At 41.2% G+C, this 71,115-nt stretch overlaps 4 protein-coding genes and 1 pseudogene across 8 annotated transcripts in view; all 5 read right to left on the minus strand.

Moving 5' to 3' along the window:
• Positions 1–1,584: 1,584 nt before the first annotated feature.
• On the minus strand, positions 1,585–34,289 carry LOC113015640 (muscle M-line assembly protein unc-89-like). 2 transcript variants are annotated; one of them, XM_080294297.1, is made up of 10 exons: positions 34,043–34,282; positions 28,677–29,027; positions 26,278–26,610; positions 26,110–26,205; positions 25,101–25,427; positions 23,458–23,787; positions 19,255–19,581; positions 3,524–3,841; positions 2,914–3,231; positions 1,585–2,170 (listed from the first exon to the last, which is right to left on the minus strand). In XM_080294297.1, the coding sequence occupies exons 1-10, from the start codon at positions 34,071–34,073 to the stop codon at positions 2,079–2,081; spliced, it is 2,523 nt and encodes an 840-aa protein (XP_080150423.1). In that variant the 5' UTR covers positions 34,074–34,282; the 3' UTR covers positions 1,585–2,078. The 2 variants fall into 2 exon arrangements, with proteins under 2 accessions (XP_080150423.1, XP_080150424.1); XM_080294298.1 differs by lacking the exons at positions 1,585–2,170; positions 2,914–3,231; positions 3,524–3,841 and adding an exon at positions 17,698–19,000 and having other exon boundaries at positions 34,043–34,289.
• LOC113015637 (V-set domain-containing T-cell activation inhibitor 1-like) lies at positions 8,624–13,751 on the minus strand. Its single transcript, XM_080292196.1, has 3 exons — positions 13,715–13,751; positions 9,966–10,316; positions 8,624–9,125 (listed from the first exon to the last, which is right to left on the minus strand). The coding sequence occupies exons 1-3, from the start codon at positions 13,749–13,751 to the stop codon at positions 8,770–8,772; spliced, it is 744 nt and encodes a 247-aa protein (XP_080148322.1). The 3' UTR covers positions 8,624–8,769.
• Positions 34,290–37,089: 2,800 nt separating the features above from the next.
• LOC113019658 (uncharacterized) lies at positions 37,090–48,053 on the minus strand. Of its 3 annotated transcripts, none has more exons than XM_080294367.1 (5): positions 47,770–48,053; positions 45,475–45,822; positions 44,773–45,105; positions 39,713–40,021; positions 37,090–38,087 (listed from the first exon to the last, which is right to left on the minus strand). In XM_080294367.1, the coding sequence occupies exons 1-5, from the start codon at positions 47,798–47,800 to the stop codon at positions 37,996–37,998; spliced, it is 1,113 nt and encodes a 370-aa protein (XP_080150493.1). In that variant the 5' UTR covers positions 47,801–48,053; the 3' UTR covers positions 37,090–37,995. The 3 variants fall into 3 exon arrangements, with proteins under 3 accessions (XP_080150493.1, XP_080150505.1, XP_080150499.1); XM_080294379.1 differs by lacking the exon at positions 47,770–48,053 and adding an exon at positions 47,627–47,763; XM_080294373.1 differs by lacking the exons at positions 37,090–38,087; positions 39,713–40,021 and adding exons at positions 41,756–42,069; positions 44,587–44,696 and having other exon boundaries at positions 47,770–48,035.
• A 1,023-nt stretch (positions 48,054–49,076) lies between these two features.
• LOC113019664 (uncharacterized) lies at positions 49,077–58,102 on the minus strand. The gene is made up of 4 exons (XM_080294361.1): positions 57,796–58,102; positions 56,503–56,829; positions 53,041–53,367; positions 49,077–50,322 (listed from the first exon to the last, which is right to left on the minus strand). The coding sequence occupies exons 1-4, from the start codon at positions 57,956–57,958 to the stop codon at positions 49,934–49,936; spliced, it is 1,206 nt and encodes a 401-aa protein (XP_080150487.1). The 5' UTR covers positions 57,959–58,102; the 3' UTR covers positions 49,077–49,933.
• A 12,868-nt stretch (positions 58,103–70,970) lies between these two features.
• LOC113015671 (uncharacterized) overlaps positions 70,971–71,115 on the minus strand; it is a 12,621-nt pseudogene continuing 12,476 nt past the window's right edge. Inside the window, exon 6 of the transcript XR_013903987.1 lies at positions 70,971–71,115. This exon is cut by the window's right edge and continues 3,885 nt beyond it. The product of XR_013903987.1 is annotated as an uncharacterized LOC113015671 (transcript).

Below are 71,115 nucleotides of genomic sequence, written 5' to 3' on the forward strand. Positions count from 1 at the left end.
AAATTCTTGTACTTGTCCCTGCAAATATAATAAATGTGGTATCCAACCTGGCTCCAGTAACACTGTGAGGATTCTTGGGCTCATTCTTGACAAGGATATGTCCTTCAGCATGGACAGTACAGAAATCTGTGGGAGTGTTTACCTTCATTCTAACACGTGAGCACAGATACATGTTTGTTACCATAAACATGAACATTTTACTATGAAAGCTGCTCAGACACAAATGTTCCTCAGCTCATATGTAACGACTGAAGAGAGGAAACTATGTGGTAGTTTAACAGCTCCACGCTCCCCCTGCTGGAGACATCTGGTAATTGTTTCTAATCTTAGTACTGCTGGTATATATACTGCATGACTGTACTGTCAGTCACAGGAAAACATACAAGATACTGTGCTCTAAGCTCTCCTACTCACAGTGACATTGAAAACATCAGATATCACTTTAACCCTCTCAGGCTCAAATTAAACTTTTTGTTGCTGATGCACAACCAAGTCCTGCAGTGGTACTTCTGAGTAAAAAATCCTCATAAAATATGTATGTGAGGTAATCAGGTTGTTAGTTTTTAACTGTTGCAAATCGGCAACACCTGCCTTGAGAGGGTTGAACTTGACAAGAAAGATGGCCCGTCTGTCTCCACGGTGATAACCCCACCTACTGAGGTTGGATGTAAAGAGCGATGATGATTTTTATTTTAGCTCTATGTGCCTGAACTTTCCTTACTTTTTAAATGACTGTATCACATTTAAACTAAACGTGAAAAACTTATATTACTTACAGCAGATCTAACCAACAGGTACAGGTCAGGATTTTAAATATTGATGAAAAATATGTAATTATAGTCTAACTTTTGGAACAACCTGCCAAATTATAAGAAAAGCATGTCAGTAGATGAGAAATTTGACTTTATTTATTTCTTTATACGTTATATTTACAAACTGTTTAGCTCGTGGATTATAATTGTTATTCCAGTAAATTTGAGTTTAGATGTGTGAGACTGATTGTTTTAGCTGTGGTGGGCTCTGATACTCTGAGAGTTTAAAAAAAAATTTAAAAACTGAGCTCAGTCTATATGAAATGTCTGTATGAAGTCATTAAGTACATTCCCTGTTTTTTGATCAGGTTAATAACGTTTGTTTGAATAATCTGTATTTCTTACTGAAGCTGGCCAGATAAAAACTTTCACTCAGTGGGCCCACGTCCTCATTTTAGGTTTGATATTATTTTAATACATGAAGGTGAATGGCTTAAACATGAAGTGAGCTGTGGATTGGGGAAGGCCTCGCCCCTGAAGATTCCCAATTACTTGTAAGGGAGAAAGTTAAAGAAGTGAAAAAAGGAAGGGTGGACGGGCATGAAGATGAGAATGAACCGCTTGTAGAACTGGGGGATTATATATAGAAAGGAACTGGAAGATGCTTGATTGGAGGAATGGCCCTGTTCCTGAAATTCAAATACTTTATCTCCGATTAGAAAGCACTTGGAGAGCTTCAGTCTCTCTGACCTGAAGCTGTAGGAACCCTGGTCTCATCCTCAAACATCAGGAGCAGCTGCTCCATCAGAAACACCACAGAAGAAGAACCACAGTAGATCAAAGAGGGCATTTTTATTCTGTTCACTGAACAGATTAATATAAATATAAGAGAACTACACCTGCCTCATTACAATAAAATTATTTACATTTGTCATGCCGGGGCAGATCACACGACTCTGTACAATATACAAAGATAAACATAAACAATCACACTGAGGTACACATGAAAACAGATCTGATTGGACTGAGACGAAGCAATCATATCTTTGCGTTTCCTCTCATTTAACAGAATAATGTCTTCCTCAGAGGATCCACCTGTGCTTCCTCTCCTCTCTCCTCCACCTGTTACAGTGAGGGAACGTCCTCCATGATGGAGGAGCTGCTGGAAAGTGCTGAGAGTTTCCTCCAGAGTGAGACCTCTGTCACAGTTCAGAGGATCTACGGCAGCAGAGACCTTCATGGACACTAAAAGTCTCAAACACACAACAACAACATCACACTGACTCCACTCTGACATCACTGATCAATAATCAAAGAACACACAGATCAAACTGATTGATCAGCCATCAGAGGAGTCGGATCAATGGAGCTGCTTCTGTTCCTGATGTCCCCTGTTTGATCCTGGACCTGAACTCTCCCTGCAGAGGAGACACAAGACAGTCAGACACACACACACACACACACACACACACACACACACACACACACACACACACACACACACACACACACACACACACACACGTTTGTATGTATTTACATCCTTGTGGGGACATGTCACTGACATAATGCTTTCCCAAGCTGCTTACCCTAAAAATCAAAAATGAAGTCCTAACCCTAAACCTAACCACTGTTTCTAATTTTAATCTTGGTTATTTTATGTTGTAATCTGATATATTATGCTCCGTAAATTTGTTCTGATTTGTTAATCTGTTGTGTGGTTTTAAAGTGTTGGTAGGTGTCGTAAACGTGGTCGTATTGAGCTGCCGTGTTGATGAAAGGTTAGACAAGTAATCAGGAGCAACAGTTTTCTAACCGTTGCTGTTTATAGTTGTTTTTGGTATAATATCAGGAAAATACAAACTGGGGTCGAACTGGAGATATTTGTTTTGCAGTTTTCAGTTTCAGTGGCATACAAACTATGTTAGAAAAGCACGAGTCAGAAGATTTTTGTCCTGCAGAAGCGGAAACGAAGGACTGAAGATTGCCGCTACACTGACACTTAAACCACAATTTGAGACTCAAAAATGCCTTCGAACTCATCGAAATGGGAATTTTGTCCCCACAAGTGACCGTTAGACTCCACAAGTATTGTAGCATGCCAGGTTTGTGTCCTCACAAAGATGTCAAAACATGTACACACACAGAGACACAAGCAAACCTTTGACTTTGAGGTGCACTGTTTTGTTTCTCTTGACCTCCCCGTCGACTTCACATTTATATTCTCCACTGTCTCTCTCTGTGGGGTGTTTCAGGGTCAGACTGAGGTCTCCAGTTTTTAGCAGGTCTTCATTCATCTCCGTTCGGTGTTTGTAATCCTGGTGCTGTTTGTGAGGCTGGTCAGAGCCGTTCTCATACACATGGACCATTTTATCACCACTGACCCCCCACTGCACCTTGGTATCTCCAGGCAGGTTTGCTGTTGTTTTAAATGGCAGCTGGACAGACTCCGCCCCCTCACCCTCCTCCACCTGACAGTCTGAGAGGACGACAAACAAAAGATGAGCTGTACAGACAGCAGCAGTGGGTTTCTGAGTAGAACAGAAGGAGGAGCTTTTGTACCTCCTCACAGTACTCTGTAGTTTCACTGTGTTTACACTGTGTGTGTGCAGGCCTGGATCTCTAACAAAGCTTGGACCTCACTGTTGGTCCATTTCTCTGTAATTTGTTCCAGTTTAGAGCAAGCTGTTCGTCACAGTTAATGATGACGTGGATTTCACTATATACATCAGTATTTGCCTCGCACCCCACCACATGGAAACCACACAAACCTTTGACTCTGAGCAGCACTCTTTTGTATCTCTGGATCTCCCCGTAGACTCTACAGCTGTATCCTCCTTTGTCTCCATCTGTGGGCTGTTTCAGGGTCAGACTGAGGTCTCCGGTTCTCAGCGGGTCTTCATTCATCTCTGTCCGGTCTCTGTAAAGCTGGTGCTGTTCATCAGGCTGGTCAGAGCCGTTCTTATACACGTGGACCTTCCTGTCATTGCTGTCTCTCCACACCACTTCAGCTTCTTCAGGCAGGTTTTCTGTGGTTTTGAAGGGCAGCTTGAAAGACTCCACCTCCTCCTCTAACTCCTCACAGCAGACTGAGAGGACAACAAACACAACATGAGCTGTAGCAGCAGCAGTCTTTCAGAGTTGTAGAGAAAGCTGAAGGACAGAAGCAGATCAAAATCTAAAACCTGGAGATATCTTCTTTTTTTTTTTTGAAAAATTCTTCTGCAGATGGCTTTGGTTTGGTTTTGTGTGTCTAAAATAGACTTTATTAATAGCTTCCTATTTTCTTTATAATTAGAATTGTCAAGTCTGGTGCATAAGGGGCCGGGCTTTAGGAGCCATTTATGTTTGTGTGCCTCTGTTTTTACACTATGATATGTCTTTATGGCACAGTTTTTAAGGTAGGCACATTTAATTACCATCAGGTGTTGTTGGTCAGTAGGACCTAAAGGTCTGTGACCACGTTGTTGTGATGTTAAATGATGTTGAATACTAAGAGGAACTGTTAAAATATGAATAAACTATGAATACAACCATTGGCAAATAATAAATGGGTTAAATGGACAAGATATGTACAGCTGGAGTTATTACACTTTCTCAAGTTTCAATGGCATCTGCAGCTCACACACACAAAACAGCACTGACCTTTGACTTTCAGCTCCACTTGTTTCATCATCAGGATGTTTCCCTCCCTGCTGTAGGCGGTGCAGGTGTAGGTGTCTGTGTCCCAGTCTGTGGGGTACTTCAGGGTCAGACTGAAGTCTCCAGTTCTCAGCGGGTCTTCAGTCATCTGTGTTCGGTCTCTGTAACGGTGGTCCTGATCTTGAAGCTGGTCAGATCTGTTCTCATACACGTTGACCTTCCTGTTGAATCTGGTCTTCCACTCCACTTTAGCAACTTCAGGCAGGTTTATGGTAGTTTCGCAGGGCAGCAGAATAGACTCCGCCCCTGAAACCACCTCCAGCTGGGGGACTGAGAGGACAACAAACACAACATGAGTTGTACAGACTGAAGCAACTCTGAGCATGTTTTGACTGGTTCAAATTAAATATTTGCAATGACAGGTTCCAGTCTGAAACATGTCCAACTGCCCCACTGAACATAAACAGTTCCTTTGTTTTATTTCTGTTCAATCAGCAGCAGAGATAAAGTCCATCCAAACCAAATGAGGCTTGTCTATGACAAGATTTATTTTTTCATGAACTCTGCAGCTCTACGTAAAGAAATACAAAATAATCTATACAATCCATCAGTGAGCTGATAAACGATCATTCAGTTTTATGATGATTTATTTCATCCAGTCTGCTGCTGATCAATAAGCTCTGCCTTTCTAAACCACTGAGAACCTAAACTGGCCAAGAGGCTGAAGTATGGAGAGGAAATAGTGTCAAATATAAAATATGTTTATTGTATGAAACTATGTTCAGACCTCTGACATGGAGCTCCACTTGTTTCTTCTTCAGCAAGTTTCCCTTCCTGCTGATGGTGCAGGTGTAGGTGGAGCTGTCGTCATCTGTGGGAAGTTTCAGGGTCAGACTGAGGTTTCTAAATTTCAGCAGGTTTCTGTTCATCTCTGTTCGTCCTCTGTAAAACCGGTGCTGTTCTCCACGCTGGTCACGTCCATTCTCATACACATGGACTGTCCTGCCATCTCTGTCCTTCCACTCCACTCTAGTGTCTTTGAGGAATCTGACTATAGCTTTGCACGGCAGCTGGACAGACTCCTCCCCTGAATCCACCCCCACCTCGTAAACTGAGAAAACAATAAAGCACAACATGATGACATCAGCAGCAGCTGTGATGGTCACATGACCTCCCTGTCCCTCCTTGTCTTCTAGTCTCAGTCAGATTGTGTCTCAGTTTGTTCCTGATGTGTTCCTGACTCGTTCTTTGGTAACTCGTCTGCAGCGTCCTGTAAAGTGCTGCAGACATGTTGGATGAAGAAGAACAGACAGACTGAGCCTCCACAGTCGGCCATGTCTCACACACATCAGCACAGAAACCATGAAGATCTCGTGTGTCTGAACATCTGAAGCTCTCCACCACATGACTGAGCACAACTCAAGGAGGAACATTTACTGAAGCTGCTGCAACATTTACTGTCAGCACATGTTTCCATGTCAGCTGCTGTTTACCACCACAGAAGAAGAACAGCTTGTCCACATGCAGCCTCTGTGGTCATGTCCAAATTCATGGGCCGCATCCTCCTGATCAGTGATGGGAATAACGGTGTTACAAGTAACGGCGTTACTAACAGCGTTACTCTTTTCAGTAACGAGTAATCTAACTAATTACTATTCCTATCCTTACAACGGCGTTACAGTTACTAACAAGGAAATGCGGTCCTTTACTATTTTTCAACAAACAGACGGTTGAAGCTGTGCTCAGCTTACCGCATCTTATATCAGTTGTACGGAAGTAGCTGTAAGTAATCTGAACGCTACAGCTTTAAGCAGCTGCGCGCTCCCGCGGACGGTAATCACGATCACTGTCTAGCACAACACCTGGAGCTAAGGGGGCAAAACAATCGCATGAGTGCTGCTGTTTGACTGAGGAAGAATAAAGTAGTCGTGGTAAGTCAATCACATGACCACTTAAAGACAAAGCAACAAGGTGATAGATACCAGTTTGTAAATTGTGTTGATAGGCCACGTAAAACCAGAGTCATGATAAACAATATATACGCAGCGTTTTTTCCTCAATAGTTTCGTCATGTTTACTGTCTAATGACAGCGCAGCGAGACCTCTCTGCTTTTGAGCAAAAAAATTTAATAAAACAGGGGAAGTTTTAGGAGTGACGGCGAGAGAGAGCAGGAAAAGAGAGAGCGAGCGAGTTTTGAGATGTGAGAGATTTGTGACGTTTAGCGTGTTTGGAGTCTGTAGTTAATGTGTTGTCTTTTGTAGTTAGTGTGTAGTGTTGTGGATAGTTTTGTGTTGTGTCAGAACAATGAGGCGACTGCTGTCTCCAGGTAGAAACAGGAGTGATACACCTGCTGCTGTCAGACCTGCAGGTATCAGGCTGTGATGTTTCCTTTATAGTGGACAGAAATTATGTTTTTGGAGTGGCACAAATAATTTGTGGCATCTTATTGAAGAACAGCTGATCTGTAAATAGTTTGAAATGGTTATTTTAAAAAATCAAGGTAAAAGGTAAATGGATGTAAATAACTTTGTTTGCAAACTTGTGCACAGGATTTTAAAATTGACAATTTATATTTGCATTTAAAGTTGTGAAATATGATCATTAAACATGTTTGTGGTTGTTACAGTAAAAAATATAACTTTTTCTACTCGGATATTATGTTTTTGTCTGATTTTAGATCAATCGTGTTAATACAGTATGTCAACATGAAAACATGACTGTAAATTCAGACACGTGAGGCTGTGCTGAAAAGAATGAGACCAAACAAGGCAAAGTAAATAGTTTTTAAAGGTAAAATGTGGAGGGAACATCAAAAGTAGTTAAAAATGGCCAATTATACCCTGGACCCAAGAGGGTTAAACATTTTTTTAAAGTAACGCAATAGTTACTTTTCAAGTAATTAATTACTTTTAGAATATTGTAACTCAGTTACTACCTCAGTTACTTTTTTGAAGAAGTAACTACTAACTATAATTAATTACTTTTTCAAAGTAACTTGCCCAACACTGCTCCTGAGGACGCATTTGTAGACCGATTACATCACAGCGACGCGCCGAAGGCTGTCCAAATTTGTAGACTCCTCCGAATGCAGCCGACAAATGCGTCCTCCTTTTCCCCGAATTTGAAGAATGGGTCGGGTGTGTCCTTCGTGGCCTACCATATCCCAGAATTCATAGCGTGGCCCAGCCAAATTCCAGTTTCCAACAATGGTGGCCGCTACTAAGTTTAAAAATTACTTAGTTTTAAAATTAGTCTTATTAATCTTTCTGGGTCACAAAGTAAGCTTTTAACATATTTTCAGTAGAGAAAGTAGCTGTGTAAACATCAAATATCTGCTCGGTTTATCAAGATATCGCATATTTGCAAAAGTGCTTCAACGTTTTCGGAGACATCTGCTACCCACCAGCTCAATAGCTAGCCGGGAGCTCGAGGATCACTGATGCGGCTGAGAACGGCACAACTCCCGGCACATCATTTTCAGATCACCGCGGACTTTCGCTACTCAGGTTAAACGTAATATATAAGTAACTTAGACAACCTAAAAATGTTATTGTTGGGCTTTTTTCAGTGTTTTGTTTGTTCGTGAGTAAATCGGTTTGGCTGAGATTAAAGTTATTAGATTAGATTAGTTTAGGTAAAACTTTATTAATCCTCCGGGTGGGTTCCTCCTTGGTTTTCACACAGCTGAATAAACGTCAAACAGAAAACTGATTAAACAGAAGTATGAGATGGTCGAGAATTTACACCAGTGTCCTGTTATATTTTAGACAGCAAGGAGCAGACGGCTGAGTTTATTAAACTCCACCGAGACAGCGGTGACGCTAATCAGAAGGCTAGACCGTCCAATTTCACAGCAGTTTACTTCCGGCCTACCCGACCTTCTGAGGACCTGGCCCACGTAGACCGCGAAGGCCGGGTCATCAGGAGGATGCAGCCCATGAATTTGGACACGACTTGTGTTAGATCAATGCAGTGAAGCACACACACTGTTTAGTAAAGTCATGTTGTGGAGCTGTTTCACTGATCAATGACTGAGTCTGAAGGAGGTTTTCTGACTTCTGGAACAAACCTGGAAGTTTCTCTTCAGCTCTCTGTATCAGCTGTTTGTAACTCTCAACTCTTTCAGCTTCTGGAACAAGTTTGTGTGAGCCACAGTCAAGGAGCCACCAGAGGACACCTGCTAACCATCGGCATTATGGGTAGTGTAGTAGAAGTGACTCACCTGGCATGAAGTACTGCCGGAAACGAAATAAAAGACCTCCAGAAACCACAACAAGAAGCAGGATAACCAGGAGTGCCAACAAAAGTTTGGCCCAGGATGGAAATGGTTCTGCAAAGAAAATAAATATGACTTCTGACTTATATCTATAGCACTCACCTCTGTGTACAGCACTGACCTTTGACCTGCAGCACTACTTTCTTTGTCAGGATGTCTTTGTCCCTGTAGATGGTGCAGATGTATCCTCCACTGTCTTTCACTTTGGGGTGTTTCAGGGTCAGACTGAGGTCTCCAGTTCTCAGCAGGTCTTCATTCATCTTCGTTCGGTCTCTGTAAACTTCGTCCTGAGTCATGAGCTCATCATTTCTGTTAGAATACTCATGGACTGTGATGAGTCCAAGGTCAGAGCGACTCCACTCCACTGTGGTGTCCTCAGGCAGGTCAGGTTTTGTTTTGCAGGGCAGGATGACAGACTCTGAGCCTTCCCTCACCTTCACCTCCACCTGCTGGTCTAAGAGGACAAGAAACCGCAATATAAACCATAGGACTAGAACCCCCCGAAGCTTATCCTGTTCCTGGACATAGCGTTTTCTGTGGGAAAAACATTTCCTCACTCATCCAAGTTACTTGATTTGGTTATAATTAGCAAGGCATCTAAAGAAAGCTCCAGGCGATCCGGGAGAGAAGGAGGACAACTTCTGTTTAAGCGAACAGATTTTTGGATTTTCTTACCTGGATGACTGAGCGCGCATTAACATATAACATATTAACATATAGGACTAGTAATACTGATTGTAACTGGAGCACAGTACAGTATCTACATTCCTGACCTGACTGTTCAGCAACCATTAACAATAATGTTCTCTCTTTTTGTTTTCAGTGTTAAATGTTATTTATGAGATGCTGCTACAGTTACTAAAAGTTCATAATGAATATGTTGGGGGTCAAGTAATTCAAATTTTGGGTTAGCATAAAAACATTGGTTCTGGCAAAACAACCTGAATGTTTCATGTTGAATGATGTATAAAATGACAGCAGGCACTTATAAATATATGTGCAGATGTGTGTGTGTCTCCCTGACATGAACCTCTGACCCGAAGCTGAACTTAGTAATTCTTATTATCACCAAAGGCTGTAGCTGCAAGATCCTATTTTCTTCTGCTTTGTTATTCTTGTTTTGCTGTTTTCAGTGAAGGCAAATCTGAAGTCAAAAGTTGCTGCTGGTATCATCAAGACTTTCAGAACCGCTTAGGAAATACTTCACTTCAGTTTGACCTCTGACCTTTGTTTGTCTTTGTCAGTACTGAGTTATGACCTTTAAGTACAACAGGCCTTTGGGTTTTGTTCTGACCTTTGACCTGCAGCTTGATGGCTCTGATACTCCGTTCTTGTCTTCCATTGCTGATGGAGCAGGTGTAGTTGCCGCTGTCAGTCAGTTGTGGTTTCCTCAGAGTGAGGCTGAAGTCTTTTGTGATTAAGGCGTAACGATTCATTGATGTGCGCCCTCTGTAACGCTGGTTTTGTCCTCTAAGATCGTCTCCTCCTGCTCGACGTAGGTGTACTGATTTGGGATCTATGCCACTGCGAGTCCACGTCACTGTGGTGTTGTCCTCAGGTATAGAACCTGAGTACAGACATGACAGCAGGACAGACCTTTCCCCCTCATTCACCTCCACCACCACAGCCAGAGCATGCTGGGAAACTGGAAGAACAGAAACAGAAATCAAATTCATCTTGAAATGATGCACTATTAACTAATACTACCTTCAAGAACAAGTTTTACAAACAACAAAGAGCCAGCATAAATGTTATCAGTCCCACTGAAGTAAAAGAAATAACATTTTAATCTTTCAAAGAGTGAAATTGCTGCACTCCAACAGATGTCTCGAGGTATTGAGAACACAAAACAGCTTCAGTTTTCCTCAGCATTGATTTTCCTATTCATTTTTTTTTCATAGTCAGTTCTGCGTTTATTTCAGTTTAGCTGTTCTGTTCATGTTTTGTATCTGCCATAATACGCCTTCCATTAAAATTTAGTTTTGCCTCTTGTTGTCTGCATTTAGGTCCTCACAGAAACACACACAGTCTGCAGCCGCAGATCGTGACAACTCCTATAAGAATAGGTCAATCCAAGCTGACTGACATTCACTACAACAATATATGCTTGAAAACATGTTGGAGAGTCAACAGAACACTTTTATTTATTCACTCACTGAGTCATATCCCTAGCTACTCCAATCTGCATGACAAATATCTTGCTGTAGGCAAGATACTAACCCTAGGTTGCTTCTTGGCTGCATCTATGAAATGATGCATCCATGATGTGTTTTCAGGTTGAGCTTTAAAAGAACCATGAAAACACTCACACTGATGTGGAAACAGTAACAGCTAGGCTATCACACTGACTGCACCTGCAGTTAGAGCGCAAATTCTGTTCACAGCAGCTGAAACTGAGCCTGGTTTCTATGTTTGATGAAACTCCAGTGCTCCAGCCTGAGTTTAGTTAAATTTTCAGTTTTATTTACGCCACAATTATTCTTTAGTGGACTGGTGTGTTTGCAGTCCCTGAGCAGTTATGGACAGCCCATCTACCTGCATAGGGCTCTGTTGTCAGAGGGAGGCAGTGGTCATTCTGTGGGCCACTCCTCTCTGTACTGTTGTTGTACCACCAACCAGCCAACATACAAAGAGCTGAAGTGAAACTGAGTGATAGGAACAGTGTTAAGTGTGACTGCAGGGTTTTCCATCTTTCTCTTGGTGCTGCTGCTTCTCTATTCTGGCACACACGTCAACCAGCATCATCCATGTCCATTTTCAGTCTGTGAATACAGACAATGTCATGGGGAAATAAATGATTAATTAGAAATGTTTTTCACAGAGTGAAGTGAGACTGAAGGATCAGAGCTGTCTGAATTCTCTAAATACCAACAAAAGAGTCCTCAGTGCCTTTGTGCTTCACAGTTCTCAGCAAAGCAAAAGTGATTCTCTGCTCAGACGACATTTAAAGTGGATGAGCAGGTACATTTTTGAAATGCTTTTTATTTTTGTTGTGTTGAAGCACAGTCAGACTCTGTTTGGTGAACTCTAGTTTTATAAGTGTTCCATTTTAAAACATACTTTAACAAAGTTTAAGTGTAATAACTTAAAGCTGTGGAGGCTACATGTGTGGCGCAGTAATGTGGGTTCTGCCTCAAAGAACAAAAGAAACCAAAAAACACAGAAAAAAATATCGAAAAGACAACACAGCAGTGGTCAAAATGTTAACACTGAAGCTTCACAGAAATCAAAGTCAAGAAACCAGTGAGTGGTTTCTGGTGGAGATTTTATTGATTGTGTTTTATATATCGTCCATATTAACTAGAAGCATGTTTGTATCTTCGTGTTTGATTATTTTGACCTGAGGCAAAATCCAGCTGTGAGGGTTGTGCAGCTGAAAGTGAAACTATGAATGAAATGAGCAGAATTTTCTTTGTTCAGATGTAATTTTTGGCTACACACACTAACCGTGACGTCACCTAAACCTCGCTGATAAGAGAAAGAAAAACCAAAAGTTGGATTCACAGATGTTTTTTTCTTTGGTTTGGGGGTTTAACAGCTTAAATAAATAACTTATTTAATTTACCCCCCACCCGTGTGGGACTGAAACTTTTTCATTTATCTTCATACTTTAAAACTGGATTCAGCGTTTGTTAAATTTTTCAAATATTTCATATTAAACGTATTATTATTATAATAATAATTATTGCTGTTGTTTTCTTCTATTACATGTGTGAATACTTAATGGCAGCAATGGGTTTAGATTATTGATGTTTGCAGGTAAACTTCAATAAAGGAGAATCATTTTAGTTTAATCTGTAAAAATGTTGCTGTAACTTTGTTTGGAACAATAAGGGACATTAATAACTGTTTGACTGGTTGAAGTCATTATTCAGAAGAATGCATGTGTGTGTGAATATCTCAAAAACGTTGGTCTACAAATAACTGTACAATAGTCATATTCATAACCTCATGAATGTCTGTTTATGTGATCATGTATTCAGACGCAGTGTCAGAGTTAACAGATGTCAGTATCACAGCTCACAGAGGGACGCCCGACTGTGACTGCAGCTGGTACTGTGCTCTCTGACCCAGCAGAGTTAAATTCTTCAACGGCAAATGAGTAACAAAAGTGATGAAAAATAATAAGAAAGCTGATTTTATGCAAAATAAATCAATACAAGGAGGAATTACGCTGTTATTTAGAATCTATATTCCATATAAAAAATAAATAATCTTTAATTTTTCAGTGTGGACTCTATAAAAAAAACATAGAGGCTCTGGCTGTTTGCAGGTTGATCGAGAATCACTGTTTTCCAGAGAACTTTTATCTCTAGTCCAGACCCTGGTAAGAAGTGGATCACTTCATATTATTGTGAACTCAGAGTTAAACCTGACTGGACTTCATTAATCCTGCCACTGATATCTGCTTCTCAGGTCCACTCAGACCTGACATAAATCTCTTCATTACATGGTGAACACACAGATGTCCAGTGACATTTTATATTTCACACTTTAAGGAAATATAACAGGGTCGACTGTTGAACCATCAGGTCTCCAGCTGCCAATGGGAACAAAGACTGTAATAAAGGTTCAGTTTTAAGTCTGAACCAGTTGAATCTTATCAGTGTCTAACTGCTTCTAATGGGCACAGTTTATTTTGCGTATGTATAAATGTTTCTACACTGACGTAGGCAGACTACAAATGACTCATGAAGGTAATTAAAGCTAATGTGTGAAGAGTTAAAGAGAAATTGAAGTAAAACAGCTGAAGCAGTCGTATTGAAGAAAATAGCTCCTGTCGAAACGGCACAGTGCAACACTGTAACCAGACATGTGAGAGAACTAAACTTAATGAACAAAGAGAAAAACAGAAACATGGTAAACTATGTAAATTTTTTGCTGAAGTACGTAGTTATTGAAACTTCCAGCAGTCGTATTATTTGATCTGAATCAGAATCCAGTGTTTGATGGAAATCTCCTCCTGCTGCACTTCAACACATTAAAGAGAGAGAGATGAAAGAAAAGCTGATGATGAGAGCAGAGAGAGGAAGGTGTACTTACCGTGCAGGAGCATCACAAACACCACAAACATCTTCATGTTCCTGTCAAACTCAGAGACTCTTTAAAAGCCCTTCAGGACATCAGCTCACAGCAGCTTCACTTTCCTCTGCTGATCATCTACTGACACTCTCACACTGCTTCACTGTCACAGCTCAGAGTTCAGCTTCACACTTTGTTAAAGCACATCTGTGGAATGAAGTCTGACCGGCCACAGATCAGACGTTTGTGAGAACGGAGGCAGTGATTTGCTGGTTCACCTGTGGGGGCGTGGCTAACAGAAAAGTGGATGAACAGGATGGAAACCATGAGAGAATGAACTCCTCCTACTACTCTTATCAGATAAGTTTGTTTTTGTTCTTTTACTAAAATGAAAGAGACTTAGTTTCATCACACTTTACTTTTAGCCTATTTAGCAGAAGTTAATATTCAGAAGATTGTATTTATAAATATCTGAAACACTGCGTGTGTGAAAAGAGAGGGAGAAAACTGTGAGCTCAGGTATTTGCTGATCTTTAAACTTTAAAATCACCACATTCCCACAGACCAATCAGATACAGGATATGAGGAATTATTCACCAGGTGGCCTTTATGACAGGATTCAGCAGCTCTGAGCCTGATACTGAGGTGGACAACTCCAACATACCACGGTACATTTCACCCTGCCCACATACTACATACATACCGTGGCCCAGTGCTGGATACACGGCCACAGACAGGTTTCTATGTTTTGTCCTGGTTTGGAGACAGCATGCTGTCGTCTGAGCTGAGGAGCCCTGAGGCAAACTCCTCAACACCAAGTTAGCTGCCCATCAATGAGGTCATGTTGCTGTTTCAGGGCTTCATCTGGATTCCTGCTGATTTAAAGTCTCTGTGGGTTCATGTGAAATAAAGATCTGACATGATAACCTGGTGTTATGTGGACTGAACCAACAATCCAGCAGAGGTCAGGTAAGCAGGGCACTGTGGCTGCCGTCACTCCTGAAGTGGAAACTAAACAGCTCCGTGTGGACTGTGATAAACCAGTATTCAGAGCGTCTAACGACACAAACAGAAGTCTGCATTATGGATCTGCTGCTTTCACAGGACAACAGCAGAGAGCTGCACAGCAGGATTATTCTGAGGCCTCGAGGATCACACAGGAAAACAGGACATGATTTATGTAAGTTTGGGGGAAAGCTCAGTGTGGTCATCACCAGGCACCACTGATAATATTCTTATTATGCAAAGAAAATGACTTCAGTAAAAGTAAATATAACTCTCAATTATTAAACATAAGCTGTTAGTTTTAACTGATGAGGTTTCAGTGAATGTAGTGAGATTTATTTATTTTTATATGCAGCACAAACTGTTCAATCCAATTTATCTTGTTAAATCGGTGTAGAGGAGGAAGATGTTTTTGTCTGTGTGCAAACAAATTCACATTTTAATGTTGTTTCTGCAGGCTCTGAGGCATTTAGTGAATCAAAGGACAGAAACAAAGCGTAGACATACATGCCAAAGTTTCTGTCAAACGTTTTAAATTGGTCCTAATTTTAATTCTCTGTGACGTTATGAAGTTTAAAAAAAGCTTAAATTGAACTTTCCTGAAGCCCACATTCAGCCCCAAACACATCAGAAGCATCAGAAACACCACAGAAGAAGAAGAACACTGATCAAATGAAACCTTACAAAGTTTTTATTTCACAGTTTATAAAATTACAAAAATGTAAAAATATCAGATTTGGCCTCATCTGTAGTCCCTGTGCAGACCAACCAATAAATGAAGAGAAACAGTAAACGGCTCACACTGAGTGGAGCTGGTCACAGGTCAGTTTGAGACAAACACCTTTAATACTTTAGAACTATGAAAAGGTTTTATGACTAAAGTGAAGGCACACTTACATTAATGTGATGCTGCAGATATTCTTTAAAACAGGTATTTTTCCAAGTTAGTTTAAAAAACAATCTCTCTATCAGCATAAAAATGTAAAACATAATCAATAATAAATAAATAATCTCAACTGCTGTAAATAGCATGAAGAACCTGTGATGTTTCCTACAGAGTCAGTGGAACATAATGAGGCAGGTTGTGCATGGAAAGAAGGAGGAAGAAAACGTTGGGGTCCAAGGAAAGCTGATAATAAGAGAGATCTTCTGGTGATAATAGCAACAGTGTGTCAAACGATGATTAAAAGGAAGAGGCAGCATCATCCAACACAAAGTCAGAGTCTCAAGGTGACTGAAGCCAGACCAGCATCTGTAGAGGCCACATCTATGGCTCCACATTTATATTCAGCTCTGTCAGCGAACTGAAGTTACACAATTTTAGCACTCTATCATCAGGAGCGTTATCTTTAGTGGACATGCTGCCAGTGGTAGAATGGAGAAAAACCCATCACTCACCAGTTGTCAGAGACTACAGTGAGGTGCAAAGAATCCCAGAAAAAGAGAAAAAGTACAAGTGGCTACAGCAACATGAGATTTCAGAACAAAACAGAAGAGATAGAAGAAGCAAGAAGAAGAACCACAGTGGATCTGTGGGAATGAGAGTGAATGGGAGATTTTCTGGGACAGTAAAAGAAGGAGAAAACTGATGACTTAGAGATAGAAAGCTCAGACAGAGAGTACTGTTACTATTGATTTCAGGAGTCAGACGAAGATGAAGAGAAGAGATTCACCCTATCACAAGAATAATTCACAAGATCTTAGACACAGATGGAACAAACTTGGAGCTTTCCTCCAAAGGTACTGATGTCACTAAGAATTGCATCGTCTGGCCAGCCTGTGTACGTGCCATCTGTCCATCATGATATGGACTAGTTGCTAAACTCCACCTCTGACTGGAGCTTCAGATTCAGCTGTGAGGGTGAGGCAGCTTCAGGCTGAAAGAAAGTGAAACTATGAATGAAATGTTCAGCATCGTCTTTGTTCAGATGTGATTTTTGGCTACAGACACTAAGTGAGACGTCACCTAAACCTTAAGTGCTGATAAGAGAAAGAAAAACCAAAAGCTGGATTCACAGATGTTTTATTCTTAGTTTTTTTGTTTCACAGGTTAAACAAACAACTTTTTAAATGTAAAAATTCATTTGGAACGATATTTGTTCAGTAATATTAATAACTGTTAGTTTGATTGGTTGAAGTCATTGTTCAGAAGAAGCATGTATGTGTGAATATCTCAAAAACATTGGTCTACAAAGAATTGTGCAATATTCATATTCCACAGTTGAAAACAAAACATCATGTCTGTTTATGTGACCGTGTATTCACAGCCAGTGTCAGACTTAACAGATATCAGCATCACAGCTCACAGATGAATTCTTGACTACAACAGCAGCTGGTGTCGCGGTCTCGGACGTTTTTGCAGCAGCAACACCAGCAGAGTTAAATCCTCTGACAGCAACAAGAAACAAAAGAGATAAAAATGACAGTGAAACTATCTTATATAAAGTAAATCAATAAAAGGAGGAATCAAACAGAAATATTTGGATATGTAGTTTTTCACTATGGACTGTGTGTATAAAGCTACAGAGGCTCTCGCTGATTGCAGATTGATGGAGCTTCACTGTTTTCCAGAGAACGGTTGTTTCCACAACACCTTGAAAAAACCTCACTGAACTTCAAATCCTGCCTCTTGTACCAGCCTCTCAGGTCCACTCAGACCTGAAGTAAATGTCTTTATCACACCGTGAGCACACGGCTCCACAGGGAAAAGGACACCAAAACACACCAACTGCACATTGACCCAAGCACTTCACATAGATTATAAAGAAGTATAACAGGAACGCCTGTCGGACCACCAGGTCTCCAGTTGCCCGTGTCCACAGAGATTGTAGTAAAGGTTGAGTTCAGGAGATTTTCTCTCTGCACATTAAGTTTCTTCAAACAGTTCTTTCTGTAAATGTCAGAGTAAAAAGTACTTCAGCATTTAGATGCAGTGTTGAAGTCTTTGTCACGGTGTGAGTCGTATAGACCCAAAACAGATACAACACGGGCACCAGATGTGTGTGTCAGGTATTTATTAGTGAAAAAGTGAAAAACCTGAATACTCACTGGTGTGGAGTTCAGTTGCTATATACAGGTGGAGTGAAACAGTGACTAAGTGTAGGCAGTGATAACAATGATCACATGGGAATTAACTACATAAGTATACTTGGGACTGGGGTAATATGTACAAGGGTAAGGCAGGAATACACAGTGAACTGGATTTACTATGGCGGACACTTGGGAATGAAGTAGGCTAAAGATTGCTGCTTTGATGTTACTTTGGTGAAGACTGTGATTGTGGGCAAAGTTTTTACTTCACAGTTCATCATTATAAAAATACAAAATGTAAAAAATATCAGTCTTGACCTCTGTGTGCAGATCCAACTAATAAACAAAGAGAAATAATCAACAGCTCACACTGAGTGAAGCTGGTCACAGGTCAGTTTGAGACAAACAACTTTAATACGTTGACACCATGATTATGACTGAAGTGAAGGCACGCTTACATTAATGTGATGCTGCAGATATTTTTTAAAACGGGTATTTTTCCAAGTTAGTTTAAAAAAAAATCTCTCTATCGGCATAAAAATGCAAAACATAATCAATAATAAATAAATAATCTCAAGTGCTGTAAATAAAATGAAAGTGCTGAGAGTTTCCTCCAGAGTGAGACCTCTGTCACAGTTCAGAGGATCTACGGCAGCAGAGACCTTCATGGACACTAAAAGTCTCAAACACACAACAACAACATCACACTGACTCCACTCTGACATCACTGATCAATAATCAAAGAACACACAGATCAAACTGATTGATCAGCCATCAGAGGAGTCGGATCAATGGAGCTGCTTCTGTTCCTGATGTCCCCTGTTTGATCCTGGACCTGAACTCTCCCTGCAGAGGAGACACAAGACAGTCAGAGACACACACACACACACACACACACACACACACACACACACACACACACACACACACACACACACACACACAAACCTTTGACTTTGAGCAGCACAGTTTTGTATCTGTAGATCTGTGTGCTGTCCACTTCACATCTGTATTCTCCACTGTCTCTCTCTGTGGGGTGTTTCAGGGTCAGACTGAGGTCTCCAGTTTTCAGCAGGTCTTCATTCATCTGTATTCGGTCCACATAAACTTGGTCCTGTTTGTCAGGCTGGTCAGAGCCGTTTTGATACACATAAACGGTCCTGAATGGTTCATAGTGTCTCCACTCTACTTTAGCATCTTCAGGCAGGTTTTCTGTGGTTTTGAATGGCAGCTGGACAGACTCCGCCCCCTGCTCCACCTCTACCTGACAGACTGAGAGGAAAACAAACACAACATGAGCTGACAGAGACAGCAGCAGCGGGATTTCACAGTTGAAGAGAAAGCTGGAGTACAGAAGCACAGTAGAACATAACAGAGGACAGAAATCTAAAAGATAAAGCAGCTTTAGAGCTGATTGAGTGATTGGGTGGGGGCGAGGGTCATCTGCCGTGACCAGTTTGGGTGAGTGGAGGAAGACAGGACATAAGTCATGTTTGACTTTTTTGATTTGTATGTACGACACTGACCTTTGACTTTCAGCTCCACTTGTTTCTTCATCAGGATCTTTCTATACCAGTTGTAGACAGTACAGGTGTAGATGCCACTGTCCCAGTCTGTGGGGTATTTTAGTGTTAAAGTAAGATCTCCAGCTTTGATGAGACCTTCATTCATCTCTGTTCGGTGTCTGTAAAAACGATGCTGTAATTCATTAAGGCCAGAGGTGTTGTGATACACCTGGACCTTCCTGTTGTCCTTATCTGTCCACTCCACTTTAGCTCCGTCAGGCAGATCAGGTTCGATACTAAAGGGAAGCTCGACAGAATCCTCTCCTGAATGCACCTCTTTCTGGTGAACTGAGGGGACATCAAAGAACAACATGAGCTGGTTAGACAGCAACAGCACTGAACACAGTTTTTTCCTGGATGAAGGGAAATATTATGGATATCCCAAAAAGTTGATTCTGTTCATCTGGATGTAGAATTTTCAGTGGGAGAAATGTTTTGTAACTAATCCAAGTGTCAGCTGACTGCAGGTTTCCCCAATCTTATAAACAGTACATTTGCATAATGACTGAAACCAGATCACTGAAGGAACAATGGGCTGGAGGTCAGTTTATGATCCCTGATATGCATAATCATGACGATTGGCAAAGACTATGAGTACCATTCACAGAGATTTGGGGAATGGCTGCAATCACAGCATTGTAAGATGGCGAAAGATGTACCCTTAGGCCCCTCCTCGATTCAGAGATGGTCTTTCCCTTTTCACATAAATAGCCTCCTTGACTCTGCGCTCAAACCAGCGTTCCTCCCTGTCCAGGATGTGTACATTCTCATCATAGAAAGAATTCAATTAAATTTTAACAACAACTGTCGCCTCAAGGTGCTTTATATTGTAAGGTAGACCCTACAATAATACATACAGAGAAAAACCCAACAATCATATGACCCCCTATGAGCAAGCACATTGGCAACAGCGGGAAGGAAAAACTCCCTTTTAACAGGAAGAAACCTCTGGCAGAACCAGGCTCAGGGAGGGGCGGAAACAGGATAAAGACATGCTGTGGAAGAAAGAAAGACATTAATAACCAGAGTAATGCGTTACTTGTAACGCATTACTGTAATCGGATTACTTTTTTCAAGTAACGAGTAAAGTAAGGGATTACTAATGCAAAAACGGTAATTAGATTACTGTTACTTTCCCGTAGGAACGCTGCGTTACTGCGTTACTAAAACCGTGATTTTTTGTGAGAATGTTTCACGACAGTGACGTAAGCAAGTGCGCCGTTAGTGACAACAGCTGTGTGCAGATCAACAATGGATCATATATCGAGTACGGGAGAGAGTATGAGCGTGCAGCGTTTAAAGCGTGGAAGTACTGACCTTACTTTGAGTTTGCTTCCATAAAAAGTGACAAAAACATTAGCGTCCATCGTGCGTGGGAAGAAAACTTCTTTTTACAGCGAAAAAAAACCCCTAAGTTTTCAAGCAAGCACCGAGTGCGCAACGACGTAATGGGAAATTCACAGAGAAACTCGCGGATTCTTCAACTGACCGCGGCACACCTGCACCAGGGTAAACCTCTGCCTACTCTACTCCTGCTTTACAGGTGAAAATAGAGCAACAGGACCGCTAGTCTTTGACTTTATTTATTTTCTGCTGTGTTTTACTTGCATCTATTTGAAAGAGTGAGTGTAAACACACACACACACACACACAAAAATATTTTATGTGCTGGAATGTGCAGAAAATAGCTTTAAATGTTAAACTAATTTATTCAAGTCAGAGAATGTTTCATATAATTAAATTTTTGCTTGATGCATAAAGTTAAAAGATTAAAACTAATAAAACAAATTTTAAAAAGGGACTTTTCCATTTGATTACATTTTGTATGATGGATTATGTAGAAAAAGTAGAATTGGGCTGAAAGACCTATCGCTTTATCACCTATTCAGGTTGTAAATTGTGTTTTTAAAAAGTAACTATGTAACTAAGTAATTGATTACTTTTGAAAATAAGTAATCAGTAAAGTAACGGGATTACTTTTTTGGGGAAGTAATCAGTAATTAGTTACTGATTACTTTTTTCAAGTAACTTGACCAACACTGTTAATAACAGGTATGTTTAAATGCAGAGAGTTCTATTAACACATAGTGAGTGAAGAAGAAACACTCAGTGCATCATGGGAATCCCCCGGCAGCCTACGTCTATTGCAGCATAACTAAGGGAGGATTCAGGGTCACCTGGTCCAGCCCTAACTATATGCTTTAGCAAAAAGGAAAGTTTGAAGCCTAATCTCAAAAGTAGAGATAGTGTCTGTCTCCTGAATCCAAACTGGAAGCTGGTTCCACAGAAGAGGGGCCTGAAAACTGAAATTTCTGGACATACCAAAATTCACGGATCACTTGAACTGTGGTACAGGGAAGCAGAAGAACAGCACATCAAGAAGGCCCTGAGTAAATGTGGTTATTCCAGCTGGACATTTGTCAAAGATGGGAAGACACCTAAAGAAAGCTCCAGGCGAGAAGGACAACCGCTGCCCAAGCGAAAACCTGTCGTGATCCCGTGTCAGGAGTATCGGAGCAGTTGAGACACATTTTTTCTAAACACTGCATCTCTGTGGCTTTTAAACTCCAAAACAGACTGTGCCCAAAATTGATTCACCCCAAGGATCAGGTCCTCCGACACAGAGTAACATAGTGTACGCTGTTAAGTGCCAGGAGGATTGCCAGGATTTTGAGTTTTAAAAATTCTGACACAGTTAAAACGTCAATTGAAATTACAATGAAGTAAATCGAGCTTATTTTCGATTTTAAAAGTGGTCATACCAAATATTAAATTCAATTCAGTTTCATTTATATTTATTGCACCAAACTACAAGAACAGTCGCTTCAAGACCTCTTTAAGTAGTTGCCTCTTTATGTATTGTTAGGTAATACAGCCTACTTCAGCCCAAAACCTTAACAGAGCCTCCACCGAGTGTTCAGTGGGGCCATTTCAGACTTACAGGCAAACAGTAGATGGATTAACTGAAAGTCCACATGGATCTCTCAGGTGTTTTGCCAGATTCCTGCTGGATTTTCTGTTCTTCAGGATTTTACTTCCGGATAGTGTTCATTTTGTAGACCTGCCATGTACAGTACCTTAACTTCCACATGTCCTGTTTCCTCAACTGTTTAAAGGTTACACTGCACAAAATGCCTAGTGTTTGGTTTATAAGTTATTACGAATGATAAGGTATGGCTAGACATCAGGTGATGATGTCAACAATGATTAGATTTTCAGAGAAAAACAGGATGAGAGAGAGAGGAGTGATGCAAATGAACACATGAGGAAAATTTGGGGCTAGTTCTTGCAATGAGCAGAAGAAATCATGTGACTGGATTGTAGGAGTTCACAATGATAAAATATACCAAGTACAGCAGGAGGAACAACCACAGACAGAACACTTTGCATTTTTTACTTTTTCTCTACTCATTTTTACCGTGTTGGATTATAAATTCAAGAGGATTTGCATCTGCATTGTTTCCTACTGGAATATAACTTTAAAGAACTTAGCACAGAATAAAGATCATAACAAAATCAACATTAGCTCAGAGTAGGTTAAATAGATAAGTGTGATTAAGTGACTTGGTTTTGGAATTATTGTTGTTTGATTCTGCTTTTGATTTGCTCCTGCTAAACTTCTTTAATGAAATCCTTCATTCAAAGAGTCTAAAACATGGACATTCCCTTTTTAACCCTTTGTGAAACAGTAAAGGTAAAAACTTGAGTATCAACCCACATTAATATAAATTACGGAAGAGATTAGAGCTACTGGGGGAAAAAGCAGGCATGTCTTTTTTCCCCCCCTTTTCCGGAATTCTGGAAAAGGGAACAAAAATGCGCCAATTTGTTTTTTTTCCCACTGTCCCTAATCCTCTTCTGTAGTAAATAGCTGTTGCAGATTATTTTAGCCTTTTAAAACTAACAAACTACCCTCCAGGCCTCTAAACTAAACCCAGTCATAATTCCAAAAGCACTGAACAAGAGGGGAGCTGCTGCAATGGGTGTGGGTGGTAAATTCTAGGCCTCCAGGGCTAATATGACATTCTGTTTTTTTGTTTGTTTGTTTTTGTTTATTTTTAAATCAAAGTACGTGATCAACACCCTTCAAGGTAAATGTAGCTTCTAGATGTAGGTCCAACAAATGTACTTTTACCAAACTTCTGTTATTAAGTGTGCACTGACCTTTGACCTTGAGCATCACTTGTTTCTTCATTAGGACAGTTCCCTTTCTGTTATAGACAGTGCAGGTGTAGGTTGTTATGTCATTGTCTGTGGGGTACTTCAGGGTCAGGCTGACGTCCCCAGTTTTCAGCAGGTCTTCATTCATCTTAGTTCGGTCTCTATAAATCAGGTCCTGCTCATCAGGCTGGTCAGATCTGTTCTGATAAACGTGAACCTTGTCATTATCACTGTCTTTCCACTCCACTTTTGCATCTTCAGGCAGGGGAACTTTGGCTTTGCAGGGCAGCTCAACAATATGCGCCCCTGAATCCACTTTGACAACCTCGGGGACTGAGAGGACAGCAAAGCACAACATGATGACATCAGAAGCAGTAACAACATGGCATAACACGGCTAGATGGCTAATATGGTAACCCTGATTTTTAACTCACTGAATCTTCTTGAAAGACTTTAAACTGATCAAACCAAACAATGCACCAGTTTCACTAATAAATATATTCAGCTGTAAGGATATCAATGTTTAAGATCCAAACCTTTATCTCCTGATTAGTCTGAACGTTCCTGATTTGGCTCTGTTACATACTATGGGGCTAGGTGGGTGTATCTGTGTGGTGCTCCCACTCTCTCTCTCTTGCATTTTTTCCCCCATCTGGCACTCCTTTCCTCGACTCTGGACCTGGCTCTCTCTCACCAATTAGTCTTCAAACATTTTAAAGGCTAGCTGAGATCTACTTTCAAGGGTTGTTGGAGACCCAGCCCAAAGAATGGAGCACCTCGGTGATGTGTTTTTACAGTTTCTCATATTGGGAGCAGTTTGGAGTTTGCTGCTGGTAGTCAGTAGTGCAGGGTTGTGTGTTGCCCTCTCCTTGTGTGGAGACCTTTTAAATTAAAGTTTGTTATTTAACCATTTTGCCCTGTCAGGCCTTTTTCTTCTCCCTTCAGGCCAAATATGTGAAAAAAATGTGATGAGATGAAATTACAAATAGGTGTAGTTAGGAGAGCTGAAATCTATGAAAATTAACCCATCACTGTCATAGCCATTTAGATCCACATATGCTTAAATGTATTTCCATCAGAAATGATTCAGCATCCCATGATTGCAAATTAATTATCAGCATGTAAAGAAAGTCTCTTTAGTAATTTGGACTCCAAGATATATATAACAGAGTTCCTCCCAGTAATAACTGAAACTGATGTCAGTTCAATAACTGACTTAACTTAGTATTAATTTTCATTGATCATCAATAGAGTCCAGATGCCCTGGAGAGGGACCACCAAATCAGGTTCCCTATGAGCAACCAGTTGGTGACATTGGCAAGGAGAAACTTCCTTTTAACAGGACGTTCTTCCAACAGAACCAGTCTCACAGAGGTGCAGTTATAACAGGTTGGCAGTGAGTGCAGGAAGACAGCACTGAAGACCCACTGTGTGAAAGTAAAAGAGTTTTGTGATTATTAATAATTAATGCAAGTGGTGTTGGAAAACATGGAGAGTGAAGAGAGAAAAAGATATGCTCAGTGCATGATGGGAAGTTCCCCAGCAGTCGCCATGAATTATGGATAGTTCACAACTGGGTATCATATGAAATGCAAAATAAAAACAAAGTAGTGCTCTGACCTTTGATCTGTATCAACATCACTGACCTCTGACTATCAGCTCGACATCTTTCCTCACTGGGCTTCTTCGTAACCTGTTGTAGACGGTGCAGGTGTAGGTGTTTGTGTCTCTGTCTGTGGGGTATTTCAGGATCAGACTGAAGTCTCCAGGTTCCAGTAAGTTTCTCTTCATCTTTGTTCGGTCTCTATAAACCTCGTCCTGTTCTCCAGGCTGATCAGAGCCGTTCTCATAGACGTGGACCTTCCTGTTGTTTCTGTTCTGCCACTCCACTTTATCATTGTTAGTTGGGGGAAGAATGATTTTGCAGGGCAGCTGGACAGACTCCACCCCTGAATCTACCACCACCTGGTAAACTGAGAGGACAAAGCACAACATAATGACATCAGCAGCAGCTGTGATGGTCACATGACCTCCCTGTCCCTCCTTGTCTTCCAGTCTCAGTCAGATTGTGTCTCAGTTTGTTCCTGATGTGTTCCTGACTCGTTCTTTGGTAACTCGTCTGCAGCGTCCTGTAAAGTGCTGCAGACATGTTGGATGAAGAAGAACAGACAGACTGAGCCGCCACAGTCGGCCATGTCTCACACACATCAGCACAGAAACCATGAAGATCTCATGTGTCTGAACATCTGAAGCTCTCCACCACATGACTGAGCACAACTCAAGGAGGAACATTTACTGAAGCTGCTGCAACATTTACTGTCAGCACATGTTTCCATGTCAGCTGCTGTTTACCACCACAGAAGAAGAACAGCTTGTCCACATGCAGCCTCTGAGTCAGATCAATGCAGTGAAGCACACACACTTTAGTAAAGTCATGTTGTGGAGCTGTTTCACTGATCAATGACTGAGTCTGAAGGAGGTTTTCTGACTTCTGGAACAAACCTGGAAGTTTCTCTTCAGCTCTCTGTATCAGCTGTTTGTAACTCTCAACTCTTTTAGCTCCTGGAACAAGTTTGTGTGAGCCACAGTCAAGGAGCCACCAGAGGACACCTGCTGACCATCTGCATTATGGGTAGTGTAGTAGGAGACACTCACCTGACATGAAATAGTGCCGCAAATGAAATAGAAGACCTCCAGAAACAAGAAGAACCAGAAGAATCATCAGAGCTATGGCCCAGGATGGAAATGGTTCTGTGGAGAGGAAAAGAAAATCACCTCTACTTTCTCATTTGCATCTATACTCTGACCTTTTGTATCTCTGACCTTTGACCTGCAGCACTACTTTCTGTCTCAGGATGTCTTTGTCCCTGTAGACGGTGCAAATGTATCCTCCACTGTCTCTCTCTGTGGGGTGTTTCAGGGTCAGACTGACGTCCCCAGTTTTCAGCAGGTCTTTGTTCATCTTTGTGCGACCACAGTAAAGGTCGTCCTGTTTCTTAAGGTTCTCACTTCTGTTTGGATACACATGGACCGTCATGAGTTCTACATCCAAATGAGTCCATTCCACTCTCGTGTCATCAGGCAGGTCAGGTGTTGTTTTGCAGGGCAGGATGACTGAGTGTGACCCTTCCTCCACTTTTATCTCCACCTCTTGGTCTGAGAGGGCAATACAGCAAAATAGTAGCTGTAGAAGCATTTATATAAATATTTTAATCATTGACCTGTGACAAAGGGCGTATTCCAGTTGTCCATTTCTAACTGAAAGAAGCAACCCAAAAGTATCTGCATGGTGGAACATCCTTAATGAAAGCAGAGTGGAAAATCCCACCGGTAATTCAGTGTGACGGACTATCCAATCAACAGTGAAAATAATCAGCAAAATAAACAATGACCTTTTTTCTGCTTGGCCGTTACCTAATGATTTGCATTCATTAACAATCTTGTGCTTGTGCTTAAAGTGCTTTGGCACTCTTTGGCAATATTGTAGATAATATTAAACTTAATCATCACATCAGCCTTCTCTGATGACCTGTTTGCTGCTGCCTGCCGCTGAAAGGCATTGGGGACAGGGGACACTTGGACAGTGCATTTATCACCGTATATAATATGTTTTCTGGATACACTGTGCTTTTTCAGCATTCAGAGGTCGATGGCTCTGACCAAATTGGTTGCACTCTAGAGCCCAGTATGTGTGTCTATATATATACATACACAAACACACACACATATATAAAACATTCCCTGTCCTGTCTGGCATTGTAGCAATCAAAATTATTGTCTGAATGTCAAGAAAAATGCCCAACAGATTTACTTTCCGCAGTAGACCTTTTTGCTATACTGGTCCACTTAATTGTCATAGTTTATTCAATCTTTATTTTTTTAAGTTATTACAATTAGACTGGACATGACTCTGGGACACAAACAAAAACAAAAATGACAGTAGAGAAACTACAGCAACAACCATGTCAGTGTCTAATGGTAGGGGTCAGGAGCCATAGCCCTGCCCCCCAGCCCATGAAGCAGGCATGGAGGAGATCGAGGCTCCAGACATGTAGAGGTCCCCCAGAGGACAAGAGCCCAAGGAGGACCACCAGAGGCGCAGCTATGCCACCATACTGGAAGCAGCTGAGGAGAGCTCCAGATGGGGGGTCACCCAGCAGTCATGGTGCAGAAGCCCATAGTCTTTGCCAGCAGCCAGCTGTGCCAGACCGGACCGAGCCTCCGGCCCATAGGCCAAGGTCCAAGGGCTCCCCGGAAGAGGCCTGACCGAGCCAAGTGCACCAACCAGGCCCCGCCAAGCCAGTGAGCTAGTACATACCTGAGAGCCCAGCATGATGCTGAGACCACCAATGCACAAACAGTTGATGACATCAGCCAATGGCAGGGAGTGTGATGGCGGGAGATAGGCCCCCATCCAGGGGGGCCTTTGATATACTCAGAGAAGTTGAGTCTAAGAACCATCCAGACATATAAACATAGACAAAGAGGCACACACAGACACAAACATCTATTCCCACCCTCATGCACACACATACAAATTCTTAGCATTCACCCAAAGTGGGGACAAACAGAAATGAACACTGTACACACAATCACACTCCCCAAACATACTCTATGCCCCAGGTCCTGGTACCAGGAGGGGCAATCCATCCCTAGACCCAGGAGATCTTGACTCGCCACCATTTGACCTTAGAACTGAAGAAGCTTCTCAGATGAGAGGTGAAATGTCTTCAAGAAACTTAAAGAAGCCCAGACGCTTTTCTTTCCAAGCTCCTTAGACATTGTTCTGCTTATGCATTTTGTCTCACAGTGTTGTTGGATGTTCTTAGTGTGTTGTTGTTTCCCTGTCGCGTACAGCACTTTACTGTAACATGCTAATTTGCCGAACTAAGGTTTGGTCATAGGAGCATGCAGGTGGTTTCTCATGTGGTCCGCTATTCTTCTCCCTTTCTTAAAGGTGTGCATGCAGAAGCCCAGTCATATGAAGTTGCTCTGCTGAATTTGTTTTTATGTGAACAGCTGAGAAAGCAAGAGTTGACTCCTCTCATCCTACACATAACACAACACAGAGAACACGGCAATCTGAGTGTCAGGCCAGACCGGCCACAAACACTTGATACCCTTTTTTAAGAAAATAAAAATAAATATAAATGAACTAAATCAGATTGTATCATTTACCCAGTATAGGGTTTTTTACTAATCAGTTGCAGTTACTTTCTGACCTTTGACCTTCAGCTCTATGTTTCTCTGTCCCAGTTCTTCTCTTCCATCACTGACGGAGCAGGTGTAGATGCCGCTGTCGCTCAGTTCTGGTCTTCTGATGGTGAGGCTGAAGTCTGCAGTTTCCAGAGCATCAGACGTCATTGATGTGCGCCCCCTGTAACGCTGGTTTTGCATTTTGAGATCATCTCCTTCTTCTAGTCGCAGATGAACACATTTGGGATCAAGATCGTTACGAGTCCACATCACTGTGGGATTCTTCTCAGGAAGAATACCCGAGTACTGGCAGGGCACCAAGACGGACATTGCCTCCTTATACACTTCCACCACCTCAGCCAGGGCATGCTGGGAACCTGTGAGGACACACAAACAGAAACCACGGTTAACTGCGTGCTTTGGGTTTGTGTCTGTGTCCAAATGGTAAATTTCAGGGACCAGAGAGAGAACTATTTACAGTTAATCTGTCTATGAAATCTAAATTTACTCAGTAAGACTGAAAAAATCTTTAATAAGCTTGTTTAACAGAGTGAAATGGGTACCTGTGCTTGGTAAAGTTACTGTAAAGGTAATGTAATCAGTGAATAAATAATGACTGAACATATGTATTTATTGTAAGATCTAGTAAATGTAAATGGTCAGTTAGACTTTTGTGTAATTTGTTTGTATAAACTTAGATGATTTTGTTATTTGACCTCAAACAACTTAAAAGTAAGTTTGGTGAGGCAAAAGACAGTGGTAATTAATTTAATCTGTACATTTGAATGCACACCTATGTTTTACTTTTTTTTACAGTTCTGCCAGACACTTTAAAGTCAGAAATATACCACGCCTTCAATCATGAGCAGCTAACATGAAACATTCAAAGGCTTCAGTCAGTTGTTAGTAATAAAAGGTCCATCCTGTACAAGGACTGATTGTCACATGTTTACCGACACTTTTGTGATATTTATAATCCCTATATGCCAGTCTCATTTCCTTTATGTTGCCAAAACAAAACAAAGACAGCAGAATTTTAAGCAGGGATTTAATGAAAAAAAATACATTTTATGAAAATCTGACCTTGAAGAAGAGGTCTGAAGTTCAAAGTAATGTGATATTTAGAATTCCAATATATAATTTCCCATATGCATACAACCAAACGCTGCAACTGTAAAGAGCTCTATACAACATTATTATCACTGTTGCCTTCAGATCAATATATTGACCTTTAAAAGAGAATTCAAAGGTAAACTTTGACATGTTATTGTAGAAATCATAGATTTTAAGTCATACTATTTTTTTTGTCAATTTTAGAGCAATGAATGATTAAGTTGACCTTAAAGAACCAATTTTAATGGATTGTTAACGTGTGCTCACTCCACACCACTACATAGTTTTCATAATTCATTTAAAACTTCCCATGTTATTGTGTTTTCAGATGTCCTGTTGTGATATCTACACCAAGAAATGACATTTTCAAAGGAAATTTGATCTGTGAATCAGTCTCTTAGGTCAGCTGACCACCTGCTCTTGGAAGTACCGAGATCCAGGAGGAAGCTCAGAGGGGACAGTGCCGTTTCTATCGTCGCTCCTAAATTATGGAATAACTTGCCCTTGCACGTTAAAGCGGCCCCTTCACTGTCCACTTTTAAAACACGTCTTAAAACCCAACTTTATTCTTTGGCTTTTGACCTCAGTGAGACTTAATAGCTGGTTTAATAACAAGTGACACTAATTAATTAATTTACTTTCATTTGGCTATTATTTACACATTATGTAATTTTATTATTTACTTCCAATGTAAAACACTTTGCGTAAGCTGTGGTTGTTTTAAAGTGCTTTCTAAAATAAAGATATATTAAAAAATATATCTGCATTATATATATGTGAATATATGAATAAATGTATTTTATAATAAATAGATCTCTTTCTGGCCAGACAATGGCAGAAAGAGAGTACCAATTTGTTTATTTGGTAGTTTGTTAATTAAAATGCTTCAGTACGTTAAGAGTGAAAAATAATGCATTTACATTTGCAGTTTTGTCTTGTTATGCAGTATTTTACATTTTTTAAAAACTAAACGAAACTAAAGAAACTAAATTTTCAGAAATATTTCTGGGTGTTTGCTTGTTTGCTTGCACTTGAACATTAAAGTGCCCCTCACATAAGATGACAGTCCTCTAAATACTAAAACGTTTCTTTTATTACTTAATTCAGTATAGCAGACACTGGTGCATCCTTTATGAAAGGAGACGAGATAATGGTGTACCACAATTCACACACCATCATTCATGAGAACAAACCTGACTGAGACACAAATCATTGCAATGACCATCATAAACAGTGTGTTTCCCAGTTCCTGCCAAAACCTGATAGGTTTGAACAGTTGTTAAACCTGCAGCTGAACCCTAAACGTCACACTGCTGCTTTTAAAGGGATTTTAAAGTTTATCCCGATTTCATTATTTATGTCTATTGTTACAACTGATCGTAATCATATGTAAATTTGAGTGTCCAGGTGCTCCTCCGGGATTGGTGCATCCAGGGTGGATGGCTCACACCGATTGGCTGAGGACTGGGAGGCAGCGGATAAGAAGAGAGCGCCAGGGACTGCCAATTCATTCATCCTCGGCCCAACCCAACCGGCAGACCGTTCACTGTGTCACTATATTATGTTAATGTAAGAGCATGTAGGGGTGGACCGCCTTTTTGTTTGATCAGTTTTCTCCTGTTTTTGTTAGGCAGGGAGGAAAGTGATTGTCGTTTGGTTTAGCTCTTTTGAGTAGGTAAGTTGTGTTTATTCCTGAGATAGGTTACCCTTTGTTTGTTGTTTTGGCCTTGGGTTCACCCTGAAGTTATGATATGCTCCCTTCCTTTGTTTAACTGCACTTATTGTAAATAAATCACTGTCACAAAGCAGAGGTGTGGACTCGAGTCACATGACTTGGACTCGAGTCAGACTCGAGTCATTAATTTTATGACTTTAGACTTGACTTGAAAAAATGTTGTAAGACTTGTGACTTGACTTGGGCTTTTACACCAATGACTTGGGACTTGAATTGGACTTGAACCGGTTTACTTGAAAAGACTTGATATTTTACCCCAAATATAAAATTTAACATGCATATTATATAGAGATTGAAAATGTGACGTCATTCACGGGTAGAACCGCAAAGGATTCTGGGAACTCGTGGCAAGTGGTACTAGCGCACGCAGGCTTTCAATTAAAATCAGTTAAACAGCGATAAAAAGAAACACAAAAATGTCAAGAAGCTGTTGTATTATTAACTGCAATAGCCGGTCGCATGACAGCCACGGGAAGCCGACGGGTAAAGAGATCGGTTGTTATCGGATTACGTCGTTGAAGAGAAATTGTTCAAGCCATGTTTCCGAAGTAACAAAGACGCGACGGATGGCCTGGATTGCAGCCATTCAAAGATCAAATATAACGTCCCAGAACACTCCAGCTCACAGGTTAGTCTGCTCCAAGCATTTACACAAAGGTCAGTGTTTTTTAGTAGTTAATGCGTCATTTTTCTTAACATAATTGGTGATATAGGTTACAAGCAAGTCTGGCGCTGAACAGAAATTGTCGCGCTATGCTCCTTTATTTATTGTGCATAAATAGTGAATTGTCCTGACACAATATTGCGTTTCGCTTCTGTTATTATGGTACATTGACAAAAACATATACTTTTATTCACAGGATAAAACAGGTTTTTTGTATCACTAATTGCCCAGTGCGATTACAGACTGCGGTAAAGTGAGCCGTCATTTGTGAGCCGCGGTCAAGCCAGCCGCCTCCTATCCGCGCGGTGATTACAGCATACAGTATTGTTGTCACTGCTACATTTCTGTAACGCTACCAGAAATTATTTCCACTACTAATTAATTACCGTTGAGCTCAAAGGTCCTATTAATAAACGGTTAAGGAATGTGTATTTATGACGACAATTTGTGAGACTGGTAAACTTATGATACGTACGATGGTCTTTCGTTCTACACTGTGCGTTTCAAGGTCCTGCACCCATCCGTCGGTAAACTGTACCTGGGCTTGTTGCAGTGACCGGAAGTTACTAAACTTCATGAGTGTGTGCACTCACTCCAAGAACTGTATGATTATAAATATGCATATAAATATGCTACGATGAGATAGCTGACTTCATCTAACTAGCAAATGTTTTCCAGGCTACGTTGGTGATACAGTTTTTTTTAATGTGTATGATATTTTTGTCATGCGATTTTAAAGCTGGTCCTACAACCGCATCCAAGAATAACATGCAGCTTATCTCAGAACTGTCGGTGAAAATTATTCTTGGAGCTAGGTTTAATTGAGCTGCATTTTAAAGAGGTGCAATTTCACAATTTGTGTATATTTTCTAAGTTCACTATTTTGTCATGTGTTGAGAAAAACACAGATTTTAAAATTACATGGTCTAATATTTACATTTAGCATAACTGCAACATTATTTTTTCGTTTTTTTTTTTTAAAGACTCGAAAGGACTTGAAATTCAAAGTTTCAGACTTGTGACTTGACTCGGACTTTTACACCAGTGACTTGAGACTCGACTCTGACTTGCCTGACATTACTTGAGACTTGACTTGAGACTTGAGGATAAAGACTTGAGACTTACTTGAGACTTGCAAAACAATGACTTGGTCCCACCTCTGTCACAAAGTATTAAGTGTGTGACGTGCTGCTTGTGGTTGGACGGGGATGGATCACCCTTTATGTTGCAGACGTGGTCTGGCCGCGCCTAGACGGGCCATAACACTATTCTTATGTAGCAGTCTTTATGATAAGCATTACTTTTACTTTCATTTGGAATAGAAAGTAACATTTACTGTAAAACACTGGTATGTAACAGGGGAATTAAAAAAAGATAAGAAATAAACAGACTTATTCCTGGTGAAATCAAAACCAGCTTTTAGAGGGGAAAAGTTCCGGTGACCGGATCAGAGTATGCGAGATTAACCAGGAAATAAACAATCCGCCATCCGCACAGTTTTTAGAACGAAAACAACTTTCAAGTTTAACTGGTGATATCCCAGTGAGTCACACTTTGTGAACAGTAACAGATATAGGTGACCACTCCAGTGCCTGTTCCTTCTCCTGTCTGAGAATGATGGTGGTTTTGTTATGTAGAGGGTTATCTGAGACGTGCAGCCATGACCTGCGTCACCGGGCTAGCTTCCCCCAGGCTCAAACTTCCAACACAAAGCACTGAGTATGTCGGTCCAGACTTTCTCACACCATCCCTTACTCTTTTGTAAATAAAGCCACACATCATTAAATCGGTAATCTCACGCACTGCGCGTATCTACCTTTGCGATAATGAGCAAACTTCGGTCTGAGTGCAAGATAAACATTGTTTACAGAGTTTCTTACCGCTAATAAGGAGCAGGAGAAACAGCAGCATCTTCAACCTCCTGCAAGAAACCGCAACCTGCACAAATCCAAACACTTCTCACTGTTGCTCTTAATATTTGCGATTTGTGTCTCATACAAATATTGGGAACCGTCGATAAAAGACAATCGTTATTAACATATCAACTGTTTACTTTCGGTTTCACGGAAACTCCCGGTGTCCTGTCCCCCAGATCAACTGGTTATTACGTTTGCAGGTGTTGTGCCAAAATGTGATTGTCTGCCAGAAACTGATTGCCGTCCGCGGGAGCGCGCACAGCTGCTTAAAGCTGCAGCGCCCGGATTACTTAACGTGGGGGGGAAAAACCCAAACACATTTATGCCTTCGTTATTAGGCAAAGGTATGCATTTATGGAGCTTTAACGTTTCTTGAAACCGAATTATGGCGCTATCAGAAGGTTGCTTTCAGTGTGTAGCGCAGTCACGAATGACTACACGCATCACGATGGAATAATTAATGCCTACAGGTTTAGTATGTCTACTCTCGTTGTTCATATTTGTTATAAGACTGTCGAATAGTAGTTAAAACAATAAAGACCTATTGTGCCAGTATCACCATGACTCTTTCTTGTTTGTGCAGAATAACGACTGAGAACATGGCATTTTAGCGCTACCAAAAAGTGATTGTGGCCTATAACTTGTCACTGAAACAATATTTCGGCTTCAAACTTGTTGGATATATTCCAGAAGGGTTACATGTGATATATTATATCCCAAACAGCCTCCAAGAGCTGCTGAATAACTTGTACAGGAACAATAAAACTGACAATATGCCATTTTCAAGCTGCCAAAAAGTGATTGTGGCCTATAACTTGTCACTGAAACAATATTTCTGCTTCAAACTTGGTGGATGTCATTCAGAAGGGTCCTATGTGACACATTATATCTCAAATACTCTCCAAGAACTGCTGAAAAACTTTTAAAAGAACATTAATATAATAATATGTCATTTTCAACCTGCCAAAAAGCGATTGTGGCCTATATCTTGTTAATGAAATACTATTTCTGCTTCAAACTTGCTGCATGTCATTCAGAAGTTGTAATGAATGGTGGACTGAGTATTTTGCAAGATTGTTATTTACATACTTATTTGTATAACACTTTTAACAAAATATTCATGTTACCTTGTTTTGTCTAATTCATACTGGCTGCAAGATTTACCCACGGTGGTACCACAGGAGCTGTGCCAAGAAGCCCTGCAAGACCAAAAAAAAAACATTTGTTTGTGAAGCATGCTGGTCAGAGGGTCGCTGTCAATTTTTCAACGTTTTTGAAATGTTTCTTGTTTTGTATCGTTGTCTCCTATAATATTTATTGGTTGTTTATTTGTTTAGTAATTCATTAATTTATGTTCGTGTTGCTGTGTGTGTTTCTGTGTTGTTCACAACATTAGAGTTCAGCTTTGATTGCAATTTGTTTGTAGGATGATTCAATTATTTTGTGTTTCCTAACATGTTACCATAGTTACTGTATGCAAAGAATTAATATATATGTTGTTCCATGGTTAATTGGTGTTGAGCTTCCGCTATACCCCCTGTTTCTGGTCTATTTGTTAGTTTATTTTAACTGGTGGTTTCTTCTTTAATTGGATTTAATTGTTATTTGTTTTTGGTTTTCGTTTCAATTAATAAGTGCTGTATTGGAATGACATTTTTATTACCGTTTGTTTTGTCTTTCCTATTACTTGGTGTTCCTAATGTGTTTAAGCAGCTCTCCTTCCACCTGTTTCCATTTGGCCATTATCCTTTTTTTGGGTTATTTTTAAATTACAACATTTTTGAAATTTGACGTTTTATGCACAGGTTGAAAATGACATATTATCGGTATTAATGTTCTTTTAAAAGTTATTCAGCAGCTCTTGGATAGTGTTTGAGATATAATATGTCACATAGGACCCTTCTGAATGACATCCACCAAGTTTGAAGCAGAAACATTGTTTCAGTGACAAGATTTAGGTGGCAATCACTTTTTGGCAGGCTTAAAATGGCACATTATAGGTATTAATGATCCTTTAAAAGTTATTCAGCATTTCTTAGAGACTGTTTGGGATATGATGTGCCACATATCATCCTTTTGGATGATACCCAACAAGTTTGAAGCAGAAATATTGTTTCAGTGACAATTTATAGGCCACAATCACTTTTTGGCAGCTTGAAAATGGCATATTGTCAGTTTTATTTATTGTTTTATTGTTCCTGTACAAGTTATTCAGCAGTTCTTGAAGAGTTTTTGGGATATAATATATCACAAGTTATAGGCCACAATCGCTTTTTGGTAGCGCTAAAATGTCATGTTCTCAGTCGTTATTCTGCACAAACAAGAAAGAGTCATGGTGATACTGGCACAATAGGTCTTTATTGTTTTAACTACTATTCGACAGTCTTATAACAAATATGAACAACGAGAGTAGACATACTAAACCTGTAGGCATTAATTATTCCGTGTAGTCATTCGTGACTGCGCTACACACTGAAAGCAACCTTCTGATAGCGTCATAATTCGGTTTCAAGAAACGTTAAAGCTCCATAAATGCATACCTTTGCCTAATAACAAAGGCATAAATGTGTTTGGGTTCCCCCCACGTTATATCAGTTGCACGGAAGTAGCTGGCAACGCAAGTAATACGGGCGCTGCAGCTTTAAGCAGCTGCGCGCGCTCCCGCGGACGGCAATCAGTTTCTGGCAGACAATCACTTTTTGGCACAACACCGGCATATGTGTTAGTGATGAGAAGCTCGCCTGTTTTCTGAGAGCTGTCCCACGGCTCCCAAAGACGAGCAAATCTGGAACACCGGCTCTTTATTATCATTCGTGGCCTCATATTTTAGTCTTACCTGGCAAATACGAGTGCTTTGTGTGTTGATAAACCCTTTTGCATTGTGTTTTTTTATGAGAAGCCTTATAATTGCCTAATGCTGTGTATTTGTTCTGTTACAAATGCAGGCATTCTTATTTCTGTTTAACATTTTAATATAACTTTTAATTTATACAAAAACAAAACACTGCAAATGAATCCGCAAAACAGGAGTTTTAATGAAAATAATTTCATTGTGTCTGAAGGTAATATTGATGCGTGTATGCATTTGTAGGACCTGGATACAGAGACTTTTATAATCTTGACAAATCTTGAATTTCGACTCATAATGATCCCCCAAAAGGGAGTCAGTATGAGGAGAAAACAAAAGCTCCATAGCACATAAAGAAGCACAGATATCATCACACTATAACACCATGAAACTGATGAAATGCATTCATTCTTTTATCCACATCCCACGATTTGGATTCACCAAACTGCATGAAATAAACAACAGCACCACCATAAAAGCCACGACTACGAGAGAAAAAGTAGTTGCTGCTGCTGTCAGCCTCCGAAGCAAGTTTGACCAAAATAAATAATAAATAAGAGACATAAACTTTTCTCTTTGTTTTTCGTAACACACATGTTTGTGTTTAGTTCACTTCAGACTTCTCTGGATCATAATTATTTACATGTTTGAAAATAACAAAAGATATAAATAATAATAATAACAGAAATTGATGTTTTCAGTCAGTTACTATGGTGACATAAGAGGTAAAAGGCAACTTTCTGATTCTGAAAACCCAACAATTTGACTTTATAGATAACGACTGTGTTGATGTGATCATGTGGTTTGTAGGAACGCTCCTCTTCCTCAGAGGATCCACCTGTGCTTCCTCTCCTCTCTCCTCCACCTGTTACAGTGAGGGAACGTCCTCCATGATGGAGGAGCTGCTGGAAAGTGCTGAGAGTTTCCTCCAGAGTGAGACCTCTGTCACAGTTCAGAGGATCTACGGCAGCAGAGACCTTCATGGACACTAAAAGTCTCAAACACACAACAACAACATCACACTGACTCCACTCTGACATCACTGATCAATAATCAAAGAACACACAGATCAAACTGATTGATCAGCCATCAGAGGAGTCGGATCAATGGAGCTGCTTCTGTTCCTGATGTCCCCTGTTTGATCCTGGACCTGAACTCTCCCTGCAGAGGAGACACAACACAGTCAGACAGGAACTAAGAATAGAATATAATAGAATAGAATTCAACTTTATTGTCACTGCACATGCACAGGTACAGGGCAACGAAATGCAGTTTGCATCCATCCAGAAGTGCTTTAGTGATATAGATATATTACAATATATATTAGCAATAGTATAGATATGTGAGTACATTACAGAAATGGGTCTATTATGGTATGTTATAATGTACACGGTATGAAGTATGTTGTGAATATTCTATAACTAAGTATGTACAGGCTGTAGTGAGTACAAGCTATGAACAGGCTATTGTGAGGGCAGGGAAATTATTTTACTGCTATTGTTAAAGAATAATCATCATCACCATTGCATTAATAATATAATCTGGAGTTTATATTGCATTCAGAGGTTGAACAGTGTGTGTGTCTTTCAGAAAGACTAAGTCACAGGCTGACGGAAACAGGCTTGCAGAGAGTTTGCAGAAGTGAAAGTTATTTTGAGCAGCAGGCTAAGACGAGGCTTTAACAATGTAACAGATAGCTTTAAGAAGGCCTTAAGATGTTATGCATACAGTTATTATGTTAACCTTGTATTTCAGGTGCAGTTATAACTATTTTATACATATTGCATATCTGTGCTTATTAAAGAGTTGGTGCTCGGTCAATTAATTGGAGGTTGTAAGCTTTGTTCGGCGCGATGTCCGGACAATCTATTGTGCAAGTGACTTGGAGCTATAGAAGGTTAAAACTGCGTACATGCTTACAAAACACTTATATCAGGTCATTTTATATTAAGGTTTTAGTAGAGGTTCTTGGTTAAAACATTTATTTAGTAGATGACATATACATAGTCTCAGTTAGGTTGTAACACATAAGTATGAGCCTCTGTTCTGGTAAAAGGTCAGAAGTGCAACAGGTGAATTGAGAAAGAGCATTTGAGGACGAGACACAGACAGTTAGTAGGTGAAGAGGTGACACAGAGAGCATGTGAGGTCGTGACACACACACACACACACACACATATGAGTTAGATTTATTTAGAGGAGAGAGAGATTAGTCATGTCTGGATTGTAACGGCGAAAGTGTCTCGGTAAAAGAGGAACAAGACAAGAACTGAAAGGTAGACAGGAAGTGCCAGCCATGAAAATAGAAGATGATGTTCTTTCGAACGGTGGTAAAAGTCATTGTAGTTTTGATATTGACGTATGTCTATATCCTGTCTGTGACGCATGAAGGGGCGTCAGTAAATCAAACCCTGATGCTATAAAAATCTGTGTATGCTTTGATTAAGTCGAAGACCACTTGCTGTCTGCGTACAGAGTGTTCTTCCCACACGTGTGTATTCATTAAAATCAATTGTTTGACCAAGATCTTCTGGACCAATGGTGGTTTGTACTCTCCTTCCTCAATATTTGAACCTTAACACTATGTACAGGATATAAATATGAAAAACTATACAGAATATGAAATAAATAACTTTACAGAAATCTGAGATATACAGCTATACAGAAATGGGAACTATGCAAGTTGTAAACAGTTGTAGGATTAAAGATTATTGAATGTACAGAATGATTATTTACACAGAGCTATACAGTACAAGTACAGCTATACAAGAAACAAACAAACAAACCTTTGACTCTGAGCTGCACTTTTTTGTATCTGCTGGTTCTCCCGTAGACTTTACATCTGTATGTCCCACTGTCTCTCTCTGTGGGACGTTTCAGGGTCAGACTGAGGTCTCCAGTTTTCAGCGGGTTGTTATTCATCTCTGTTCGGTCCCTGTAAACCTGGTCCTGTTCTCCAGCCTGGTCTGAAAACACGTGGACCTTCCTGTCATGAATGTCCCACCACACCACTTTAGCATCTGCAGGAAGGTCTTTCTTGGTTTGAAAGGGCAGCTGGACAGACTCCGCCCCCTTCTCCACCTGCACCTGACAGACTGAGAGGACAACAAACAACATGAGCTGTGAGGGAAAATTTCTCTTTGAGCTGACACTGTTTTCTTCCCTCTCATATGAGATTAATGAAGCTTGGACTTTACTGCCTGTCCATGTCTCAGTGTTTTGTTCTGTTGTTCACAGCTGATGATTACGTGGATGCACAGGTCCTCTTCTGCTTATCATGCCTATGGTGTGCCAAAAGGTTCAGTTTTGGAGACTCATACTATTTCTGTTATATACGTTCCCGCTTCACCAGATTTCCGGCACTTTGACATTACTTGTTACACAATGCAGATGACATTCAGTTGTACATCTCTTTTTTTGAAGTTAAGTTAAAGATGTGGAATTGATGCTTAGACCATTAAAAGTAGGATTGCTGAGAATCTTCTCCAATGTAATAACGAGAAAGCAGAAACAGATTCACTTAAGAAAGATTTCCAAGTAGAGTTTCTTTGTGTTGTGCGTCCTTGTCTAGATTATTGTTGTATTTATTGTTGTACAACCTCCCTGGGATGTCTGCAGATCAGCTTCAGAGTTCACTTTAAGATTTTGCTCTGACAGTTTCTCCTTCAGCTTCATGCTGATCGATTTCCAAACTGTTGCCGATCAGTAAGCTCGATCTTTCCTAACTCACCAGGAGGATAAAGTATGGCGATACATTAGTGTTAAAAGGGTGATATGTCCATATTATGTACATCACATGTGAAAATCAAAGTATTATCTAACCTCTAACTTTAAGCTCCACCTGTTTCTTCATCAGGGTGTTTCCCTGTCCGTTGTAGACGGTGCAGGTGTAGGTCTTTCCATCCCAGTCAGTGGGGTATGTCAGGGTCAGACTGAGGTCTCCAGTTGTCAGCAGGTTGTTTTTCATCTCTGTTCGATCTTTGTAAAACACAAACTGTTCGTCAAGGTTGCCAGGTCTGTTCTGCCATATGTGAACTGTCCGTCCACTCCACTTTAGCGTCTTCAGGCAGATTAACTGTGGCTTTGCAGGGCAGCTGGACCGACTCTACACCTGAATCCACCACCTCCACCTGGGGGACTGAAACAACAACAGAGCACTGAGCACAATAAGTTTTGCACTGAAGTTAAATATTTGTAGTTAAAACATGTTTGACTGATTCCCCTGAAGCTGCCTTTGATGTCCAATCAGCAGCAGAGCTGGTTCCTAATGAACTCAGTGTCATTTTAGAATAAAAGCTTTATTTGCAGTCTTTGAAAGACAATGATACTGCACTTATTATCACAGAGGTGTCCTATGAAACAAGGTCGACATATCCATACTTTCTTTGTTTTAGCTGGATCAACAAAATCTAAAGCCTGTTTTTCTTCACAGCAGTTGCAGGTAAACTGCAGCAACAATGCGACTCAGACAGTTTCTCTGTAACTGCAGGGCTTCCTGCAGTTACAGAGAACGGATCAGACACGGATCAACAGGTTGTGGATAGAAAGCAGATTCCTTCAGCAGAGGATCCATATCACACGTGAAGCATGTCGTCGGGAAACAATCAGTGAAAATGGGACACTTTGAGCCTCAAACTCTGAACATGACCTGCTGCAGACCAGCTGATGTGTTCAGTTACCATGGAGATCTATTTTTATATTACACACAAACACATATGTACATACATATACATATATAAAATGAAATTCGTGTTTAAAAGGTCACAGATGTGGATTATATGAAATATATGTGAGTTCTGAATATAAACACACGACTAACCTTTGACAATGAGCTCCACTTTCTTGCTCATGATTGGACGATTTCCTTCGTGGCTGTAGATCGAGCAGGTGTAGATGTGTGTGTCTTTGTCTGTGGGGTATTTCAGGGTCAGACTGAAGTCTCCAGGTTTCAGCAGGTTCCTCTTCATCTCTGTTCGGTCTTTGTAAACCTCGTCCTGTTCTCCAACCTGGTCAGACACGTGGACCTTCCTGTTGGAAATGGAATTGTCCGTCCACTCCACTTTAGCATCGTTGGGTAATCTGACCGTAGTTTTGCATGGCAGCCGGACAGACTCCTCCCCTGAAACCACCACCACCTTGTAACCTGAGGGAACAACAAAGCACAACAGGATGGTCACATGACCTCCCTGTCCCTCCTTGTCTTCTAGTCTCAGTCAGATTGTGTCTCAGTTTGTTCCTGACTCGTTCTTTGGTAACTCGTCTGCAGCATCCTGTAAAGTGCTGCAGACATATTGGATGAAGAAGAACAGACAGACTGAGCCTCAGCCTGGGGCTGATGAATACCATGCCTGAAAGACTACTCAGGACTTCTGGGTTTTCATCAGAAAGGAAGACATTCAGAAGGCTTCAAGGCAATAAGAACATGTCGAATCCACTCAGCTCTGTCTAAGCTTTGAATTGGATCAGAGTTTAGGTTTTGTTAAAGAGAGAATCAATCTAGACTTCCTGCTTGATGTGCTGGTTTATGCAATTTACACTAGGGCTGCTCGATTATGGCAAAAATGATAATCACGATTATTTTCACTGAAATTGAGATCACGATTATTTGACGATATTTATTTAACCCTTTAAGACCTACTATAGAACCAAGTCCACCAGAGCTTATATTTTTTTTTTTTACATGCTGTAGTGCCATTTGTGGGAGCATTTCAAGTTGCTATACATCAATACAACTGTTATAGCCCATATTTTAATAATATGTATGCATTAAGTCCATAGTAATTACATAAATTGCAAAAAAGTGCAATAAACTACAAAAAAAATTGAAAATTGTTTTTGTTTTGTTTACATATATTTCTACTTGGAGAAATTTAAGAGGTTTATCCCTCAAAACTTTAAATACAATAAAGTTGCAAAAAAATAGTTTCCCACCACAGGAAATTTATTTTGAGTGTCTTCATAGTTTTATTTTGGAGATACAGCAATTTTTATATACTGCAGGAAAAACAAAAAACAATCCTATGATGCAAATTTGCAAAGAAAACCGCATGTGCATCATTTCACTGTGGGAAGTGTTACGAACAGCTGATGGATCGGCAAAGCGTGTTTCTGGAATATTATGTTTTTGTTCCTGCAAGCGCTTTTTATGCAATTTTTGCAAAGCTATATGTGGAACGAAACCGTGACCGAGGACAAGCTGATGGCATCAGATGTAAGTACAACTCCTCCGGTTTCATATGCAAAACAAATTATTGCGCTAGCTTACACGGTTCAGGTTCTACAGGGATTTAAAAATAGTTACGCAAAACGGAGCATGCTGCTCTGACCGGCTTTAAAGGGTTAACAATGACTTTAAAAAAATAATATAAAAAAGTGTGCAACACCACTGAAGTTTTTTTTTTTTTTTAAACTCTCTTTTCAACCAACAGCAGTCACTCTCCTCTCCAAATAACTTCTGCTTAGCTTTCCGAGCTTCCCTCGGGTCCTCTTAATCAGCGGTCTCCACCCTTTTTTGCGCCACGGACGGTTTATGCCCGACAATATTTTCACAGACCGGCCTTTAAGGTGTCGCGGATAAATGAGGGAGGGGCTAATAATCGGCTCAGTCATTTTTAATGATCGTTGAAAGCCCAGATTGTAATCGTGATTAAAATTCGATTAATTGAGCAGCCCTAATTTACACTATAGTGAAATCACATTACCTCTGCCAGCAATGTTGTTGTGTTTAAATTCCACCAAGCCCAAAGCAGCATCAGCAGATTAAAGCAGAAACATGCATATACAATAACACTGCGTACCCTGAGCTTGCTCGGTACAGCTACATCTATCACTACAGCAGTCTTCTTCTGTTTGTCTATCACCACTATATCCAGTTGGTAAGTCCCACAGGATCTTAGCTCGGTCATTCTCCACCACCCTAGGAGAATTTTGACCTCGGGACTTCCAGGTTATACTCGGCACAGATGTTCCTGTACACTATGCCGGCCACTTGGTTATGGCGTTCCATGTATGCCTTGCCTGCTAGCATCTTGCACCCTGCTGTTATGGCTGGATTGTCTCTGGGGCATCTTTACACAGCCTGCACCTGGGGTCTTGCCTGGTATGATGGACTCCAGCCTCTATGGATCTTGTGCTCAGAGCTTGTTCCTGTGCTGCCATGATTAGTGCCTCTGTGCTGTCTTTCAGTCCAGCTTTGTCCAGCCACTGGTAGGACCTTCTCAATTTGTTATCATCTGACTACATTTTTTGGCAGTTGGTCAAGTCTGTGCGTATTTGGTTGGCAGTTTGTAAGGCCTCAGACATCGACAGCTTGCTGGACTTCTTAGGCACCTTCTTGTAGCACCTTTCTGCAGCTCCGATACTTGGCTAACCTCCCTCCGTGCCACCTTGATCTTGTGGGTAATTCTTTCTCTAATGGTTAAAATTGTATTTGTGAAGAAATTGATGAAGTTATCACCATTAACACTAAATGAATGGTTGTCTCAAGAGTGCTCTGACTTTTTGTCAGATGTCAAAGGTTTACGGAGTTCCTTTTTATAGAGCCACAAACCAGTGTTTGATCCCCGGCAGGTGTGTCGCAGAGTGGGGAAAAGAGGTTTGAAAAATGAGCAGACACCTGCTAACGCTCGGCATTATGGGTAGTGTAGTAGAAGAAACTCACCTGACATGAAATACTGCCGCAAATGAAAAAAAACAGACCTCCAGAAACCCCAAGAACAACCAGGAGAACCAGGAGACCCACTAAAACTTTGGACCAGGATGGAAATGGTTCTGTGGAGAAGCATACAAAAAGATTTCTGACCTGTATCTAGAAAACTGACCTCTGACCTCAACTTACAGCACTGACCTTTGACCTGCAGCACTACTTTCTGTCTCAGTATGTCTTTGTCTCTGTAGATGGTGCAGATGTATTGTCCCATGTCTTTCACTTTGGGGTGTTTCAGGGTCAGACTGAGGTCCCCAGTTCTCAGCAGGTCTTCATTCATCTTCGTTCGGTCCCTGTAAACTTCGTCCTGAGTCATAAGGTCATCATTTCTGTTAGAATACTCATGGACTGTGATGAGTCCGAGGTCAGAGCGAGTCCACTCCACTGTGGTGTCCTCAGGCAGGTCAGGTGTTGTGTTGCAGGGCAGGATGACAGACTGTGACCCTTCCCTCACCGTCACCTCCGCCTGCTGGTCTGAGAGAACAAGAAACCAAAGTGTCAACTGTAAAAGTGGCAGCAAAATTCCTCTGAGTGTTTTGTGCTGGGTGATGCATAGAATGTCATTTATTTACATATTTACAGAAATGTGTGTGGTAAACACAGCCCTCTGCACACGAGCTGACATGAGTCTGTCACATTTTCCAGAGGCTGCAGCAGTTCTCTGCAGTCATCTCCTGCTTTGTTGTTCGTGTTTCCTCTGAGGTTACATCTGTTCTAAATGATGCTGCGGGTTTCATCTGTATTTTTACAAGACTTTGGGAATTCATTTGCATCAGTTTGACCTCTGACCTTTGACTAGAGTATTGACCTGTAATTATGGCAGGTGTTGGGCTTGTTGCTGACCTTTGACCTGCAGCTGGATGTCTCTGAGCCTCCGTTCTTTCCCTCCAGCACTGATGGAGCAGGTGTAGTTGCCGCTGTCAGTCTTTGTGGGTTTCCTCAGAGTGAGGCTGAAGTCTTTAATGATGAAAGCGTAACGATTCATTGATGTGCGTCTGCTGTAACGCTGGTTTTGTCCTCTAACATTGTCTCCTCCTTCTCGTCGTTGATGTACAGATTTGGGATCGAGGTCACTGCAAGTCCACATCACTGTGGTGTCCTCAGGTGTAATACCTGAGAAAAGACAGGGCAGCAGGACAGACCTTTCCCCCTCATTCACCTCCACCACCACAGCCAGAGCATGCTGGGAAACTGAGGACACACAAAGAAACTCAAGTCAAATACATGTTGTGGGTTTGACCCAGAGTTTAAATGATGAATGAAAAGTGACATTATAGCCGGAAACCAGATGTACAAACACACAAATGACCAAAACATAAATAAAATCTAGAACTTAATTGCCCTTTATTGTTTCAATTTGTAAATAACTAGAAATTTGTTAATTCAAGCATAATTAGAAATTGATGTAATCTGTGAGTATCAGGCCATTGGTGCACATTCAATTCAGTTCAATTTTATTTATATAGCACCAAATCACAACAAAAGTCGCCTCAAGGCGCTTCATATTGTACAGTAGATACAGAGAAAAACCCAACAATCATATAACAGATTTGATTCTGTAGGAGCCATAAATAAATGTATTGAATTTTTGATGATCACTGGGTTTTCATTTGTTTGGTTGCTATGGTGATGTGTAATGGGAGTCACATGGGTGCTAGCGGTGGCATTAAGAGAGCGTTGTCAGTCTGTCTTTCACTGGTTTGATTTTGACAGAGGGCTGGGTAGCCGTAGTTTTTGTTGACCGCAGCACAACGAGTTTCCCCTTAATTGTTGCGTTAGAGCCTGTGATGTTTTATTGCTCTGTAAACTTTTCAAGCACTTTAATAAACAAGTAAGCAATTCCACCTCTCGCATTATGGCGTAAAGTTGACAGCGCATCAGGCAAATAGGCAAGCTCAGTCCCCGGCCTCTAGCGACTGAGGAAGTCGCTACAGATTCAGTGCAGAGAGGTCTATTAACACATAGTGAGTGAGAAAGGTGACTGGAAAGGAAACACTCAGTGCATCATGGGAATCCCCCGGCAGCCTACATCTATTGCAGCATAACTAAGGGAGGATACAGGGTCACCTGGTCCAGCCCTAACTATATGCTTTAGCAAAAAGGAAAGTTTGAAGCCTAATCTTGAAAGTAGAGATAGTGTCTGTCTCCCGAATCCAAACTGGAAGCTGGTTCCACAGAAGAGGGGCCTGAAAACTGAAGGCTCTGCCTCCCATTCTACTTTTAAATACTCTAGGAACAACAAGTAGGCCTGCAGAGCGAGAGCGAAGTGCTCTAATAGGGTGATATGGTACTACAAGGTCATTAAGATAAGATGGGGCCTGATTATTTAAGACCTTGTATGTGAGGAGCAGGATTTTGAATTCAATTCTGGACTTAACAGGAAGCCAATGAAGGGAAGCCAAAACAGGAGAAATATGCTCTCTCTTTCTAGTCCCTGTCAGGACTCTTGCTGCAGCATTTTGGATTAGCTGAAGGCTTTTCAGTGAGTTTTTTGGACATCCTGATAATAATGAACAGTCCAACCTGGAAGTAATAAATGCATGAACTAGTTTTTCAGCGTCACTCTGAGACAGGATATTTCTAATTTTAGAGATGTTGCACAAATGGAAGAAAGCAGTCTTACATATTTGTTTAATATGTGCGTTGAAGGACATGTCCTGGTCAAAAATGACTCCACGGTTCCTCACATGCATTTAGGTTTTTAATATATTGTGTAATTAGTATTTTTTCAGGTTTGTCCGCATTTGTAAAATAGTTTTAGATCGCAGGAAAACCACACAGCAGAGCAGGGAAGAAAAGAGGTGTTTGCTTTCTGATGACCGACAGCAACACACTGACCTCGTGTCGTTTTCTCCAAACATTGTTAATAATCACATGCGACTTAACGCTTATCAGCCCTGCACTCATGTCTCATATCAGCGTCGCCCACGCACACTGAGCTACTGTAGCACATAGCTACTGTGGTTAGTTAGTGTCTCTTGCTAGAAACTTTCACCTGAAAGCCCGCAGTCTGTTGGTCCTCAGCCTCTCAGACATCGTTCACACACTCGCTGTTTTCCGGGAATGAGTGAATTTGTGGCGCTGTGCTGTGACTGAGTGCAGGTTAAACAGGTAAACGGAGCTCAGAGAGTTTCTTACCGCTCAGGGGGAGAAACAGCAACATCTTCATCCTCCTTTATAAACCACAGCAGCCACAAAGTCCGGTAAGCCTGGAAGAAGCAGAGCTCCCACACACGCCTCACTGTTCCTGGAACTTTGTGTTTTGTATGTGAGGGAAACGCCCCGCCTTCCTCCAGCTGTAACTACTGACAGCTGCTGGTGTGTTCCAGGAAAAACACGACAAACAGGATTTGTTTTGCTTCTCAGCACGTACAACCATCCAAACGCCACAGCATAAGAACGCCTTTACTTTTGTTTGTTGCAGCACAGTCACAGACTGAGCCTGTGCACTGCTGTGTGTGGTTTACACAGCGACTCACGCAGCTGATGCAGGCCTGATTCAGAACCGCTCCTTACAATCACTGCTGCCGTCTTTGATGGTTAAGTCCTGTTATGTCATAGGTTAAAACGAACTCTTCAATCTTTTGAGTGCATTTTGTGTAATTTCCCTGTTGTTGTGCGTGTCTGTGGATTCAGAGCATGTCACAATCCACACGACAGGTTCACGCATGTTCCACGTTCACTGTGTCTTTGTGACATCTAGTGGACATTTGAAGATGCTACACAGAACAGTGCAGGGACAAAACCAGTCAGGTAACGTGCTCTAAAAATAAAATAATGCAAAACGAAATAGAAAGCATAAATTAACCGCAGAGGAAGTCCCGTTACTGTGCAGACAGATGTGGAAAGAAAGCAGTTGGAATAAAGAGCAGACTGGCTACGTTCAATACTGAATAATAAAGGGCTCACATAAAGTTTAAGTTCGATAACAAAGTCTCAGCCACAGGGGTTTCGTCACTACATTTGTGAGAAGCCACTTTATTAGGTACAGCTGTTCAGTTGTAGATGGTTTAAGGCGCCGTTTGTTACTGTATGACACAGTAATACAGTATATGAAGCTATCAGTTCATGCTCTTTAGCTCACTCAGATTATGCAACAGGATAATGATGCAGAAAGCCCACCTCTGAAAATGAACATTTTGCAATGGTGTCGATTAGCACAGACTTTAGTCTGAGACTGATATACTTGGGCGCGACCTTAAACTGCTGGATTAAAACATATTATTGAAATATAAATAAATATAAAAAACATGTTTAAAATGTTCATGCTTGTACTTTCATCATGTTATTCAGACATGTTAACCTGTTGTAACTGTGAAGCTCATCAACTTCACACTTGGCAGAATATCACCCTAACAGTGAAAGACAAGGGAACAGAGGAAGATGAGACAGAAGGAGGAATTGACACTCAGGGAGCCAAACAAATGAGAATACACAAAAATAGGTACAGAAACAATGAGACTTTAATGTAAGTCTTCGGTGGTTTCTTGTTAAATGTGTTTCAAAGGCTGTGTGCAGCTAAGACTCATTGGAAAAAAAATAGAGAAAAGGCTGAATAAAAACCAAAGATTCAGAAAAAAAAACAACATAATAGGGCAGCAAAGGTCCAGAAAAACTGCTGCGCTAGTTCACCAGTCCTGTTTACTCTTTATACAAATGACTGTACAAACAGTTACCTAAGTAGCAATGAAATGCATATCAAATAAAAACATGGTAAAAGCACAAAGCCATAAAAGAAATGTATAAAAGAGAAACAGAATAAGTCTACACATCAGGTGCAGCCAAGGCAAATGCACAGTCACCTCTAGATTTTGCACCATTTGATCTTAGTGCTCTAACAAGGATGTACAATCTAAGGAATTCAATAAGGTAGCTTGGCGCTGTGTTGTTGATCATTTTAAAAGTAAGCAGCAGTATTTTAAATTGGATACGGTATTTAATGGGTGCAGTGCAGATCAGCAAGAACAGGGATAATAGAGGCAAACCTCCCAGTTCCAGTCAGAGGGCATGCCTAGCCACAGTTGGTAGAAGCTAGATCTATCTACAGCAGACACTTGTTTATCAAATTTAAGAGCTATCCAGCAACACACCCAAATTGCTAACAGTGTCAGAGATGGAACTGGCAAGGGAACCAAGGGCATCATGAAGTTGGCCGTGAGGGATATTACTATCAAATACCACGATTTCCGTTTTCTTATCATTTAAGAGAGTTTCCTAAGAGCCATTATTTGACCTCACACAAACAGTGCAGAGACAGAGATCATCAGTTAGTTCAAAGTAGATCTGTATATCATCAGCATAACTATGAAAAGCAATATTGTATTTCTGAAAGATCACACCTAGAGGGAGCATGCAACCCCCCTTTTACTTTTCCTGTTAACATCACTGTTTTCAATCTGATTATGTCTTCCTTTCTCCGGATGTAACATGTGTATCTCCCAATGTTTCCCTCTGTGGGGTTTTTCAGAGTCAGACTGAGGTCTCCAGTTTTCAGCGGGCATTCATCCATCTCTGTTTTATCTCTATAATCCTCATCCTGTTCTTCATGCTGGTCAGATGCATTATGATACACATGAACCTTCCTGTTGTATCTGTCCTTCCACTCCACTTTAGCATCTTCAGGCAGGTTTTCTGTGGTTTTGAAGGGCAGCCGGACAGACTCCGCCGCCATCTTCAGCTCCACCTCACAGACTGAGAGGACAACAAACACAACATGAGCTGTACAGACAGCAGCAGGTTTGTTTTCAGAGTTATAGAGGAAGGTAAAGGATAGAAGCAGATCAGAGCAGAGGACAGAAATCTTTAAAGAGTTTTAAAGCAATTGGAGATGATCAGAGTCTGATGGTGCTGTGGTTTCTTTTAACTTATATCTTTGGTCTATGTGCATCAGAGTAAACTCTCCTGTCACAGCTGGTCTTGGCTCACAGCCAAGGGTTGCCTTTTTTGGCTGGATTTACAGAAAGGAAGACTGAGACACAGTATGGTGTAAGCAAGAAGTGTTTATTTGCCCATATAGCTTTAAGGCCATGACAATCACTGGCAGATTAAGCTTTCTCACAGCACAATCACTCTCCTGTCTAATGACAACTGGCAGCCTTAAATACTCTAGCTGTTAAGGACTAAACCATTATTTTACTGTTAGGTGAGTTTTCTGTTCCACCTCAGACACTTCACACCTCCTCTATTCACCCTGCTCACTCCCCCCCACCCCCAACTGCAGCATCCAATACACACTCAACACAAGGCTCCAGCCTGTCTCTCTCAACCACCCAAGTTAGGAGGGAACTGAGGAGGATTAATGGCAAGAAGGCAGCGGGCCCAGATGGCATCAGCTCGAGGGTCGTCAGGTCCTGCGCGGACCAACTGTGTGGGGTGATGGAGCACCTCTTCAACCTGAGCCTGAGGTTGGGAAGAGTCCCACAGCTCTGGAAAACCTCCTGTGTTGTACCAGTGCCAAAGACTTCACGCCCCAAGGACCTCAACAGCTACAGGCCGGTGGCTCTGACATCCCACCTGATGAAGACCCTGGAGCGGTTGGTCCTGGCTCAGCTTCGGCGCCTAACAAGCTCATCACTGGACCCACTTCAGTTTGCCTACCAGCCTGGCATTGGAGCGGATGATGCCGTCATTCACCTCCTACATCGTTCCCTCGCTCACCTGGAGACCGCTGGAAGCACTGTGAGAATCATGTTCTTTGATTTCTCCAGTGCCTTCAACACCATTCTTCCCTCAGTTCTGAAGGACAAGCTGGAGAACTCTGGAGTGGACCATCACCTCACTACCTGGATCCTGGACTACCTCACTGACCGACCACAGTATGTGAGGACTCAGGGCTGTGTGTCGGACAGGGTCGTCTGCAGTACGGGGGCCCCACAGGGAACGGTTCTGGCTCCGTTCCTCTTCACCATCTACACTGCAGACTTCTCCCACAATTCCACCCAGTGCTTCCTGCAGAAGTTCTCTGATGACTCTGCAATAGTCGGCCTCATCACTGATGGGGACGACAAGGAGTACAGAGGTCTGACCCAAGACTTTGTGGACTGGTGCCAGCTGAACTACCTCCAGATCAACGCCAGTAAAACCAAGGAACTGGTGGTAGACTTCCGCAGGCACAAGCATTCTCCACTGCAACCACTGAACATCCAAGGTATGGACATTGAGGCTGTGGACAGCTACAGGTACCTTGGTGTTCATCTGAACAACAGACTGGACTGGACTCATAACTCAGACGCCCTCTACAGGAAAGGGCAGAGCAGGCTGTACCTGCTGCGGAGACTCAGGTCGTTTGGAGTGGAGGGCCCACTCCTGAAGACCTTCTATGACTCTGTTGTGGCTTCTGCTATCTTTTATGGCGTGGTCTGCTGGGGCGGCAGCATCTCTGCTGGGGACAGGAAGAGACTGAACAGGGTGATCCGAAGGGCCAGCTCTGTTCTAGGATGCCCTCTGGACCCAGTGGAGGTGGTGAGTGACAGGAGAATGGCGGCTAAGCTGTCATCCCTGATGGACAACATCTCCCACCCCATGCAGCAGACTGTGACAGCACTGAGCAGCTCCTTCAGTGGGAGACTGCGGCACCCACGGTGTGGGACGGAGAGATTTCACAGGTCTTTCCTCCCCACTGCTGTCAGACTCCATAATAAAGACTTTAACTGAACAAGCACACACATCCACACATATGCAATAATACTAAGTGCAATAATCCTTTCTGTCATCGTTGTATTTTTACTCAGTTGTATATAGTATTTGTATTCTATTTTTATCTTATTGTATATTTATTTTATTTTATTCTACTGTATATAGTATTTTATTTTATTCTGTACAGTTGTGTACTGTATTTATTCTTATTGTATTCTAATTTTTGCCTCATAACTTTTGCACTGTCCACTTCCTGCTGTGACAAAACAAATTTCCCACGTGTGGGACTAATAAAGGTTATCTTATCTTATCTTTTAATTTCTGAACTTCCATTCTACAATAAACTATTTTAATAAATAAATATATACATACATTCTACCATTATCATCTGATCAAATATTTTATACAGGGCTCTAGATTAACTTTTTGCCATGGTTGCACTGGTGTGCCTAACTTTTTTTCTTAGGTGCACCAGCACAAAAGTTAGGTGCACCCAAATTTTTCAACCACATTGCTTAAAACCGCAGTTCTACAAGAAAGAATAACTTTATTTATCCCGAGGGGAATTCTTTGGTCATGTACATGCTCAAAGCAGCAGGAGAGACAGAGGAACAGATGAATAAGATATACAATATATACAATAAGAATAGTAGTATACAGTAATATACAGTAGGATAGTGCAAGACATCGTATCAAATAACTAATGCACAAAGATTCCCCACAGTCCCTAACACACACACACACACACACACACACACACACTGCAGCACTGACCTCTGACTTTCAGCTCCACTTGTTTCATCAGCAGGATGTTTCCCTCCCTGCTGTAGACGGTGCAGGTGTAGGTGTTTGTGTCCCAGTCTGTGGGGTATTTCAGGGTCAGACTGAGGTCTCCAGTTTTCAGCGGGTCTTCATTCATCTTCGTTCGGTCTCTGAAAAACTGGTCCTGTTCTTCAGGCTGGTCAGACACTTCTGGATATACATGGACCTTCCTGATGTTTCTGTCCTTCCACTCCACTTTATCCTCTTCAGACAGGTTAACTCTGGTTTTGAAGGGCAGCTTGGCAGACTCCGCCTTTGAATCAGCCACCACCTGGTGGACTGAGAGGACAACAAAGCACAACATGAGTTGTTTGACTAGTTCCAGTCTGAAATATGTCCGACTTCTCCACTGAACAAAGACAGTGCTGCATTTCTTCTCTGTCCAGTCAGTGGCAGAGATGACCATTTGCTAAAAGAAGTGTTATTGTCACATGTCCAGACTCAAAGCTTTACTTGCTGTCTTCGAAAGAGAATCAAGAACTTGTTCCATGAGGGGTGTCCTATGAAAGAAGTTAAACATATTTAGACTTTCAAGTTCAATTTCCCTTTATGGGATGAAATGTTTCTCTTAGCCCAAGTAAGTGCAAAATTGTCAAAGTGAAAACCACTCAATATAACAAAACAATAGACAATGCAAGGTGATAAAATGCAAGCAATTTTTTTGAGATTGATTTTCAATCTGAAAAATAATCAAGTGTACAAAACTTCTGGTATGACCCTGTCTGGATTATGACTCTGATACTGGATATTGGACTCAGAGTAGCAGAACAGTAGCAGAGTAGCTGCCGACTAGCCAAGAAGCTGGCTAGTCGGCAGTAGGGCTGGGTATCATCACTGATTTCTATAATCGATTTGATTCTGGTTCGTTTCAATTCAATTTTGACTCAAACAGTCAGAAATAGTATAATTTGTCATCTTTAAGCACAGACAGTGTGTCCATGTATGTGCCGTCTGCACTTTGTGTTTACTTGTTTGTATGGAATCCGCTTACCTGCTCTCATTTGCTGTTTTAGCTGTTTGGTGGTTTGTGAAACCACCAAACAGCTAAAACAGCAGTGTGAGCTTTAAGCTGAGATTCTGGCGTTTCTGGTAAAATACATTCATATTTAAAAACCAATCCTGGATTTTACTGAATCGATATTGTGATATTCAAACTAAAATCAATTTTAAGCTGACAAGTTCACAGCTAACTGAGCTTGTTCACCAGATAACGTTGGGCCTACGAGGACACAGATGAGGAAGCTGACAATAGTCTTTCAGAAAAAGTCTTTTTTATATCTGCTGTTGGGATGTAATAGAAAAGTATGTTGGACTTTGTTAAGTTAAAGTTGCTCTGTATTAAAAATGTGAGGAGGAAGAAGCAGATAGCGTACCTGGAGAGCAGGATTGCAGACTTGGAACAACGCACCAGGACAAACAATGTCATTGTTTCACCAACACCAACAAGAACCCAGCAGTGATCTTAAGGTTTGTAAACAGGAAGCTAAATGGATCTCATGTCTTCATGAATATATATGTAACAAATGCAATGTTGGCATAGCCAAGAAAGCCTCAAGAAATTGGGTAAAATTCAAAGCACTGCAAACTAAAACTAAGCTAAATGTAACACTGGAAGATGTGGAAAAATACCAGTGAGCAACATGAACTGGACTATAAACAAGGTGACACGCATCCACACTTAAAGCACACAATTAAAATAAGTGATCTGGAGAAAATAGCTGCATCACTCAGACGATTGCTGAATATAATCAACTCCAACTTAAAACATTTGAATATATGAATCACAATATATCAGGTTTTAAAAACATCTAAGAATTAGGGATGCAGTCTTCAGATCAGGGACTAAAGCAGGCCTCAGACTGCCAAGAACTGACCTCTCCCAAACTCACCTGAAGCATGAAGACTAAGCTGGTATAATGGAAATCTGAAATAGACTGAGCTACACACAAAAAACCCATTCCCTTTCAGGGCTCTAGAGTGTGATCAATTTGTTCACATATGCGACTTAATTTCTCAGTGGTGCAACTAAAAGAAAATCGTAGGTCGACCAGCCTTTTGAGTAAAAAAAAAAAAGGAAAAGAAAAAAAGTTTTTTTTAAAGTCTCAGCAACTCTGAAAAATCTCCATGTGGTCAACAACAAACACACATTATGCCCCTATCGTGGTCTAAACCAATCAAATGTAGTCAGGGGTGGGACCTCTCTGATTGGTCGTGGTTCAGATAGTCCTGTCAGCCTACATGTTTGAAAGTGCAGGCGGATAGACAGAGGTGAGTAGTAAGCTGGGTTTCAATAATTGATTTAAAATTATTTTAGCTTGAATAAAGCAATATTAATTCATTAAATCCTGAATTCATTTTTTTCAATGTAAATTAATTTTGCCAGAAGCTCCGGGAGCTCACAAAACTATTTCAACAACCACCAAAATAGCTAAAACAGTAAATGAGAGCAGGTAAACAGATTCTACACAAAGACAAACACAGAGCTTTCTGGCATGTTTGTGCCATCGGGGCTAAAAGTCTAAAGTCTAAAGGCTAAAAGCAGCATCAGGTAATGTTCATATGTTGATTCATGTTTTTCTTCAGTCTTTGTTCTTCTGCAGAATATTTTTAAGGCGGTTATCTGTTATAAAGCTGGCAACATGATGCACTGCATTTACTATGGTGAGTGTGGAAAGACCATGGCCGGCAATACTGCATTTGTGACTGCTGCTAATACGATACACAGTGTATCCAGAATGCTGTGATAAAGGCCCAAGTGTCCCCTCTTCCCACTGCCTTTAAGCGTCAGACGATGATTAAGTTTATCATTGTCTACAATATTGCCAAAGCACTTTAAGCACAACCACTTTTTCAGTAACTTATCTTTCTTGTAGAAATGTTCTTCAAATAAAGAACTTTGTGTTGACAAGATTGTTAGTTAATCATTTACAAATCAATATTGTCTGTATGGATGGCAATTTCCCCCTGAAAAAGTGCAAATGTGAAAATGCGGTGTTAATTGATGTGGTTGAAAAATCTGGGTGCACCGAAGCAAAAGGTTATTCAACAGCCATTGCTTTATATGGCTTTAATATGGCTTTAATATGGCTTTATATGGCTTTAATATGGCTTTAATATGGCTTTAATATGGCTTTATATGGCTTTATATGGCTTTAATATGGCTTTAATATGGCTTTATATGGCTTTATATGGCTTTATATGGCTTTATATGGCTTTAATATGGCTTTATATGGCTTTCCAAAACGGTCGGATAAAATGTTTTTAGTATCATCAGTAACTGACCCATTATTTTTAGTTGTTGTATTGCAATAACTCTCATTGCTGCATTTCTAGTTAAAAAATTAAAAAAATTGTTTACAAAGGTCAAAAATGAGTATGATTTCAAATCCAAGGCAAAACTATGTACGCACTGACCTCTGACTTTAAGCTCCACTTGTTTCATCAGCAGGATGTTTCCCTCCCTGCTGTAAACGGTGCAGGTGTAGGTGTTTGTGTCCCAGTCTGTGGGGTATTTCAGGGTCAGACTGAGGTCTCCAGTTTTCAGCAGGTCTTCATTCATCTCTGTCCGGTCTCTGTAATCCTGGTGCTGTTCTTCAGGCTGTTCAAAGCCGTTCTGATACACATGGACCTTCTTGTTGTTCTCCGTCCACTCCACTATAAGGTCTTTTTTTATCAGACGAACTCTGATTTTGCAGATCAGCTGGACAGACTCCACCCCTGAATCCACCTCCACCTGGGGGACTGAGAGGACAACAAAGCACAACATGAGCTGTACAGGCAGCAGCAGGTTTTTCTTCCTCACCAGTTGCAGGTAGATTACAGCAGAAGCTTTCTGCATTTTGGATTGGAGTGGAGAAAGATTACACACTCCTGGGCAAGTGAGGCTGGTGATACTTCTTTTATCACATCCTACTTATGTCTTTTCTGCTGTGGCTTCAATCAATAAAAAAAAATATAGAACAAAGTTGGACATTGAAAATCAGAGTGACTCAGAGTGACAGTCTTAAAACTCCACCCCCAGGTTTCAGAAGATCTGCAGCAACAAGCAGGCTCACACCAGTCTTTCTAACACTTCCTGTTGTTTAACAAGTATCCTCTAACTTTAGAGAGAGATGATTTTCACAAACAAGGGTGATGTGCACTGTCAGTAGAAGCATAGCAGAATACAAGTGCATGCATGAGAGGCAGACAGGTGGAAAGGTGAACATGGAAGTAGCAGAAGTAGTGCAAGTAGATGAGTTTAACTACCTGGAGTCAGCCCTTGAAAGGAATGGACAGTGCAAAGGGAGGTGATAAAGGAGAATGCAGGCGGGGTGGATTGGGTGGAGATCAATATCAAAGGTGATTTGTGACAGAAGGAGAACAGCAAGACTGTTAGGGGTGGATGCTGGAAGAGGGGGAGATGTAGGAAGATAACCTGCTGTGGCAACCTTTAAAATGAGCAGCCAAATGAAGACAAAGTAATCTAATCTAGGTAATTAATTAACGTGTATAGCCTCAGTATATTCATTCAGCGAAAAAGATCTGGCACAGACACAAAGTGCCACATTTAACTGAGAGTCAAAGTGAACAAAGGCAGTTTGATGGCACGACTTGGTCTCAATATAAAGATTCCTGCAGAAGCACAACATTTTTCCCATTATCATCAGTGAATGGTCACAAGTTAATATTATATGAAATACAAGTGAAAACTAAGTACACACTGACCTCTGACTTTAAGCTCCACGTGTGTGTCATTCAGGATTTTTTCTCCCTCCTTGTTGTAGACGGTGCAGGTGTAGGTGCCTCTGTCCTTGTTTGTGGGGTATTTCAGGATGAGACTGAGGTCTCCAGTTTTTAGCGGGTTGCGCTTCATCTCTGTTCGCTCCATGTATGCTGGGCTTTGGTCTTCAATCCTATCACAACCATTCTGGTGCACATGGACTTTGTTGTTGTATCTGTCCTTCCATTCCACTTTAGCATCTTCAGGTATTTTTTTGTGTTGGTTTTGAAAGGCAGCTTTACAGACTCCACCCCTGACTTCACCTCCACCTGACAGTCTGACAGGACAACAAACAACATGAACTGTACAAACAGCAGCAGCAAGTTTTCAGAGTTTTAAAGAAAGCTGAAGGACAGGAATTGTTTCAGCCTCTGGACTTTTGAGTGACCGTTAAGGAGCCACCAGGGGACACTTGTTAACCATTAGTGTGTCTGGCACGAGAGACTCACCTGACATGAAATAGTGTTGAAAACTATATATGAGACTGAGACCCCCAAAAACCACCAGAACAGGAAGAACTACGACAGCTGTGGCCCAAAGTGGAAGTTTTTCTGTGGAGAAACAAAAAATAAATGCATAAATAAATTATGACCTTTGAATTCTGAAGTTAATCTGAGCCACTGTCCACCAGCTCTGACCTCTGACATAGTGCAGCTCTACTTTCTGTCTCAGGATGTCTTTGTCCCTGTAGATGGTGCAGATGTATCTCCCACTGTCTCTCTCTGTGGGCTGTTTCAGGGTCAGACTGAAGTCTCCAGTTTTCAGCAGGTCTTCATTCATTTCCGTTCGGTCTCTGTAAAACTTGTCCTGTTTCATAAGTTTGCCACCTTTGTTTGAATACTCCTGAACTATCAAGAGTTCTGGGTCAGAGCGAGTCCACTCCACTCTGGTGTTCTCAGGCAGGTCAGGTTCAGTTTTGCAGGGCAGGATGACAGACGCTGAGCCTTCCTCCACCTTCACCTCCATGGGGTGATCTGAAAGGACAAGAAAGCACAATATCAAACATAGGACCAATAGCAGTCACACTCATGGCAAATGACAAGTTTCTGCATTTCTGACCTCTGTTTTAAAAATGAGGATCACTACTCTTTGCTTTGAGTGATAACTAAACTAGAATTTATGAACTGGTGCTACAGCTACAGACAATTGAGGGATCATAATGAATGTTTCAGTGTTTTAAAAGAAATCTTGAATTTTTCCTCATGGACAATATGTAAAAAGTCTACTGAGATTTGTCTCCCTGAGAAGAGAAGACAACTCTGCAGACCTAAAAGAATGTAATGCCATATACCACAGAGGCTGTATCAATAAGATCTTATTTGAGTTCACTTTCTTGCTCATGTTTTGTTGTTTCATTTTAAGGTTAGGTCCATTGTAAATCTTTCTGTTAGGTTAATCAAGACTTTCAGAACTATTCAGAAAAAACTTGGCTTTTCTTCTTGCTTAAAGCACTTTGAATCACCTTGTTGTTGAATTGTGCTATACAAATAAACTTGCCTTGCCTTGCCTTGCCTTGCTTTTGGGACTATTTGAGCTTTATCTACTGTACTGACTTTTACTCTTTCATTACAGCAGGTTTGACCTTTGACGTGCAGCTGGATGTCACTCAGTCTATGTTCTTCTCCTCCAGCACTGATGGAACAGGTGTAAATACCGCTGTCAGTCAGTTTGGGTTTCCTCAGAGTGAGACTGAAGTCTTTTGTGTTTAGTGCATAACGACTCATTGATGTGCGCCCAGTGTAGCGCTGGTTTTGCCCTTTAAGATCGTCTCCTCCTTTTCCTTGTAGGTGGACAGATTTGGGATTGAGGTCACTGCAAGTCCACATCACTGTGGGATTGTCCTCGGGTATAGAACCTTTGTAAACATAGGGCAAGAGGACAGAATTCTCCCCCTCATATACCTCCACCACCACAGCCAGAGCATGCTGGGAAACTGTGAAGACACAAAAACAGAAATCAAAGGAATGTTTGGGTTTGATTTAGTGTTGAAATAATAGATGACAAGTAACATTATCTTTAGGGAACATTTTACAAAGAATGTTAATCTTTACATATTTAAATAGAGTGAAAAGGCTGCTGTGTCTGAAGGACCTCTCGATGTATCAAGAACAGTTTAATGCTCCTCAGCACAGATTATCCAAGTGTCCTTTTCTGTCCTGAATGGATGAACACATTCTCCCAAAACACTCCTAAGGAAGAATTTGGGTTAGGTCCCAGCTGCAAAAATGGACCACTAGGAGCAGAAATAGCTTTAAATGATCAACCAAAAATATTCCAACAGGCAGAGATGTAGTCAGTGTTGGGGAGTAATGGAATACATGTACTGGCTTGACACATTTAAAATACACAATATGAGAAACTCTATTCCGTTACAGTTAACGTTTAAATAGGTGGTAATCAGTTATCAGGTAACAAGTTCGGGCGCAGGTTTAGCTCAGTTGGATGAGCATGTCTTCAGGATCTCCAAGTATTAACATGCTGTTTTTAGACTTGGTGGATAGCATTAACAACCTGTTAGCTGCAAATAATCATGTGCAGTTTCACATGATTATTAACAGACAAAAAGAAAACATATTACTGATACAGAAATAGTTTTCTAAACAAGATCGCTGCAAAAAGTGCAGCCTTACCTAATGTCCACCCTACTGTTACTCATTTTATATTATGATTTAGGCTTAGAGTACTACCGTATCAAAAGATGGCAGCTGAGCTGGTTCATGCATCTTACAAGGATGCCTCCAAACGGAGGTTTTTCTAGGCATGTCCTAATGGAGGAGGACCAGGGCAGAACTAGGACTCGCAGCTTCAGTTAAGAGTGAGAAGAAAATAAAAATGCGTTCACGTTTGCAGTTTTGTCTTGTTCTACAATATTTGAAATTTTAAAAAACAAACACTACATTTTTGGAAATATTAATGGGTTTTTTCTTATTTGTTTGTTTGTTTGTTTGTTTAGCCCAGGACTCTGCAGTCTATTTACACCTACAGGCCAGTGGACACTCTTTCAATGATGATGATGTCCACATCCTGGACAGGGAGGAACGCTGGTTTGAGCGCAGAGTCAAAGAGGCCAATTACGTGAAAAGGGAAAGACCATCTCTGAATTAAGGAGGGGGCCTAAGGGTACATCTTTCGCCATCTTACAATGCTGTGATTGCAGCCATTCCCCAACTCTGAATGCTACTCATGGCCTTTGATCAGTGGGTTTTGGTCAGTGGTTGTTGGTCATGAGATTTTGCATAATTAAGATTAACAAACTGACCTCCCAGCCCATTGTTCCTCAGTGGGCTGGTTTCAGTCATTATGCAAATGTACTGGTTGGGGAAATAAGATTGAGGAAACCTGCAGTCAGCTGAGACCAGTGTTGGTCAAGTTACTTGAAAAAAGTAATCAGTAACTAATTACTGATTACTTCCCCCAAAAAGTAATCCCGTTACTTTACTGATTACTTATTTTCAAAAGTAATTAATTACTTAGTTACTTAGTTACTTTTTAAAAACACGATTTACAACCTGAATAGGTGATAAAGTGATAGATCTTTCAGCCCAATTCTACTTTTTCTGCATACTCCATCATACAAAATGTAATCAAATGGAAAAGTCTCTTTTTAAAACTTTTATAGTTTTATTAATTTTAATCTTTTAACTTTATGCATCAAGCAAAAATTTAATTATATGCAACATTCTCTGACTGGAAGAAATTTGTTTAATATTTAAACCTATTTTCTGCACATTCCAGCACATAAAATATTTTTTTTTGTGTTTACACTCAGTCTTTCAAATAGATGCAAGTAAAACACAGCAGAAAATAAATAAAGTCAAAGACTCAGCGGTCCTGTTGCTCTATTTTCACCTGTATAGCAGGAGTTGGGTAGGCGGAGGTTTACCCTGGTGCAGGTGTGCCGCAGCGGTCAGTGGAAGGATACGGCAGTTTCTCTGTGAATTTCCCATTACGTCGTAGCTACTCGGAGCTTGCTTGGAAGTTTAGGGGGTTTTTCGCTGTAAAAAGAAGTTTTCTTCCCACGCACAACGGACACTAATGTTTTTGTCACTTTTTATGGAATCAAACTCAAAGTAAGGTCAGTACTTCCACACTTTAAACGCTGCACGCTCATACTCTCTCCCGTACTCGATATATGATCCATTGTTGATCTGCACACAGCTGTTGTCATGACCGTCGCACTCGCTTACGTCACTGTCATGAGACATTCTTGCAAAGAAATCACGGTTTTAGTAACGCAGTAACGCAGCGTTCCTACGGGAAAGTAAAGGTAATCTAATTACCGTTTTTGCAATAGTAATCCCTTTCTTTACTCGTTACTTGAAAAAAGTAATCGGATTACAGTAACGCGTTACTGCCCATCTCTGGCTGAGACTGAAGAAGTCACTTGGATGAGTGACGAAACATTTCTCCCACAAAACGCTACGTCCAGATGAACAGAATCAACTTTTGGAGATTTACTTTCCTGGATGATTAAGAATGCATCAAGATGCCTTTAAAGAGATTTTAAAGTTTATCCCGATTTCATTATTTATGTCTGTTCTTATATAGCAGCCTTTATTATGAGCATTACTTTTGTTCTGTGTCATTTGGAACAGTGTCAAAGTAGTATTTACTGTAAATCACTGGTATGTAACACCGAAATAACTCATGTGGTCAAGTATCTTCTGTCACTGTCTGTTTATGTTTGACTTCAGGAGGCAGACTATAAACAACCCCATGAAATTGTTAATCAAACTCTCTTTTCTGCTCTTTTCACCAGTAATCAATTCAGTAATTATTAATTTGTATTCTATATTATATTATCTGACTTTTTGACAGAGCCCAGACACAAATCTGCAAGTGTGTCCACGACTCTCCAACATACTTTTAAGTGAAGTTTAGTCTGCACTGGGTTTTTGTTGTCGCTTTGTTTTAGACTGTTACTGTTTCTGACTTCCTGCCCAGCTAAACTATGCATGTTGACGGTGCTTCTTTGAAAAAGATTTTTACTTAAACAACTTAGTTTTATTTTCTGGGAAGTTAGTGAAACGCTGCGGTGAAATCAAACTTTTCAGAGGGAATCAGTTCCGGTGTTGTGCCAAAAAGTGATTGTCTGCCAGAAACTGATTGCCGTCCGCGGGAGCGCGCGCAGCTGCTTAAAGCTGCAGCGCCCGTATTACTTGCGTTGCCAGCTACTTCCGTGCAACTGATATAACGTGGGGGGGGAAAAAACCCAAACACATTTATGCCTTTGTTATTAGGCAAAGGTATGCATTTATGGAGCTTTAACGTTTCTTGAAACCGAATTATGACGCTATCAGAAGGTTGCTTTCAGTGTGTAGCGCAGTCACGAATGACTACACGGAATAATTAATGCCTACAGGTTTAGTATGTCTACTCTCGTTGTTCATATTTGTTATAAGACTGTCGAATAGTAGTTAAAACAATAAAGACCTATTGTGCCAGTATCACCATGACTCTTTCTTGTTTGTTCAGAATAACGACTGAGAACATGGCATTTTAGCGCTACCAAAAAGCGATTGTGGCCTATAACTTGTGATATATTATATCCCAAAAACTCTTCAAGAACTGCTGAATAACTTGTACAGGAACAATAAAACAATAAATAAAACTGACAATATGCCATTTTCAAGCTGCCAAAAAGTGATTGTGGCCTATAAATTGTCACTGAAACAATATTTCTGCTTCAAACTTGTTGGGTATCATCCAAAAGGATGATATGTGGCACATCATATCCCAAACAGTCTCTAAGAAATGCTGAATAACTTTTAAAGGATCATTAATAAGTGCGCATGCGCCAACCAGCGTGCAGCCTGTTACAGTCGCTCCTGCTTTTCTCTTAGTTTAGCTCTTTTTTCTTACGTATTCTTTTTTTTTCTGACTTGTATTTTCCTCCGTTTTCTATCTCTTACTCAATCATGTGGATTGAGAGAGTTTTTGTTCTTCTGGTGGCCGTGGAACTGTTACTTTTATCATGGAACGGGACCGCGGCACATCTCCTACACGCACGGACTGTTTACTCCAGAGATCAGCTGATCGCCCTGATGCCGGCCGGCTCGCTGGCCAGGCCCGCAGAAGTGCCCGCAGAAGTACCAGCTGAAATTTGGAGGAAAACACATCGGGGATGCAGAGGTCAAGGACAGAAGAGAAGAAAAAAGGTGACGGTGAGACAGCGGAGGCTCGAAGCGAGGAGGAGGTTTAAACCGTGTCTGCCGTCTATCGTGATGGGAAATGTGCGATCGTTGGCAAGTAAAATCGACGAGCTCTCAGCACTGGTACGGAGTCAGAGGGAATACCGAGAGTGTAGCCTGATGTGTTTCACCGAATCATGGCTGCACCAGGTCATTCCCGATGAGAATGCTTCCGTGGAAGGCTTCCACACTGTTCGGGCGGACAGGGACAGCATCGCTAGCGGTAAGCGTAAAGGAGGTGGGCTTGCTGTTTTAGTTAACAACCGGTGGTGTAACCCTGCCAACATAACAATCAAAGAAAGGATTTGTTGCCCGGACACTGAACTGTGTGCTGTTGGACTCAGGCCGTATTATTTACCCAGGGAATTCTCTCACGTCATCTTGGTGGCTGTTTATGTTCCCCCCTCTGCTAACCCCACAGCTGCATGTGACACTATCCACTCTGCCATAGCTCGGCTACAGACTCAGCACCCGAGTGCCTTTATTGTGATCTCGGGTGACTTCAACCATGTATCACTGGACAATACACTACCAACATTCAAACAATATGTGGACTGTCCCACCAGGGGAGAGAAAACTTTAGACTTACTGTATGCTAACGTCAAGGATGCATACAGCTCCTCCTCCCTCCCCCCACTTGGTAGGTCAGATCATAACCTGATTCACCTCACCCCCCGCTATGTGCCAATTGTGAGGAGGGAACCTGTGACCACCAGGACTGTTAGGAGGTGGTCAGAGGAGGCAATAGCGGAACTACAGGGCTGTTTCGAGGTGACCGACTGGGAAACACTCTGTGAGCCTCACGCAGAGGACATCAATGGGCTTACTGAGTGTATCACAGACTACATAACTTTCTGCACCGACTCCATTGTTCCAGCTCAGACTGTTCATTGTTACCCAAATAACAAGCCGTGGGTGACTAAGGACATCAAAGCCCTCCTCAACAACAAGAAGAGGGCTTTCAGAGGGGGCAACAAAGAGGAGGTGAGGAAGGTCCAGGTGTTACTAAAGGACAAGATCAGAGAGGCTAAGGACAATTACAGGAGGAAGCTGGAGTGGAAACTCCAGCAGAACAGCATGAGAGAGGTGTGGAGGGGCATGAAGACCATCACTGGATTCAGGCCAACCAACAGCAGGGGAGCTGAGGGAGGTGAGAATAGAGCCGACGAGTTGAATCTGTTTTTCAATAGATTCGACACCACAGTGTCTGCTCCCACCCCCACAACCTCACCTGCAGTCAGCCTGGAATCCAGAGCCACACCACTGTGCCAGCCTCTCTCTTCACATGTTGCCTCCTGTGAGATTCCTGACACCCCTCCCCCACCCATCACCTTCACTCAATACCAGGTTGAGATGCAAATGAGGAGACTTCACTCAGGCAAGTCTGCTGGACCAGACGGAGTGAGTCCCCTTGTCCTCAAGGCCTGTGCCCCCCAGCTGTGTGGAGTCTTTCATAAACTGTTTATGCTGAGTCTGAGTCTGCAGAGGGTCCCGGTGATGTGGAAGACATCATGCCTCGTCCCTGTACCAAAGACGCCTCGTCCCAGTGGCCCCCAGGATTACAGGCCCGTGGCACTGACCTCCCACATCATGAAGACCCTGGAAAGGCTCATCCTGGACCAGCTGCGACCCATAGTAAGACCACATCTGGATCCCCTTCAGTTCGCTTATCAGCCTCGTCTCGGAACAGAGGACGCCATCATCTACCTGCTCAATCGTGTCTACACCCATCTGGACCAGCCGGCGAGCACTGTGAGGGTCATGTTTTTTGACTTTTCCAGTGCTTTCAACACCATCAGGCCGACCCTCCTGGGTGATAAGTTAGCAGCGATGCAGGTAGATGCTTCTCTGGTGTCCTGGATTGTTGATTACCTGACAGGAAGACCACAATATGTACGTCTCCCACAGTGTGTGTCTGACAAGGTGATTAGCAACACAGGGGCACCACAGGGGACTGTCCTCTCCCCCTTCCTCTTCACCCTCTACACCACAGACTTCAGCCACTGCACAGAGACCTGCCATCTTCAGAAGTTTTCTGATGACTCTGCGGTGGTTGGATGCATCAGCAGGGATGATGAGACAGAGTACCGGGCTGTGGTCGACTCCTTTGTCACGTGGTGTGAGCAGAATCATCTGCAGCTCAACGTGGCAAAGACCAAGGAACTGATCGTGGACTTCAGGAAGACCAGGAAACACTTGACCCCTGTTTCAATCCAGGGGGTCAGTGTTGACATTGTGGAGGACTATAAATACCTTGGAGTACACATTGACAATAAACTGGACTGGGCTAAAAACACCACAGCACTTTACAGGAAGGGCCAGAGTCGTCTCTATTTTTTGAGGCGACTGAGGTCCTTCAACATCTGCCAGAAAATGCTGAGGATTTTCTATGAGTCTGTGGTGGCCAGTGCGATCCTCTATGCTGTTGCATGCTGGGGGAGCAGGCTGAGGGTCGCAGATGCCAACAGACTTAATAAACTGATCCGTAAGGCCAGCAATGTTGTGGGGATGGAGCTGGACTCCCTCAAGGTGGTGTCGGAGAGGCGGATGCTGTCCAAGATAAAGTCAATGTTGGATAACACCTCCCACCCACTCCATGACATGTTGGTCAGTCACAGGAGCTCGTTCAGTGAGAGACTGAGATTACCGAAAAGCACCACTGAACGACACAGGAAATCATTCCTGCCTGTGGCCATCTCCCTGTACAACGCATCCACTTAACACACTGTTTGCTGCTACAGCTACACATGTTTCTTTTCCAAATATTTATTTATAAGTGACTTATGTATGTATGTATGTATATATATGTATATATTGTACTATTCTTAGTTAGCGTATTGTCTGTCTTGTCTTAATGTTGGTTTAAAATGGAGCACTGTAACAAAAAATAATTTCCCCCAGGGATCAATAAAGTATTCTGATTCTGATTCTGATTCTAATACCTATAATGTGCCATTTTAAGCCTGCCAAAAAGTGATTGTGGCCTATATCTTGTCACTGAAACAATGTTTCTGCTTCAAACTTGGTGGATGTCATTCAGAAGGGTCCTATGTGACATATTATATCTCAAACACTATCCAAGAGCTGCTGAATAACTTTTAAAAGAACATTAATACCGATAATATGTCATTTTCAACCTGTGCATAAAACGTCAAATTTCAAAAATGTTGTAATTTAAAAATAACCCAAAAAAAGGATAATGGCCAAATGGAAACAGGTGGAAGGAGAGCTGCTTAAACACATTAGGAACACCAAGTAATAGGAAAGACAAAACAAACGGTAATAAAAATGTCATTCCAATACAGCACTTATTAATTGAAACGAAAACCAAAAACAAATAACAATTAAATCCAATTAAAGAAGAAACCACCAGTTAAAATAAACTAACAAATAGACCAGAAACAGGGGGTATAGCGGAAGCTCAACACCAATTAACCATGGAACAACAATATTAATTCTTTGCATATAGTAACTATGGTAACATGTTAGGAAACACAAAATAATTGAATCATCCTACAAACAAATTGCAATCAAAGCTGAACTCTAATGTTGTGAACAACACAGAAACACACACAGCAACACGAACATAAATTAATGAATTACTAAACAAATAAACAACCAATAAATATTATAGGAGACAACGATACAAAACAAGAAACATTTCAAAAACGTTGAAAAATTGACAGCGACCCTCTGACCAGCATGCTTCACAAACAAATGTTTTTTTTTTGGTCTTGCAGGGCTTCTTGGCACAGCTCCTGTGGTACCACCGTGGGTAAATCTTGCAGCCAGTATGAATTAGACAAAACAAGGTAACATGAATATTTTGTTAAAAGTGTTATACAAATAAGTATGTAAATAACAATCTTGCAAAATACTCAGTCCACCATTCATTACAACTTCTGAATGACATGCAGCAAGTTTGAAGCAGAAATAGTATTTCATTAACAAGATATAGGCCACAATCGCTTTTTGGCAGGTTGAAAATGACATATTATTATATTAATGTTCTTTTAAAAGTTTTTCAGCAGTTCTTGGAGAGTATTTGAGATATAATGTGTCACATAGGACCCTTCTGAATGACATCCACCAAGTTTGAAGCAGAAATATTGTTTCAGTGACAAGTTATAGGCCACAATCACTTTTTGGCAGCTTGAAAATGGCATATTGTCAGTTTTATTGTTCCTGTACAAGTTATTCAGCAGCTCTTGGAGGCTGTTTGGGATATAATATATCACATGTAACCAGTGGCGGCTCCTGAAAAAAATCTCAGGGGGGGCAATTTTTATGATATCGACTAAAATGACCCATTTAATGAGTACATCAAACAACACAATTTAAATTTAAATTTAAAATGAACAACCATATTCTGGCCATTTGTATAGATTTGTAAAAATGAACAACCATATTCTGGCCATTTGTATAGATTTGTAAAAATGAACATGAACAGATTTTTTTTTTTTTTTTTTTGAATGAATGAAAACTAACTATTGAAAACAACAACTGTAAACTGATTGGGGGGGGTGGGCTAAATGCGTCCCCGCATTGCTAGCTCAAAAGCACCACAAAACTTAATACAATCGATGATTTTAGATAAAATATGACGGTTTTTATCTACCTCTTCGTTGTGCCTTCTTAAAGCAATCCGATGTCCATCATCTAGCTGCGCCGCTATGCTAGTTTTCCCTAGCACAGCTAGCTTTACACTGTTGTCCATATGAACTCGTGAGCTTTCATGTTTCTTGATTCGTTCGGAGAGGTGCTTTAAATCGGTTTGTCCAGATTGTGTCCACGTCAAATCACACTTGTCACTTTTGAACAGTATGCACGGGAAACAAAAAAGTGCATTAGCTGTTCCACAGCCTGTCAGCCACGACTTGCGCTGGAACCAACTCCGACAAAAAGTCCTGTTGTATGCTTTTGACTTCTCCTTCGTTGCCTGGGTTAGTTGAATTTCGGGCTTGTCAGGTCCCAACTCTTTAACTTGCAGTTTTTCTGCCATTGTCCTTCTGGCAAAAGGGTAGGTTAGAAGCGATCTAACCGAATTTGGGGGAGGCTGTGCCTCAACCGTTAACAATACCGCTGCCATCGTCTCTCTCTGACCTTATAGCTCACTTAGGCTACTGACTGAGGTAAAATTCTAGAACAGCAAATCTTCGCGCGTTTTCTGCAGGGGCGCAATTTTAAGCGCCCCCAAACCATTTAATTCAGCGACGCTGATAGGTCAAATATTTATTATTTTCCCCTGGCAACCATTTAATGATAGGCTATTTCGCTGCATATCAAGGGCGCTTTGACGAGCGCCCCAGAAGAAGAAAAACACCGTTTGTTGGTTGAACTTTAATGAGTCAGCTGGTGAAAATGTTAAAATACGCCTGGCTGTATATGGGCACACACATAGTAAAACTATCATTGATGAATTTTTTAAAAATATATATTTTTACTCCTCCACATTTGGGGGGGCGGAGCCCGAGCGCCCCCTATGGGCCAGCCGCCACTGCATGTAACCCTTCTGGAATATATCCAACAAGTTTGAAGCCGAAATATTGTTTCAGTGACAAGTTATAGGCCACAATCACTTTTTGGTAGCGCTAAAATGCCATGTTCTCAGTCGTTATTCTGCACAAACAAGAAAGAGTCATGGTGATACTGGCACAATAGGTCTTTATTGTTTTAACTACTATTCGACAGTCTTATAACAAATATGAACAACGAGAGTAGACATACTAAACCTGTAGGCATTAATTATTCCATCGTGATGCGTGTAGTCATTCGTGACTGCGCTACACACTGAAAGCAACCTTCTGATAAGCGCCATAATTCGGTTACAAGAAACGTTAAAGCTCCATAAATGCATACCTTTGCCTAATAACGAAGGCATAAATGTGTTTGGGTTTTTCCCCCCCACGTTAAGTAATCCGGGCGCTGCAGCTTTAAGCAGCTGTGCGCGCTCCCGCGGACGGCAATCAGTTTCTGGCAGACAATCACATTTTGGCACAACACCGGAACAGCTTCTTCCCCACAGCTGTCAGACTCCTGAACTCTGCCTCCTGACATCTGACCCACGTTAAACTCATGGACTGGACATACACACCCCCACAATGGACAACTGTACCCTCAAACACACAATAATAACATGGACTGAACCACCACTCACAACCACTAGCTCTTTATATAGCCTCTGTAGAAACTATCTACACCCTCACTTATCTTAACTGCACTACTGTATAGCTCTGTGTAAATAATCATTCTGTACATTCGATAATCTTTAATCCTACAACTGTTTACAACTTGCATAGTTCCCATTTCTGTATAGCTGTATATCTCAGATTTCTGTAAAGTTATTTATTTCATATTCTGTATAGTTTTTCATATTTATATCCTGTTCATAGCCTGTACATAGCTTGTACTCACTACAGCCTGTACATACTTAGTTATAGAATATTCACAACATACTTCATACCGTGTACATTATAACATACCATAATAGACCCATTTCTGTAATATACTTACATATCTATACTATTGCTAATATATATTGTAATATATCTATATCACTAAAGCACTTCTGGATGGATGCAAACTGCATTTCGTTGCCCTGTACCTGTGCATGTGCAATGACAATAAAGTTGAATTCTATTCTATTCTATTCTAACAACAGTGTCCTGTCTTCCAGGTTAACTGGTTATTACTTTCACTGGCATATGTATTATGCCAGAGGTATAATATTATGTATTATACCTCTTATCTCCAAACTAAACTCTCAGCGCCCTGAACTTGTTTATTGATTAAACTTACGATAAAACATTACAAATACACTTACTCAGCAGTGGCGTGTTGTAATGCAGTGTATCGCCGCATGGTGGCGTCTCTTGTGTCATGACTGGTAGGTTACCCTCTTTTTTATTCTTCTTCGTTGTGTACGCGGACTAGTGTGCTCTCGTGTGTGGTAGAGCTGGCGCTTTTATTTTTGATATTTGAAATAAATGAGTACTTGTGGAAAGTTAGAAGTTGTTGCTCATTCGCTATCCACCTGCACACATCTGCAGCTGGCGTCGTCTCCACCGCACGTTA

Source organism: Astatotilapia calliptera, chromosome 3 (assembly GCF_964374335.1).
Source record: "Astatotilapia calliptera chromosome 3, fAstCal68.1, whole genome shotgun sequence".
NCBI classification, from domain to species: domain Eukaryota; kingdom Metazoa; phylum Chordata; class Actinopteri; order Cichliformes; family Cichlidae; genus Astatotilapia; species Astatotilapia calliptera.

Excerpts from the sequence above, each read along its gene's own strand:
- LOC113015640 (XM_080294297.1), bottom strand. The coding sequence starts at position 34,073 with ATGCTGCTGTTTCTCCTGCTCCTTATTAGCG. Across the intron at positions 3,842-19,254 it reads AGTGGAGCTGAAAGTCAAAG|TCTGCTGTGAGGAGTTAGAG; the intron begins GTCAGTGTCGTA and ends TTGTCCTCTCAG. Across the intron at positions 2,171-2,913 it reads AGTGCACCTCAAAGTCAAAG|GGAGAGTTCAGGTCCAGGAT; the intron begins GTTTGCTTGTGT and ends TCTCCTCTGCAG.
- LOC113019664 (XM_080294361.1), bottom strand. The coding sequence starts at position 57,958 with ATGGAGCGAACAGAGATGAAGCGCAACCCGCTAAAAACTGGAGACCTC. Across the intron at positions 56,830-57,795 it reads CGTGGAGCTTAAAGTCAGAG|TCCCCCAGGTGGAGGTGGAT; the intron begins GTCAGTGTGTAC and ends TTGTCCTCTCAG. Across the intron at positions 53,368-56,502 it reads AGTGGAGCTTAAAGTCAGAG|TCCACCAGGTGGTGGCTGAT; the intron begins GTCAGTGCGTAC and ends TTGTCCTCTCAG.
- LOC113019658 (XM_080294367.1), bottom strand. The coding sequence starts at position 47,800 with ATGAAGATGTTGCTGTTTCTCCCCCTGAGCG. Across the intron at positions 45,823-47,769 it reads GCTGTTTCTCCCCCTGAGCG|TTTCCCAGCATGCTCTGGCT; the intron begins GTAAGAAACTCT and ends GTGTGTCCTCAG. Across the intron at positions 45,106-45,474 it reads CATCCAGCTGCAGGTCAAAG|ACCAGCAGGCGGAGGTGACG; the intron begins GTCAGCAACAAG and ends TTGTTCTCTCAG.
- LOC113015637 (XM_080292196.1), bottom strand. The coding sequence starts at position 13,751 with ATGAAGATGTTTGTGGTGTTTGTGATGCTCCTGCACG. Across the intron at positions 10,317-13,714 it reads GTTTGTGATGCTCCTGCACG|TTTCCCAGCATGCTCTGGCT; the intron begins GTAAGTACACCT and ends CTGTTCTTCCAG. Across the intron at positions 9,126-9,965 it reads CATCAAGCTGCAGGTCAAAG|ACCAGCAGGTGGAGGTGAAG; the intron begins GTCAGAACAAAA and ends TTGTCCTCTTAG.